At 44.9% G+C, this 71,581-nt stretch overlaps 2 protein-coding genes across 4 annotated transcripts; one reads left to right on the top strand and one right to left on the bottom strand.

Moving 5' to 3' along the window:
* The first annotated feature begins 12,914 nt into the window (after positions 1-12,914).
* On the top strand, positions 12,915-13,820 carry FAM181A (family with sequence similarity 181, member A). Its single transcript, XM_010192209.1, has one exon. It carries the CDS (start codon positions 12,951-12,953, stop codon positions 13,818-13,820), a length of 870 nt encoding a protein of 289 aa, XP_010190511.1. The 5' UTR covers positions 12,915-12,950.
* Positions 13,821-19,984: 6,164 nt separating this feature from the next.
* ASB2 (ankyrin repeat and SOCS box containing 2) lies at positions 19,985-41,279 on the bottom strand. 3 transcript variants are annotated; one of them, XM_010192211.1, is made up of 11 exons: positions 41,122-41,279; positions 41,035-41,070; positions 40,526-40,547; positions 39,413-39,486; positions 34,460-34,626; positions 33,864-34,019; positions 31,841-32,086; positions 29,617-29,788; positions 24,635-25,196; positions 20,740-20,893; positions 19,985-20,121 (listed from the first exon to the last, which is right to left on the bottom strand). In XM_010192211.1, exons 1-11 carry the CDS (start codon positions 41,277-41,279, stop codon positions 19,985-19,987), a joined length of 1,884 nt encoding a protein of 627 aa, XP_010190513.1. The 3 variants fall into 3 exon arrangements, with proteins under 3 accessions (XP_010190513.1, XP_010190512.1, XP_010190514.1); XM_010192210.1 differs by lacking the exon at positions 40,526-40,547 and having other exon boundaries at positions 39,413-39,517; positions 41,035-41,279; XM_010192212.1 differs by lacking the exons at positions 39,413-39,486; positions 40,526-40,547 and having other exon boundaries at positions 41,035-41,279.
* Positions 41,280-71,581: the final 30,302 nt, after the last annotated feature.

The following is a 71,581-nucleotide window of genomic DNA, read 5'->3' on the forward strand; positions in this document are numbered from 1 at the left end:
ATTGCTGCTTTCATTACCAAATAAATCTTTGGGAATGTTCTGGGAGCTGAAGGGATGCTTCTTTCTGTGGACAATATTCCGCCTGCTTTCCTCACCTTTCATTATTTCTACCTGCCTGATATTGTACCCCTGATATTCCTGGTATCCATTTATTAGAAAACAGGGAAAGGTTATTTTCCATGATAGCTTTTTTATGTTGCATACGGTAGAGTGCAAAATGACTGCATTTTTTGGCTGGTGGAAAAGAAAAATTCCTCTATTGTCACAAACCACTGTCTGTGTTTTACGATACTGTATCTCCTCGAGCAGCTGTAGTCTAGCACAGGGATTGCCCTTCTTCAGCAGCATGAACGTGTCCTTAAACAGCTGGAGATAAGCAAATTCAGAGCCTTACTGAGAACTCACCATCGCATTTCCATTGGTAATGAGCAAAACGTCTACAGTACTTTCCATCTGAAATGAGCTTTACTGTAAGATGAAGATATCAGCAACCAAGTAAAAATGCCAAGTCAGGTGGGCATTGGTCTCCTGAAGGCTTGGTGGCTCTTGCCCTTACGTATTAGCAACCAAATTCGTTCCTGGTATATCTCCATTAGACACAAACGCTACCTTGCACCTACAAGGGAAGTTTTTCTCATTCCTGGAGCTATAACAGAGGATATTGAACCACAGAAAATAAGACTTAAACAGCAGGAGTACTACATGATATGCAGATGTAAGAATTACACAGTTGTTATATGCATATAGCTCTATTCTTTTTTTCTTTTTCTTGCTGAAGTTCTGGTTTCTGTGCTTTCACAGCAACTTTTGTCAGACAGGAGACACCGTGCTGTGAGGAATGGGCTGGGTTTGATTTTTCTGCTCTAGGATCAGGGCTCATGGCAGAGGCTGGATCCAAACATCTCCCTGAGGCTTGAAGGGCTCCTGCTTTGGGCAGTGAAAGAGTCGTCTCTCTGGCCACAGCTGGGCTGCCAGCACCAGTAAGATAGGCTCGGTTTGAGCCTCCAGGGATAGAGAAAGGACCCCATGCTCACCTGCACCAAATTTACTCTTTATGCAGGAGCTAAGGGAAAAGATGACTTGGAAGTCATTGTGCTCCCCTGATCCTAGACCTTTTTGGTAAAAAACCCTCCTGAATTGACTTTATTTCTCACTGGCTACAGTAATGCTGGTGGCAGCCAAAGAGCCTGCTGAGCATATAATGATGGCTCCTACCCTTTCCTTGCTCTGACAACCTCCCGTGTGGAAACAGGGCTGGCTGGCTGAAGTGGGAACAACATTGCTGAGTCAAGACCCTAGAAGTAATTCTTACTAAAAGGAATTAAAACATGGGACATCTTTCTGTCTGTTTTTCCATGCTGAAGCAATACAAACGAATCATACAGACTTTTTACAAGGGCAGGTAGGGCTGGAATGAGGGGGAATGGCTTTACACTGGTGGAGGGTAGATTTATACTGGATATTAGGTGGAAATGCTTTACTGCGAGAGCGGTGAGGCCCTGGCCCAGGTTGCCCAGGGAAGCTGTGGATGTCCCCTCCCTGGCAGTGCCCAAGGCCAGGTTGGACGGGGCTTTGAGCAGCCTGGGCTGGTGGAGGTGTCCCTGCCCATGGCAGGGGTTGGGCTGGATGAGCTTTGAGGTCCCTTCCAACCCAAACCATTCTGTGATTCTCTGATTCTATAAATCTTGAAGGTGAAACTAAAATGGGAGGTAATAAATCTGTATCTGGATTTGCGTGAACAAGCCACCCATTGAAACGCATCAGCATTTTCAAAAATCCTGATAAAATAGTTGGACTTCACTTCTAGCTCCAAGCAGGCAAGGACTGCAAATAAGACATTGCCTCTCTCCTCTCACTCTTCAATTGAGAGAATTTTACATAAATTAAAATTAATGCATTTTTTCAACTAGGTCAGAGGAATGTAAATGTTCTGTTCCAGGGAGGATTATACATCGTAACTCAGTTAAGGGACGTGCAGCACAGATCAATCCTGCTGCATTTATCAAAGCTGAGCTGTTAGGAGCAGAAAGCAAGTAAAGTTTTCCTACCAAACACTTCACTGCAGTATCCGAATGCTCCTGGGGCTGCGGATGGGTATTTGTCTTGCTCTTGGGAAATCTCAAAATCTTTGGCTTTCGTCTATGTATCAAATGTGTCCTCAGATGTGGTCAGGAAATCTGTGTCAATAAAATGGGACAGCAGAAACAGCCCCAGCTCAGTGTTTTTTAGCTCCAGCAGGAACATGCCCCCCCCCACGTCTGCACAGTGGGCAGAGCCGCTCGAGGCGCAGCAGCAAGTTGAGCAAAATCGCGTTTGTGCTGCCCCATGAACACGGAGCTCGGCTGCTCCTGCCACCAGGCCCACATCTGGCTGCTGCCAGCTGTGCGCTGCCCTCAACAGCTGCCTGCTTTGTTTGTGCCGTAGACCCCACAATCAGCCCTGGATGCAGACACTGGGCCACTGAACTAGCGCATCTGAGCCCTTCATGGCGTCTGCAAACCAGCAAACAAGAAAGAGGATAATTTTACATTGTTTTTTTCTCCTGGGCCCCAGATCTGCAAGCACATACACACTCACGTGTATCAGAAAGAATGATCACCCTGACTTCTAGCCCCACTGGAGAGAGGCATCAGGAGTAAGCAGAACTGGGCTGGGGCTGTTGTTCTGATGGGCTCAGTACTGCACATTTTGGTGTAAGAAAAGATGCTGTGGCTGAGGCCATAACGCAACAGCAACAAAATCAAAATCTTCTTAAAAAAACTCCATCCTTTTTGTGATGAATGACACTTCGAGTTATGTTAGCTCCCCTTAGAGCAACCTCATCTTTCTTCTAAAAAAGCATCATAAGTCAATCTTTCTGAGTTTGCAGAATTCCTTTTACGAGCATCAAAACAAAACTGTTATGAATGCAGAATAGCCCCCAATAAACTCATAAATGGTCGGTGGAAGGAAATGGGGCTTCATTTTTCAAATGAGCACTGCGCAATCGTACCCAGGACGTATTTTCCCATTCCTTAAGAAAACAAATGCTCTAGTGAATGAGATGAAAGGTCTGTCTAGTCCAGTATCCCATCTCAGATGATAGCCATGCCGTTGGTGATTTTATGCACCTATATCAAGTCCTTTCAGGTACTTCTATTTCCAAGCTGCGAAGGTCTAAAGTAGTCTTTCCTCAAAAATACACTGTTCCAAAACTCTAACCATCCTTGCTACCTGTTTTATATCTCTTCTAATGTTATTAGCTCAGTGCTGTAATGCTGTTCTCTGTTCTATTTTATTGTGGTCTGTCATTCAGCAATTCCTACTACCCAATTTGCCTTTTGACTTTTGCAGGGCAATAAGCGATGTCTCCAGAAACCTCATACCTTAATTTCAGTTACCCAAGATCTTTCTTGAGTGTTGCTATCTAAAGCCCATCACTGCAGATGTATAAGTAGAGTTATTTTTTCCCTAAGTGCCTTACTTTGCACTTGTCAATACTGAATTTCATCTGGCACTTCACTGTCAGTTGGTATTATAAGCTCCTTCTGCAAAAGTCAGCTTTAGCTTTGATTATTATGAATAATTTTGTATCATCTGCAAACTTTGCCAGTATTCACCCACTTTAACATGCCACATAGAGAAATGGTGAATAGCTCTGATCCCAGTAGAAGCCCCTGGGGCACCCCTCTGATAAATCTGCCTCCAGTTCGGAGTAAATGTTGCTTTATTTACTGTTATTCACAGAACTACCTATCACATCACTCACCTTCGTTCCTTAGGGTGGAGGCTGGTCTAAGCTCTGCATTGGTAGCTCAGCAATTTCCTATTAAAGCTATTTCAGCACACTTAGCTGAATGACCACTCATCCTTGTGGTTTGATCCAGGACAATTTATCCAAGAGGGTCTGCTTTCCAGAGGCTGGCTGTGTTTCTCTTTGACCAAAGATTTTCCACCTCACAATCAAAGCTCCAGCCCTGGGAATAATGCAGGTGTAATGACTCGTTTATCAGAAAATGTCAACCTTTTGCATCTTTCAGCAAAACTAATCCCTAAAAGAAGATCCCTGTATACCTGGACTGTAGCGCTCAGACCGAGGGTGATTTCTCCAGCAGCTCAGGCCTGGGGACATCTTCAATACCCAAAATTTAACTTCTATCAGTTACATCTGGAGAACTGTTTTATATATATTGCACTGTAAACCTGGAGTGCTGGAATTAGCATTCTGTTGAGCATGTAACACAGTGGAATAATGTATTTCTGAGAACTACTGTCCAAAAAAAAGGGCATAGGGGGAACTGATTGCTGCTGGTCAAATATTAATTTAGTAGAGTCCATTTGACCAGGTCTGTGTTGACATCTGTAGAGTCACACATAAGCTTGTGCTCATGTGTTCCTCTGAACTGGGATCTATAATGACACATATATATGGTTTGCCTCTCCTTGTAGATGGGAAGGAGACTCATAGCAGGACAGCAAGTTGCATTTTAACCTTCTTTTTCCCATTTATTTTCACTGCAGGCAGCTCTATGATCTACAGATTTTTCTCTGATAAGCAGATGCAGAGCTTTGCTCCAGCCAGGCTGGCAAACTGGTAAGACACTGGTTTCTTCTGGTTTACTTGGTGTCATCCCTCTGTGCTAGAACAAACAGCAGTCACTAAGCTGAGGATTGCCAAAGCTGAGTCGAAATACTGCTTGTACCACTCTCTGCTGTCCTTGCAGCCTGGCTCCACAATATACTTAATGAAGAAAATAATACAAACTCTGACTAAGTATTTTAGGTATAAAAGCCTGCTCAGATGTAAAAGCTTCATCAGATATAAAAGCCTGTTAGATTTCGTTGCTAAGGTGCAAATCACACCGCAAGTAAAGACATATAAGCTACTATTAGAAATAGCTACAAACACTTCTCATTCACCATGAACCACTAATTATAGAATTTTCTGAGTGAAGTGCTACTTTAAAGCATCATCTACCTGAATTGATTTTCATGGTCCCCATGATGGATCAGACCAGGCTCCCTAAAACCAGTCTCTCATGTGGAGCTCTGCACATGCCTGGCAGCTCCATGCACAGATCTGGCTCGTGCAACAGGGACAGGCTTTCCTACATACCAGATCCACAGGGGCAGAATGAAAAGCAGGCAAATGAGAGACTTGGCATCAGAGTTGCAAAAATTTGTTTGGCCACCCAACTTGGATAATATATTCTTATTGCTATTTGTCATAAACAAATAAATTATTCATTTTGTTTCTTTATTAGCATTCTCTCTGCAAAAGATGGTTGAAGAGACTGTGTTAGGGCCAATAAACATTCTTAGTTTTTTATTTCAACATTATTGGTTGTAAGTCTGCAGGAGCACTTACCAAACCCTGATGCCTCCCATTAACATCCATGTATAGGATTCCAATGCACAAATATATTGTCATATCGCAGAGAAGCAGACTGCTAATCTGCTCCAAGCACCCAGCTCTTGTGTTTTTAACAGAAAAATCATGAAGAAACCTAATTTGGCAACTGTAGACAACATGCCCAGCTCAAATTTGGCTGTGGTGGCAGTAACGAGCTCAGAAGTGCTATAGCAAATACCTGAGCTCCAGCAGAGACTGATTCTGATCACTGTTGCTTCACTTAATATTGGCTTTGTGATTTGTCCAGTTTCTTCACTGCAGTATGTAGTGCAGACCCTATTTTCCTCTGAAACTCTTCCTTATGCTTCATGAATGCAGGACTGGTCCTGAAGAGCTGCACTTGAGCACCTGGAAGGTGCTGAGCACACTCAGGCACCACTGAACTACGGGAGCTTTGAGGCTGCTCAGGGTTTAGCTCAGGCACCTTTGAACCTTTTGCTTTATGAGGGATGTATGAAGGATGCTGAAGGTGACCCTCAGCAGCAGCTGCATCACCTTTCCACACTCCCCTGAAGCATAAGGACAGCTTTAGAGAAGGACATTTCCAAAACTAGGAGGGAGGGAGGACACTGAATTCAGTACAGGCTGGTGCTACTTCTTCAAGCAGATGCTGCCCACAGCAAAGGTGACTGAATTCCCCAAACTATGAATAGTGCTAAAGTAATGAGTCAAGCCATCAGACAGCATAGAGAAGATTTAGACATCTCTCTAGATTTTTTACTAGGCCTTCTGCATGGATAATTCAGCCCAGCTAGGGTGGAAATGGAGCCTTCATCCTAGCATCCCTCTGGAAGGGACACTTGGGGCTAGAAGAGCTCTGCAGGAGCTCCCATATTGCAGATCACCAGGAGAGTTAGAAGATCTGGTCCATGAAGAGGGGTGTAGTTCATCAGCTATTGCTAGCTGTCATTACAGGGGATCAAGGCAGTGCCGCCTGGGGCTGCCCACACCTTGTCCTGCCACTAAGGGCTGCCCAACTGCAGGTACAGCCCTGGCCAGGCTGCGGGGCAGAGATGTGCCCCCTGCTAAGGAAATGCAGGTGCAGGTGTGACAGGGGTGCACCCAAGCTGGAGAGCCTGGCACAGATGTCCCTGCAGAAACTCCCATGTGCACAAGCCTGGTCCAAGAGAGCGGAGCAGGGAACAGGGCTGTGAGCCTGTCCAAAATATGGGAAAGAGGAGCGCTACTCTCCTGGTCTGGTATGGCTCTTCTGTACCACAGGCTTGAGATCCAGACCCATCCCCTGTCCAGAGCTCGCTGTGCATTTCTTTTTTCACAGCTTTTAAAAGAGGTCTTCACCTTTTCACATGCTTGTATTAATGTCTGTAATTTTATAAACCTTTTTGGCGCCCTACTTCTTGTCAACAGAAGCTCTGGCACTGAACTCTTCACTGGTCTTGAAATACTTAATTACTCCAGAATTATGTAATATTTGGCCCTGCTGCTGCTTCTCAGTGCATACCTGCTGTGTGGGGAGGCAGGATTTAAACCTCCAGAAGGACCAAATGAAGGCCAGGCTCATTTTTAAACTCTCTAATTTACCAGAAAGAGAAGCAGTGAAAGGCATGATGGACTTTGATCATGCCTAATTACGGAGCGTAATATTGGATACATGGATACAGTATTGCCATGGGTGGTTTGGGTTTTTTTTTTCTGCCCAGAAAAAACAGAATTTTCCTTAAAGAAACAGCTGTGTCCTGCCTGCAGCCTGCAGAAGAATGGCATTAGTCACGTGCGGGCCAACACGTAGCACAATTGTGAAGTTCGCTTTATGAGACTGACAGGAGCTATTCATATCGGCCCCCTTCACCATCTGCCTGAATGGCAGGCTGCGGGAAGCAGCAGCCCCCCCCTCGCTGCCTCTGCGCGGCCTCAGCACTTGGTGCCTGCTCAAAGTCTGTCCCCAAATGCAGAAAATTGGGGATTGAAAGCAAAGAGAGGATGTCACTCAGGTCAAAGCAGATTGTCAAGAGGGTGAAATAAAAAGGAGAGGGGAATAAGAGTCAAAGCTTCATCTGGAGGGAGTGCCAGGTTGCTGTTCTCCTGGGAGCAGAGGTGTTGGCTGAAACAAGGAGATGAGGAGGGACAGTGAAGGGAATGTCTGGACAGCATGAGTTTGGGGAGAAATCCTATATTCTCCCTCCTTCTCCTCTCTCTGAGCTTAGAGGACTCTGCTCCAGAGCAGGACCAGGCTGTGTGAGGGTCACTGCCAGGGCGAGACATCCCTGCTCCTGTCTGCATCCCTGCGTGCTGGGGTGTGGGAAGGGGTGCTGAGGGCTTTGGCTGTGCCCCTGTACACACAGTGTCACACATCCTGTGGGGGCTGGTGGCAGGGAGCATAGACCTGCAACCACGGTCACCATCTGCCTACCCCAGACATCCTTCAGGTCCTCAGACTGACAGCTTGGTCCAGACCAGTTTTTTCACATTCATCTTCAGAAATATTTATGAAGATAACTTAGAAGTTTTTCTCCTTTTCGAAATGAATCTGCAGGTGCTGGAATGGGCAGGCTCTCATCCCTGTCTGGGGCCAGGCTCTGAGTCCAGAGAACAACCTGTTTGGAGGTCTGAACATCAGTGCCTCACCTTGGGTTATGTCCTGCAAGACCCTTCGTGGGGTCCAGGAAGGTCAGACTGGCTGGGGGAGAATTAATTTTCATCCTATGACCTGTTTTTCCTTCTCATTTCCAGATGATGACCTCTCCTCAATGCAGAAATTTCTGCTATCAGTGTCTGAGGTGTGTGGCCCAGCTTTACTGCAATTCTTTCCTCTCCCATTGCAGTCACTCCTAAGGTCACCTAGTTCTGGCTGTATGATGTTAAATGACATCTTCCATTTTCGTACCATCAGTACATCATTCAAATCCCTCCTCTTCAGTAACTGTCAATAAGAAATCTACAATTGGGACCCCTGAGAAAGAGCTCTAGGGGTCTTCCTCTATCCCAATACCTCTCTTCTCCAGGCCAGTATTTCTGGTTTCACCATGAGCCATCATCACCCCCTCTCAGGCTCCTGACTCTCCTCAAAACCCTTGTCCTTACCTCCATGCTCTTTTTCCAAGTGAGAAGGCAGAGTAGAAACTTAGGCAACAGCAGGTGAGTGAAAAGATATCATGCAACGGAAATGTCTTTGCTTTTATCTGCCTTTACTGGACAAAGAAAATGGATGATTCATGGGTGGCCCATCTGGGAATTCTCCAGTTTATTTTCTTACCATGTTTCAAAACATTTGGGGCCTCATTTTCCCTTTCCTTTAAAGTGCACGTTCACTAGGTTCAACAAGGAATCACAGGATTGTGACCCATATGGGGAAAAAGAGTTGAAATCTTCCACAAAATAATATCTTGGTCCTCTCCTCTCCTCTCCTCTCCTCTCCTCTAACCTCTAGGGAATTAGTAAATCTTTTTACCATTGTTAAGAAACCTTATTTTTAAAGTAAAAATCTGAAATTTGGTGTTGTTTTATTTAATCAATGAAGATTGTTTAGTTTTAGCATCCATGGGGAAGAGGTGAAGATAACAGCATACCATGTGATATGCAGAGTTATTATCCTGACAGTGGGGTGAACCCTGTGACAACATCTATTTCTCAGGCTAGGGTGGAGAAAAAGCTCTGTTTTAGAGGAAGAAAAAGAATGTTGAGTAAACTGGTGTCAAAACAGTGATTTCTGTATAATCTCTCTATCACTCAGTGGTTCACTGAGCTGCTCTTTGCTTTACAGATCACTAAAATAACAGCAATGATTTGGGTGCTCATGCTATTTGAACTGCTCAGGACACTCACAGTGGAGGGTCCTATATTCCAGCTAATGGTCTGTGTTGCAGTTACTGGGTCCAGTCCAGCATGATAGTGGGACACCTTCGCTGAGTGGGCCCCTCAGCCTGGAAATAAGTTGTGGGAGGTTTTTGTGTAGAAGGGGCTGAAGGTTGACATCACTCACAACGAGTGACACTCCAGAAACACTTCACAGGTATTTTTGTGTGAGAAAATCTTCTTTTCTCTCTCCTTTATTCAGTCTTGAAGGAAGTGCTGCATGTTTAGGAGAGACCAGGCTGCAACTTTGAAGTGAATGGATTTATTTCTGCGCTTTACTTAAAAAAGGAGTTAGAAAACTTCACATACCAAAAATTCCCAAGAAGACAGCTGTCAGGGGTGACATGTTGAATATGAAGTGGCTCTCCAGCTGGTCCCTGTCTGCATGCTGGGAAGGCATGTGGAGACATTTTTTCAATTGCTGTACTAGTTTGACATGTTCACAGTGGAAAATGATGTATCATTCTTCAGCCTTTGGTTGGTGGACACTTCAAAGTGCATTGGATCCTCGGAGAGGAGTGCCCTATTGTTAATTGTTCCTTTCACATGTACATTGGGATGAACATGGCGAGAGCAGCGAGGAACAAAAGGGCTCCGGTGGCCTTTTAGAGAAAACCCTGTGCAGCTCAACCTGAGCCTGACCTTGAAAGGGTGAGTTGCTCTGGTTTTTAAATCCTGCTCGCCAGTTCATTCCCCTCCGGCTCCCCACCGTTACCCAGCTGCAGGGGAATGGGATGCCAGAGCAGTGAGTGCAGTGGGGCATGAGGAGCTCCTCCACCACTGCAATGTGGTGCCCAAGGAGATGCATCCTGGGCAAGAAACCTTCCAGGATGGGACAGGTACAGCTGGATCCTCTGGAGTTGGAAAGGGCTTCAGCAATGGATGTGCTGGAGTGGTGGTGGGTTTCCTTTATTCTCAAGTAAGCAGACAAGCCATATCGACCTTCCTCAATCTAATTGGCCCATTGGCTTTCAGTCTTGGAGCACAGCCCAGGGGTCTTGAGCCCCTATCATTAGATATGGGGTCTCATAATAAGTGGCATAAGTTTCCCAGGCCTCTGAGGACACAGTTCATTAACATCTTGAGACAATCCTTTGCTTCCAGGCACCTGTCCTGTGTTTTTGTCTCTCCCTCTCACCCCTTTGGGCAATGAACTAGATCTATTATGAGATTGCACTGTGCAGAGTGGTGTTGGGTTCAAATGCTCAAGCACAGGAGGCAGCTGGTTCCTACAAACAGAGATGTGATGCCTTGGCATGCATCTCTTTCAGTGAGCCAGATGAAAACTCTCCCTGTAGCCTCAGCTGCACAGAAGGATCTGTACTGGGTCACTGAGAGGCCAGGCCCCTGCTAGCGCATCCCAAAATAGATGCTCAGGCAAGTGACTAGAAAGTGCCCCCCGCAAATAAGCCAGATGGAGAAGATTGTGCAGAGATTTGCATGCTGGCATGAGGCAGATGATAGAGGGTGCAGGCAGGGTTAGCTGACCCAGAGAATGAACTGCTTCTGAAATAGAAACTGGGAGGAGAGAGGTGCATCTGCAGTGGCTAATCAGCCACCATGTTACAGTCTGCTGTGGTGCCAAAGGTTCTGTAGCACCTTCTGCTGCAGGATGTTCTGGCCCCGGGGTCTCCCTTGATCTGAGACACCTGAGCCAGGGTGTTGACACATGTGGCTCAGGCCAAACTGGGAGAAATGATGTGAATTTTGACAGCAGTACTGGGTTCACCAATACGGGAATGCTGAAGAGTCCCTTAGGCTTGTGCCCAGAGTTTGGTTATGGCACAGTCTGGATCTTGTCCTTCTCTGAGGGGAATGACAGTAATAGAAATACAGTAAAATAACCATAAAATTTAGCTGGTTTCCACCTGCATTGCTCAGGCCTTCAACGCCTCACCACAGTAAGGCAGATTTTACTTCCAGAATGGCTTGGACTTAAGTCCATGCTTTCCCCAAGGCATATGTGTGTGTGTGTGTTTGATCCAGAGCTAGCAGCATCTCCCTGATGGTGGGTGCACACGTCCTGTGCCCCTCTCCACTTCTCCCATCCCCAGAGTGCCGCAGGCTGGAAAGCGGGACCAGTGCTGCTCCAACTGTGGGAGGCAACAGGTCCCAGGCTGTGTCATCAATGTAGCCGGTGTGCACCGAGGGCAGCCCTTCTGCCCTCCTCTTCCTCCAGCTCTTGGTTTTACTGTGCTATTAAGTTATTGCCACCCCTTAGGGACAAGCCTTCGAGAAGGCGGAGGGCTCGCATAACTCTGGATCAGTAAAGGAAGCAGCTCAATTAGCATTTCACACGGCTTTTCTTCCCTCTCTTCTTACCTTCCCTGCAGCGGGCATGCTTTCCCCTTAAAGGATTGTCCTGTTTCTGCTCCTTGCCAGCGTTGGCAGGGTGACAGTAGTCGAGTGTGCAAACTTGTGCTATTGTCCCCAGGCCAGGGGGAGTCATGGAGACCTACTAATATGACACAGGAAAATGTTTGCTGATGGCAATTCTATGGGCTTTGTCTAACTCTTTCTCCATCATGACGACTCGATTTAAGTCTCTAACTGTTTGACTACAGATGCAAGAGTACTATCCAACTCCATCCTTTTGTCCGGGTAGTTTGAATGGGTAATTCAGCTTTTGTGTAACTCAATTGAGGGGGCAAACATAAAGACAAGATTCTTGAGCGCTCAAGCTCCCTTTCCATGGATATCTGCACATCTCTTTAGAGATTTGTTCCTTTCCTACCTTTTTCTGACATCATCCTTCCCTTAAAAAAAAAAAGGCTCTGATGGGGAACGGTTAAAAGTAGGAGAGCCCGGTCCCCCGTATTACATTGTCCAGTGCCAATGAAGCATGGTTAGTATCAGCCCCTAGACAGCTTCAGGGAGTGCGGAGAAAAGGGTGCCTAAACTTTCCTAAGTCATCCTTACCATTTTTGCTTCAGATTGTGTTATTTTTAAGAAGAAAGGCCTCGGTAGAGGTGAAGAGGATAGAGGAGAATGGTAGAAATCGCCGGGAAATGATTGTATTTATTAGCTGTCTTTCTGTGGCTGTCCCCATGGCGACAATTTGTGATGGCAAAGAATGCGAGGAGGGGAGGCTGATGCCTGATTGGGATGCTTTGTATTTGGCAAAGTGGCTTCTGATTGGCCTGGGAGAGCCCCGAACTCGCCGGAGTCGATATTCATTCAGCTTGCTCAAGTGCTTGCTAAACTGCGTCCAAACACTGGCGGGCCCCGGCTGCCTCCGCCGAGGTTGGCGGTGTGTAACCTGCCTAACGAGATTAGCGGGGAAGGGGCTCTTCTCCGCAGCGACGCCGCAGCCACCAGCACCGGCGAGAAAAGCTGCCGCACGCCGGGTGAGTGTCTGCCTTGCTGCAGGGAGGCGGGAGCAGCCGCCCCGGCTTCTTCTTCCCACCTAAGGGCTATCTAACAAGATTAAGCACCAGGCTGGACAGCGTTCGTGAGCCGGCCACCGTGCTGGTGCGTGCCGGGGCAGCAGTGCGGGGTGGTGGGCTGTGGGCGCACAGTTGCTGCACCGGGAATTTTCCAGCATGGAGACAAGCTGATGGACAACTTGTTTGCATGATTGAGAAGTTTGACATGTCCCCCCACCCTCCCTCATTTTCTTGGTGCTTTTTGAACTAAGGCTTCCTGCTCTTAAGTCTGCCTATTGCGTTTCGCAGGTTTGCCAAGGTTTGTCTGAAGGTGGATTATAAACTTTTCATGGGAAACTCTGCACGGCGCATCCAGTGAAATGGCATCGGACAGCGAGGTAAAAACCCTACTGAACTTCGTCAACCTGGCCTCCAGCGACATCAAAGCGGCTCTGGATAAATCGGCTCCTTGTCGCCGGTCAGTTGACCACAGAAAATACTTGCAGAAGCAGCTCAAGAGGTTTTCTCAGAAGTACTCACGGATCCCACGGTGCCATCCCAGCAAACCCTCCGAGTGCGGCTGGCGCAGGGGGGCAGAAGACCGAGGCCGAGGCCCACAGCCCGAGGCACCTGACCCCAGCCCCCATGGTGGAGCTGCTGCTGAGAAGGTGCTGCGGACAGCCGAGGCGGAGGAGAGCCTCGCTAGGGAGCAGGTTCTGCAGGAGCAAAACCCTGAGGCTGCCAGGCCAGACCAGGTGCCCATGAGGAAGCGACAGCTCCCCGCCTCCTTTTGGGAAGAACCACGGCCGACCCAGAACCTGCAGGCCAGGGCCTTTCCCCCTGGCCCTGAGGGGCTCCCGGCCCCCAGAGACCCTCCTCCCTATGAGGGGAAGAAAAGCAAACGGAGCTCAGACACTGCCAGCCCAGAGATCCCCCCTGAGTCTGCCCCGCACATTGGGGAGAAGGACCCTGCTGGGGTCCTCTCAGGCCGCATGGGTGCCTGGACCTGCTGCCCCTTTCCCTGCACTGGGCCGGGGGTGTACCAGCCCCCGGGTGCGCTGCCCCCATCGCCCTTCCCGGGGCTGGGGCTGTGGAGGAAGAGTGCGGCTGTGCTGCCAGCAGAGGTGCCGCACTTTTGCAAGGAGGTTGATGGCACGGGGCAGAAACTCTACAGGCCCGTAGTTTTGAAACCCATCCCCACCAAGCCCGCTGTCCCCCCACCAATCTTCAATGTTTTCAGTTATCTTTAGCTGGGGGGTGTCGGATTTGTGCTGAACACAACAGCTTCTGAGAGTGAACTGAAACGCCCGGTCGGGCACCAGGCGTGAGCTGCTGGCAGCGTGGAGCGGCGCAGGGAAGAAGGCTGGCAATCACACCCTCTTCCTCTTGGGCGGGCTGGAGTGAATTGGTAACTGTTGGGAAGCTACTCTCCTCTCAGTACACGGGTGTAAATTGGGAATAAGCCTTATGAAGCCAGGGGCATGGAGCATGAGATGAAACAGGGCTCTTTCATCGGTGGGCATTGTCTGAGCCGTGGCGAGCAAGGCTGTGGGCCATTCATAGCCACACTTGTAACACCTACGAGACCTCCTCCATGTGGGAACATCTTTCTGGGTTTGCCCTGTGGCTGCAGCAGCAAAATTAAATGAATTAAACCTATTAAAAGAGTTTTTGTACTTTAAAGTAATTCCAGTGAAGTCAAGATATTCAGGTCACTTCCTTTTGCGTGCAAGAGACTGGAAGGACAGTATTTAATGTAGAAACCATGTTTGTGAATTGATTTAAGCTCTTACGGTATGTAAATACTGAGAGAATTTAAAAAAAATTAAAGGAAGAAAGAAGGTGATTTTATTTTGGTGATTCTGCAAATGCAGTCAGTTTATTTTTGCCCCGCCGGATAGACACAGATTTAATTTGCAACTGGTGTGTGGATATGAGGGCTGAAATCTCTGCCTATTCAGAGTGGTGTAAATCAAAAGTAATTCTTCGGGGGCTGGGAAATTAGCTAGTGTTACGCTGGTGCAAATGGAAGCAGGATGAATTTCTGCATCAGGAATTGTTCTGCACCAACAGAACAAATGAGAAATTGTATAATCAGTTGAATACAGAACCGTAAAATATGATAGAAGAAAATAAATGCATAGGATAGCCTGCCTTGATTGCTGGCTCACAGACATCTTGTATTTTACCTGATTTTAATATGCTATCACAAGACATGGCTGCAAATTATTTCCTCTGTATTTTCTCAATTATTTTAATGAAGTGGCTTTAGAAAAGTTAATAGGAGATTTTTAAGTTAGATTACTCTTAGACCCACAGAGAAAGTGGTGCTAAGGCACAGAACAAGAGATATTGCAGGCCTATATATGTATCTTTTCAGTTATACTAGACTAAGTCACTGGGGTCAAGAGAAGTGTATTATGGGGGGGAAAAGGGCCAGAGAGTGGACAACTGTGATCTCCCAGGGCCTGAACCTGCTCTGGCTGGAGCTAATGGGAATTTCTTCCACGATTCAACAAAAAGTAGCCTCAATCTGCTTGGTCTCTGCCTAGTGTAGCTCCCCATGATTCTTGGTATCTCCTTAAGGGGAAAATCAAACAATGCTTCTTTCAAGTGCATTTCAGTCATGAAAAAATTATTATCTTAAGCCACCGTATTGTTCAGGTTCTTCTGATGGGCTTAATGTTACATAACCAAGTTGCAGCTTTAGTGAGGATATCAACTGCTCTCAGACCAAAAGCAGCTCATTTTTTCCCCAAACCTTTCAGTGTATCTCACTGATGCTTACTTTTATAGAAAGAATGGTGCCCAAGTGTTCATCTGTTAGGCAAAAGTAGAAATGGAGATGAATTTCATTGCTTCTCCCTGCTACCATCACTTGATATATGTATCTAGCCTGTGTAGGCTACTGCTATAGGAGAGTAGTAAATGGCTCCCATAGCACATACCTGAAACTACATTCAAAGTGCAAGAGCTGGTCTAAGGATTAAAGGCATCAGATCTGCTCTTGATTCAGAAGTATTTTTGGAAAAATAATGAGGATACTTTATCCTCCTCCACAAGGATGCTCCAACTGAAATTAGAGGCAGTACCCCCATTTAATTGTGTGGGAGGAGAACTATGGCTCTTAATTTGCAGAACTGCAGGCAAGGAAATTTTACACAGAAATAGGGGTGCTCTCTCACACCAGTAGCTCTGTGTCACTGTTGTAACCCAGGTGAAGCCAAATGCTGAACTCTGAGTTGGTGCTGTCGGTGCAGAGCAGCCTCCTTCGCATTGCTCTGGATTTCCATCTGGGTGAGCAGAGCAGCTCATGGAAGGAACCACAGGCATTGCCATAACTGCTGTGGACAAGCATTCCTGGTTCAGTTCAGGAGGGAAAATCAGAAGCGTCGCATGTCACACTAGAATATATATTTCTATCAAAGTTAAAATACTTGGCAAAGTGGATAGTGCCTGTAGAAATTTTATTTCTGAAGAATTTCAGAAAAAGAAAGAGTTGATATCAAGTTTCTACCTTTCGGATATTAAATTCTTTGTTTTGTTTTTCTTTTTCTTCTTTTAAACGGTTTCTTATTTGAAAGTGTGTTGCTGTACATAGTAGAAAAGCATATTTTTAAGTTATGATGGATTGAACCAGACCATTCCAAGAAGCCTCTGACACACAGATATGTACTTAGCCTGAGATTCAGAATGTTGTTACTTTTAAAAATCTTTAACATCCTTTGTTACGCGGAAATTCCCTCCTTAGTCCAGAGCAGGCAGTGGCAGTTGCTCAAGCTCTGAACAGGAGCAGCAGTGAAGTAAAACACAAATGAAGGGAAGACAATTGTTAAGTATATTCAAAATTGCTGAATGGGGATGTGTGAGACTTTCCAAAAGGTTTGCAAAGAATAGCAACTCTGTCTCCTCTCTGGCAATACCTTACGTTCTCTCCCCCTTGAGATTACCATCAAAATTATTAATTGTTCAAGCTTAGATTAATTCAGACTTTTCCTGATTAGTTCTGTGTTTGGTTGCTCGATGTTGTTATTCAGGACAGCTGATAGTCCTTCAGAATCTACTTATTTATTCATATTTTGTTTGAAAGAGGGAAACATAACATCAAGAGCTGCTATTTACTACAACAATGCAAATTTAAACTGTTAAAACCACAATAGCTTTTATAAATAATGGGAAAGGAGAGGTAAATGAAAAAGCTTTCATACAAAATGAAATTAAAAAACCCCAAAAAAGTGCACAAGAACATAAAGTGAATTGCACATGTTGCAGTAAAAAAAATACAGTAACCTGGTCATGAAACATTCCTAGAACATTTCACATAAAGTCATCATCTCTGAAGGAGTCTATCACACTCAGTAAAAACAAGTCACTTTACCTTGCACTACAACTACTGATCTGCTTACAAAACCTGGTTTGTTTGGGATTTGGGGTATTTGTCTTTTCATAACTTCTAGATAGATGTATTGAATGCACATTGAATTTGTGCAGATTCAGTGTTGTGCACAAAATATTGTGTCAACGACCGGAGTGGAGAGGTAGTGGGCTCCATTTTAGTGCAAATAAATGTAAACTGAGTGTGTGAAGATTTGCTGTAAGGATCAAGCAGAAAGGAGTTAATAACACTGTAATTAGCAGATTCCCCCTCTAACAGACTCTTCTCTCCTCAGTTTCTGTGCACAGTGTGCCCGTAGACTTCCCACAATTGTGATACGTTCCCAATCAGACCAGTGCTCTCTAGCTCAGTGCCTCCTGCTCAGGACAGATGGTTGAGACCAACCAGGACATGGGTGAACCAACAGAGGCGAAGGTCTCTTGGCTGGAAGAAGAAATGGGCTTTCCATGTTTGCTCCACTCGAACTTAGTTTCAACTTGCAAGATTTTGGCATTCTTAACAACGTTGGCTCAGAGGAAATTCCCAGTTTGGGATATCTTTTGAAATCCCAGCCCTGTGCTTATGCATGGAGTTGGTGATTGTGAAATCTTCTATCAGCCAGCGGTCACCAGGGCTGTCATTGTACACTAAACATGTGCTAAGTAAATGGTCTTCACCAAGGTGTGTCTGTATCCATCACTCTCTACGACTCTGTTACAATCATTTAATTTCAAGGAATTTTCTACTGATTTTTATCAGTGTAAGACCCAGATCTTCGCTGTTCAGTCCCATAAAGTGAGAGATGCACGAACTCCACAGGTGATGTTCTATCTCTCAAGCTATCGCTTACCAATACAGAGTCTTCACTGGCAAAACTGGTCTAAAGATTTCTCGTTCCCTCCATCCAGTATTTTTCCAACCTGAAGCAACTCCCCATTCACACTTCAGGAGACAAGGGGGTAGATCCTAAACTGGTATTAATGGAATTTCAGCAGTGCAGGAATCTCACTTGATTTTCCAAAGCTTTGCAAGAAGATCACTGTTCAGTGTAAGCTGAAATCTGTTGTTTTTGAAACCTTTTTTGCATTTCGGAAGGGAACAGCTATGGACAGAGTGCCCATAGCTGTAACCAATTCTTCTTCTGCTCACATCTTGTCCCAGAAATGCTGAACACATTTCACGCAAAACCATCACAAATCCTGAACCTGTGTGCCCAGACAGACTTGTATGTGTGCAACACACTTTTAGTCCTGTGTTAAGGTATAAAACTCCACACAAACAAAACTCAGTGCAGTGCATTTTCCCTACTTACATTTCTATCTGATTCCATGGATGGTATGCAGGCCAACAAACAAAACCAGATCTGTCAGGTCTCTGGTGGGGAATCCAGACAAGCCATGGTGCATATATCCATTGCCACCTAAGGTAAGAATGAGTGTGCTTCTAATGTAAAATCTGCAGAGATGTAGTTCCAAACTTAGGCTTTTCCATCCTTACTGAGGTGCCTGGTCAGGAATGAGGCACTCATCAAACCAGTGGTTCAGCAAGTCACACCTGTCAATTGCGCTGTAGTCACTGCCAATAACCCCTCATGGGCTCCTCGGCCTCCCCAGCTGTGAGGGAATGTGACTTGTTAAAAACTTCAATAAAAGAATTTCATGGACAATTATAGCCGTTCAGCTGATAGATGGTAACTTGTTAAGCTGCCATAAATCAGTTGTGGATCTGAGCTGTAAATAGGTGACCTAATTTTCAAAGAAGCTGAGATAACTTAGTGTCAAAGGGAGCTGATAGATACTTCAGACTTCAAAAGTCAGAAAATTTGGGGCTAAATCCTAAGACTTTTATTCTGCCTGTGTAATATCTGACACCAAATGTGGTCCTATTGACTTAAGTGAAACTACACCTGGTGCAAGAAACTTAGCATTGTTTAGGCACCTGAATAAAGTTTTGGAAGCCTAATTCTGGGTATTAATTTTCATAAATATCAAAGTTTGACTTTCATAATTTTAAAATAATCTCTTTTTTCTTCCATTGATGGTACTGTGATAGCCACAGCGGTCCAAGGAGGGAGGAGAGGGTAGGTTTTGTACGGACAAGAACTTCTAGGGGAGCAACAGATGAAGCTGCCTCTCCCTATGTACCCTGCTTCTCTCCTTCACATCACTTTCTACTCATGCTCCTCTAGGGCTTTATTCTTTTCTGACACCAGCTTTATGACAGAGTAAAGCTACTGGTTACAGTGCAGCTACTACTAATTTACACCAAAAAACAACCAAACTCAGAGTTCCCTTCAAATCCCCAGTCCAGTAAATTTTCTCAAGCAGAATTTCACCTACTTCCTATTGTAAATGTAATACAACATGAACTGTATTTACTATGTGCAAATACAATTCTTACATCCTTCTTAAATAAAACTTCCCTTGACTTTTAAAGGAATCAGCATTTCTGGATTTTAGTCTATTAAAAAAGTTCTGAGCTTTGAATGTTCAGAAATCAAGTACTCTACTCAATAAGAAAGGTCCAAAAAACGAAAGCAAAAGTGTTAGCAAGATGGTGTCAAAATATCAGAAATTAGCAACCAGCACACACAGCAGAAATCCAAAAAGTAGAATAGAAACTAAAATAAAAATCTCAGTCAGTGATTGTTTTCCCAAATATGTTGAATCTTGACCATTTCTGAATTGTGATCACAGCAAGGATGCTAAGCTCCACCACTTCCCCAGGGCACCTTTCAGTTCTTCACTGATACTTGCTTGAGCACTATTCATTTTCAGTGTCGGCTTTCAATTCTTGTTCTTTGCAGACCAAGCTCAGAGGTGAATCATCTGTGTTTTCTCTTGGAAACCCTAACAACAGTCCTATGTTTAGCTCTCTGACTCCTCCATTTCCCTCTCATTCATGCTCCAGAAGCATTTGTCTCTTAGATTAGTCATTGGAGGGCACTTGACCAAGCCAGCAGCAATTTGTCTCCACTGTGCAGGATGCGCGCCCTTGCCATGCCAATGATGCTGGATGCCATGTCTGGTGTGCCTGGGGTCACTGTGTGTAATCGTGCTGTAGGTATCGAATCAGTCTGTCTGGGAGAGGCAAGGTGTTGAGAAGTTCAATGCGGTTTCTTCCAACCAGGCTTCGTACCTTGACACGGCAAAGATGGGAAAGAGGTCGTGGGGGCTCTGAAAGACAGAAACATGGTCAGAAACGTGAGCAGAACAGGTTTAAACTTGAGAGAGACAGCTTCGGTTAGTGGCAAGAGGAAAATGGAGAAGGAGGAATGAAAAGAGGGGACTTCTCTGTAACGGAGAAGTGACGTGTCTGGCATTGGTGGCAGCTCATCTGTGCTGAAGCACAACATAGGGCAGGAAGCCGGGCTGGAAGATGGGGTGCTGTATGCCATCTCAGCCTTAGTAATAGGCTTTTTAGGATGACTTAAACAAGCCTCTTCACAGTACTCAGGCTTGCCTTTGAAAATAAATGTAATATGTACAAAATTTAACTTGGTGCCAGAAAACTAATTCCAATATTGTCTATGGAAGACTTTGGATCCTGAGAGAAAGGATGTTTAGGACAGCAGAATATTAGTGAAAGCTTTAAAGGCCACTGGTGCTTGTTGGGCTGCTGTGGAGATGGTCACACTGCCCACCTGCCCAGCAATTTCTGGTGCCTCATACCTGGTCCAAAATCTGATTCAGTCTCAAATCCTATGAAGTTTAAGGGATGAACACTAAGATGACTGAGGTTTTGAATTAGGTAGTGGGAGTTATTGTCCTAGATTCATTCCAGGGTGACCATACCTGCTTTTTCTTTAATGACAGCCCAGTCCTCATAGCTGTCAATGTGCTCTTTGAGCCGGGAGCAGAGCTGCACGTTACCCACATAATCCAGGAGAACATCAATGATCGGCCCAGCCCAGCGACTCATCTCTGGAGTAGACACCATTTCGCAAAACTTCAAGGAAAAAGAGATTGACTACTGTCAGTGGGATGGGAATGTACCCATGGAAACTGCAACAACAGCAACAGCCCTGACTGAGTTGGTGGTCCCACCCTTCTACCAGTTGTGAGGGCAATTACCAGTTTTCCCTCAGAAAACTTCAACTAAAGTCTGGTTTTTTTCACAACTGAAGGCATAATCCCCTCTTTACAACTACAGGAGGACACGAAACCCTTGTGGAGTCTTAGCTCTGGAGCATGGAAAGGATGCTGAATTGTCTACAGGGTCCGAAGGTCCTACTTCCACAGAAATGGGAGGGCAGAGGAGTGCTCACAGCTTTGCCTCAAGCCAAGGAGCTGCTGAAAGATCCATACAGCCCAGGGTGCTGTGGCCAGGGTGCTGGGTTCCTTCCTCTGCTTGGGAGGGGCCCTGTGGGGCAACTGTGCATGAAGGACACTTAGGGAAGATTCAGCAGAGCATAGCACTGCCTACTTCTGGTGAACTCACTGGTATCTGCAGCTTCTGGGGACCAAACACGTCACTAGAAACAAGCCTGGGGAAATCTCTGCAGAGATGAATCCCAGGCAGTTTTACTTGCCCATGGGAGAACTGTCCTGGGCCTAATACAGAGCAAAAGCATCTTCCTTACTCACTCCTGGATTGGTCAAATCTTCTTTTGCCCCCAGTGTGAGCTGCAGAGTGCTCAGAGCTGTTGCATGGAGGGCTGCTTATGGAGATGCTGAATAACAGACTTAAGGACCTGATTTTAAGCAGTCTCATTTCAAAAAAGTACTGACTTCTCTTCCCACTTTAATCTAAATATGTGTATTATACCAGACAGCTTCATCTGTCTCTGTTAGGGTGCTGCATATGATGAAGATATCTGTGGACTTATCTGCATGTGAGCAGCTAGAAAATTTAAGATTAATTAAATCACTCTGTGTGGATAAGAACAGAGGCACATGGCCAAACACAACTGAATGATGGTGGCTTAAGCACCATCCATCAGCTTAGGCACTGCGACTGTCTGTAGGCACCCGCCGAGCCCACCCTAAAGAGGAAATAAAATGCAACAGCTTAAACCTCTTCAAGTTTAAGCTCCTGTAACTAGATTACATTTGATTATACATGCATGAGTCCTAACTCAAAATGCATTCAACTCTTGTTTGGATACTCCTATTCAGAAATAAAGTCATATTAACTCACCCAGAGAATAAAGCTGCAGAAAATTATAAGGTCATTTTATTCAAAGGGAGAGAATGCTGAGAGCATTGACAGAGGTGTTTACTATTCTGACACATTTTTTTTCACCGAGCATCACCATGCAATGTTTCCTGGAAAATTAGTTACAGTAATTTTGGGAGGATCCCAGCAGACAACCTATAGTTTCCTACCTGGATCACTTATGGGAAGCTTGGTTTAGTTTGTCTGGCTGTCAAGCCCCAGTGCATATGCCATTGCCATGCAGTTACCCACAGGACGTGCAAACTGAGGATCTGCACCATGACCTCCAAGCAGTAACTCTGTCAGAGTTTAAATGAGGATATGTGTAGGGCAATAAAACACTGGATCTCACTGCTCTCCTCTTCATGCCTCCGCCAGAGATCTTGTCTGCCTGTTTCTCTCATAAAATGTTCCAAAACACATTGCAGGAAAAGAAGCAGAGCAAAACGAAGCAAAATCATGCAAACGTGCAACTACAGGCAATGGGACTGACTGAGGGACAAAGCGACTGGGAGCCTGCGGTCTCGGCAGGCCCCTGAATGCCCTCTCGCGGCTGTAGGACACTTCACTCCCTGCCTTCACGGTTTTGACACTGCAATTTTGGAAATGCGGGGTGAGACAGCAACCATTTTTCTGTGTTTGCTTCCTCCAGGACACATTAATTTAGTAGCAGCAGTAAGGATTTATAGTTCTGCATTTTTCAAACCCCCTTCCAGAGGCTCATAGTCTTTATTGTGTGAAGACTAATCATTCAGATTTATTATCCTTACGTAATCTTATACTAGAAAACAAAAAATGACCATATTTTGTGTAGAGAAGGCTATAGTTTCATGAGATCCTCTATATTTCAGAATACAAACCATATCACAACTGTGTCATGAAGATACACTGCACAAGTCTTACTTTTATTAGACAAATTCCAAGCGGTAAGAAGCAAATTTAAAATAATATTGGAGGGAAAGGATTGGTTTTTCTCTGTATGCATTTGTCCCTCACAGGTCTCTCTAGGCACACACACAATTTTACACAGCTTTTGCTGTCTCTGCCTTATGTGGTCTGACCTTTGAGGTGATGACTCTGTGAGTGACCTAATATTTTGTGGGGCGCTAAAAGTAGTTATAGGTGACATCCAGAGAGAAATAATGTGCTTAAATAAGTAAAAACAGAACTGGTTTTGAGTGGGTGGGATATCATAGGGGGCTACAGACAAACCCCCTCTCCTTGCCTTGGAATTCCAGCCCTCTGTTCTCCCTACCTGCTACCACATCGTGGTTCAAGAAGTAGAGATGATGAATTTCATTATTCGTTCTTTGACAAAAAAATGTGGTGTCCTTGAGCAATTTTTCTGTGACAAACACTCTCAAGGAGAACATAGCTCTGTTTGGGATAAGAGATTATTTTGATGGACTCTTACAGTCCTCTTTCTAAGATTTCTTTTTTGCTTGTTTGCTTCCCAGACGTGTTACTGGAGAGTAAAATCTTTTGAAAGACACGACCGATTAAAGGGTCAAGATTTCCTAGAATCTTTTAATGCTTTCCTTTAGTCTTACCACAGCCAAGGAGCATTTATTGGTGACCATCTCTTTGGGCTAAATGACACTTCTGAATTCCTCAAAGCTACACTGAAACTAGATATAAGCTGATTTATTTCTTCTCTGATTCTTTGCAAAATAGAAAGACTGCCATGCTGAGACTTCTTTGTGGTGTTGCATGTTGAAGGATAGCAAATTTTGATTGGAGAATCAGATTTAGTTTGGGATATATTGGATGGAGTCAATATGCAGAGATCAGAAATAAAATGTGCAATCCAAGATCCTGCAAATCCTTTGAGGGGTTGAGAGTCCAATTCCAGCACAATGGAACCTGAGCCCAGCTGCGCTTTGGAAAGGACGACAAAGATACACAGGTAAAATGTGGATATCTAAAACTGTAAGTGGCTTTGAAAGTATGAAATTATGGATCTAGATCTCCTAATCTCTTTTGAAAACTTCAAATATAATGCACAGTCGTATAGCTAAAGTAACTATTTACGCTCTCTCTCCAGGGCTGCTTATCCAGTAGACTTGGAAATTGCAACTATTTACATTCATTAGTTTACACTCATAAAGCGAAGCACTAGACAATTTTAATTCAACCAGGAGCTTAAATTCCGTATCAGACAAAACAAGAGGCAAATAAAACAAGCATTTTCCTACTGCCCATATGCTACTGCCTGTAAAGGAAACATTCTTCATTCCTGGCACCTCAGGTCCAGAGGAAAAGAATATTGTAGATCTCATGGAAAGGCTGTCAAGGCGGCTATAATTCATTGCAAATTCAAGCTAGGGCCACAGGAGCTGATTCCTATCCTCCTGCTGCCATTGAACATAGACTTGGAACATTTACAGGCTCTTATTGAACCTTTTTTTTCTGTAAATAAAGTAGGAATAAAGGCATCTTCTCTCACAGGAAATTTGGGAGAAAAAAATATGTTAAAGTTTTCTAGTAGGAAAGGTCCTCAGAAGTACTGTAGTTAGACTAGACAGTGCTTACCTGTACTACAGTTGGCTTCTTGGACAGCTGAGGATCATTAAGTCTGTCCCGTCTGTAATTTAAGGCAGGGTGTGGGCCATTTCCATACTGACACTCGAAACAGGAACCTGCATCACAGCCCAGATCCAGGAGATACTTCAGCAAGGAAAGATACTTCATCGAAAACATGATGGTAGCTGGAAATGCGGTTGGATGGCTTGATATATAGGCATCAATGTTGGCTCCATGGTCAAGGAGCAGTTTCATGGTCTTCAGGCAGCCCAGGCGGATGGCGATGAGTAAGGGGTTGATGAGGTCAACATTGGGGTTGGCTCCGGCTTGCAGCAGGAGTTCCGTGGCATAAATGTTGTTGTTAAAAACAGCAAAATAGAGGGGAGTGGTGCGTCTGTCCTCGTAGAGGTAGGACCGTTCGTCGGAAAGGATAGTGTTGACTTCATAGCCAGCATCGATCAGCTCTTCCAAGATGTCATCGTTGTTGCGCTCAGCTGCTAAGTGCAGGGGGCTGATGCCACTGCGCTTGACACGAGTGCGGCTGGTCACAGGGATCAGCATGGAGACAATCCTGCCGGGTGGAGAGTCAGCGAACAGCAGTGAGCTCTAGGGGATCTACAGTCGTACGGCAAACTGTAGCTCTGTGGTTGTAACCATAAGAGAGGTGCAGGCAGCTCCTAACTTGGGCACAGAAACAACTCTCTCTGAGAGAAACCAGAGTGTGTGAACTTGAAACCTTTCAACAATTCCCTGTGCCTAAAATGTGAGTTGTGTGATCCCCTCTTTCATGGAGGAACAAATTATTTTGAAATTACCCCCCAGTTTCTATGAGCTAGTGACAGCTAGAGGGACAGTTACAGTGGAAGAGACGATGTGCTGGTACCTCACCTATCCTGTTGTAGCTCTCTTAGGCAGGGCAGGACTGGAGGAACAGGCGCACAGCCACCGGCCTGAGGTGCCAGCAGAGAGGCTGTATCTCCCCATCTCCATTGGGATTGCTTTATTGCTCAGAGAAAGGCAACAACACAAGGCATTAGTATGCCTCCTGGGTCCCAGCCACAGAAAGAAGCTTGAAGATCAGGAAGGAGGTGAAACCAAACTGTCCTCGGCAGGACTGAGCTAGGATGAATTACATATTTGGTTTCCAGACATTACCCTGGATTATCCCCATCCTGGAGGCCCTCACTGTGTGGCTTTTCACTGTGATAAATCCATGGGGCTATCAGCGTCCATCCCAGATAATGGGGAGTAAAAAAGGCAGTTAAGAAAAGGGAGAAAAAGAAATAAAATTATTTTCCAGGGTGGTTTCCATGCTTTAGCCAAGGAGAAAAAATGTGCAGCCAAGCCCTAAACCCCAGTAATGAAGGGACTGCAATTGGAAAGTGTGAGTGCAACATAAATCAAGCTGCTCTCATTATGTAACGTGAATATACGTAATGTGTAGTTATGATGTACAGGAGCCTTGCAGTCACAAAGCTGTGATGGTTTTTATGTCTCCATAGGTGTCATTGGAGTTGCATGACCAGCCTCATGGGTTAAACTCTCACCTCCTACTTACCAAGTTGGGTGTTTTAGTGAAAGTTGATTCTGTAAATACAGAGAAGTCACCTTAAGCTACTTCCAAAAAGAGACTAGGGAACATCTAACCTGAGTCTGCTTGCTGTCTCAGGAGATGCCCCTGGTCCCTATATAATGCTTGGGCAGAGAGGGATATCTGAAAGAGGACCTTGTGGGAGCAAGCTAAGCACACTTTCTCTTCTTCCTCCCACGTAGACTCCTCCATCTAGCAGCCAACAGCTCTCCTAACACACAAATGTGCAAAGCTCAGTTTCCTACCCTGTAGTGTGTCTCCTTTAAAATGCTGTGTATCTTCAGCTTGACTGCAATGGCTGATCCCAACACTGGGCCCTCAAACATATATTTACATAATGAACCAAGTCAAATATAAGTGTTAGTCTCAGGAAAACCTTTGTCTGTGAGGCATTGAATGATCCTGTGAAAGACTGAGCCTCCAACGCTCCCAGGAGCTGAAATAAGAGTTGAAGATGCATAACACTTTACAGGGTTACGTTCCTATTTACATGATGTCTCCAAGTGACTTCTACATCTCATTTTTAAACAAAAAAGCTTTTAAAATTATTTAAATATCTTCAGAAATTAAGAAGAGGGTTGTTTTTTATTCCAAGAAGCCTCACTAACCTTCCAATGATGCTCACCAGGGAGCAGGAGGTCTGGGTGCTGGTGAGCTGGCAACTTCCCACCATTAGCAAATGTTCTGTAAGAGCCATAATAACAAAAAGGGCACAGAGCACGGCGAGGACGCTATGCCAAGTGCCAGCATTAGTCATCCCATGATCAACTGTTTTGAAGATTTAAGGGTCTGTTTTGTTCTTTCCCTCCAGCGTGAGTGCTTCAGCCACACATCTGAGTTAAGGAGGACCTGCATAATTTCTGTCTGCAAGGAGGACCCAAACCTTGCTGCAGGGGTGTCACCCTGAGGCTCTGAATCCAAATGCTGCAGTGTCCCAGGCCTCAGTACAATCCCTGTACCTCAGATTTATTTTGGGAGCCAAAGCAGGAAGCATCAAATTTGTATCAGAGTTTAATTTGGTAGCTTGAACCTGTCTCTAACCCTCCGAAGTCGGGTGGTTTAGTAATATGGTGCCTCCACCACCACTGCAGTCTTTCCTGTCTGCCTAGAGGGAGAAGGGAGCTCAAGTGAAGGCAGTCAAGGCTGGGCAAGCCAGACCACATCCCATATATACAGGACTGAGCTTCATGTACAGTTTTGAAACAGTGCTGAGTTTCTCCTCATCCATGACACCTGCTTTTGTGATATCTATTTGATAGAAATTACATGGCGGAGAAGACAGAGCATCCTTAGCATGACCATGCCAAGAGTTTCTTGATTTCCATTTACATAATAAATCCACCCACGCTTCACAAAGTCTTCCCTTCTCAGCATCTCAGTTCTGAGGGGGAAGGAGTCAAATGATGGCTCGCGATGGTCCTACAGCTTCCCTTACGAATTTCGGGTCAGTATTGACAAGGTGTCATTTAAAATAAACAAACATCAAGTAACAAGAGTTGACAGTTGAGCCTTGGGACCACATTCTTGGCTTTTTGATGGTAGGGAGCCTTCGTGCCCTGGCAAAAAAACTGAAGCAAGGAATTCCTGCAGAATTACGTATTAAATCTGCAGGAATACAAAGAGAGGTCACCATGAAGGGTGTTATTTTACTGAATACCAAAGGAATTAAGAATATTCAGCCAGTTGGGCTAAAGCTTTGTCATTCAGATAAATATTTATAGGAGAAGATATTTTTCTTTTTTCTTTCCTTGGCACTTAGTTTGCAGCAGTGGTGCACAAAAAATGTGTTCAGCCTTTTACATATGAGGGAAGTCAGGTTTTGGGTTCAATTCTGGTCTTATTTACACTGCTGGTTGCTGGCAATGATAGACGTGAGGTCTGAATCAGGCCCTTTTTTCATAACATTGGGATGGACTCAGGTTGCAGTTTCCATGTAAATGTATTTTCACGTTGGGGTGTGAAACTATAGAGGGGAGGAAAAGATTCAGAGAGCTGGTCCAGACCCTGCATACAAACTGGATTCAGACCAACTCACTGAGATCAACTCAGATCAACTTTTTTGAAAGTGAGCAACTGGAGCTGGGTTCTGTCTCTAGCACATTTCTCATCCAAAATGTGTTTGTTTTCAACAAAATGCCTTTGTAACTCAAACCCCGCAGAAAATTTTGAATCATGCCTGGATTAGTCTATGCAGGGTATTCATATGCATGCTGTAAGCACATAAACCCATTACAGAAAGTCTCCCTGGACTGCCCTCTAAAATGCACAGCTTGCTCAGAGAAGCAGGCCTACTCTAACGACAGAAAATTAACATCTTCAGGACCATCAAAGTGATTTGAGAAGCTTAATTTGGATTCCTAAGCAGACCTAAATGCTAGGATAAAAGATGTTACGGGAAGGTGTAGTGCTGACAAAGGTTTTAATTTCTCAGACATAAAAGAATCTGAAGAAGGCCAGGCCTCGAAAAAGCCAGGTAAACAAGATTTACGTGAAAGTGCAGCAATCCCATCCCTAGACAGCACCTTCCAAATTGAAACCCTTTATCACAGGCTTAGTGGAGTTTCTCCCCCTCCTATCTACATCTCTACTTTAGAGGACTGCTAAATTGAACCAATTTCTGGTTATTTTTTACATTAGTTACTTTTCTCACTCTTTAAAGAATGTGCTCAACTCTATCCCAGACACATTTAATTTCAGAAACAAACCACTGGATCTTTTTATGCATCTGTCTATTACATTTAAGAGTAATTTAATCAGTCAATCATAAAGTATATTTTCAAGACTGTGAGTAAGTCTCGTGCTTCTTTTCTGAAGCCTTTCCAATATCCTGAAAGGTTTCTGAAAGGGAGGATACCAGAACTGGACACCGTCTTCTAGCAACAACCTCACTAATGCCCTGGAGATTCACTTAACCACTTCCTGCTGTCAGCATCTGAATTATTGTTAATAAAACCTGAACACAAGAGAGATGAATGCAGCGTGTTCTGCTCGTGCAGAAGAATCACAATGGGCTCATGTAGGAAAATGATGGAAAACTATGCTGCAATAACTATTGAGAACTAACACTGCCCCCTTGGATGCCTTTTTATTCCCTCTCAAGCATAATTTGTGAAGCTTGGTTTAATCCACTTCCAAGACGTACGAGGTTATTTAACTGTAATAGGTGATATCTTGGCAAAGCTAAAGGAATCCTGCACCCCACATTACTGTTCATGCCATCCCATCCCATCTCACCCCAGTCCAGCCCAGCCCAGCCCAACCTAGCCCAGCCCATTCTGAAAAAACACAGCTCCCTTGCTTGCAGTGCTCAGAATTAGACCTGGAACATCACATTCTCCTTTTCAGAAGGACTTTGGATTCTTGTCTAAAAACTGAAACTATGAAATAAAATAAAACTTACTCGCAAATCCCTTTTTTGGCTGCTATGTGAAGAGGTAACAGGCCATCCTTATTGGCTTTGTTAGCATCTGCTCCTTGGGACAAAAGAAACTTCACAATAGGTACGTGTCCATTTTTACAGGCTTCATAAAGAGCAGAGGCATTATCACTGGCTTGAGTGTTTATATCAGCACCTAGGAAGGAAGAAAATCTTTATGGCACCAAAAGGCTAAAATCAGATGGAACGAACATACTTTGGACGTGTATGTCTCCACGAAACTCAAGCTACAAAATGTTCTGGACAGGGATGTGAATGAGGTCATATCAGAGATGATATGGTCATATCAGTTATATGCAGTTATATCACAGAGTTCCTGGCTTTTAATATGATGTGACATTTGTGAGTGAGAGTTTAATGTGGGTGGAAACCATTAGCTCTCAGTCATGAATCCAGGCTCCATTCAGCTGTAGCTTAAAGGCAAAAAACATTAAAATGTGCTGTTCTTTATATAGCATGGCCTTTTCTCTAGACACAATAATTCCATTAATATTATATATATTATATACACTAGGTACATACACTGTTCCTGAGCAGGAGTGTGGACTGGTTGATCTCAGTAGGTGCTCTCAAAAATTCTATGGTTATTTATTTATGATATATATTTATTGATATTTATATATTTTATTTATACTTGATATATTCACACTACAAGTACATTTAAACTATTCATACTATATTTTAATTTTAGTACATATCCAGGCTAAAATAGAACTCTATAACATGATATCTACATGGTACCAAGGAACAATTCTAATTAGCTTTTAATTGGGCATGACTTAGTCAATGGATATTTCATTTCAAAACTCAGCACCTGACACCATATCGCTTCATTTCACGAGGGTTCAAGTTAGGCTCCAAATGGTAAGTTTTACCAAAAAATTATAAATATTATTAATGAGCTACTGGATTATTTGGGGCAATTTTTCTTGAGCTCTAGTGTGTGCTTGGCTTAATGAACAACATGCAAGAATAAACCAAGGCCTAATACTTTTTGGCCACAAACAATTTGGAATCTAGCTTTTTCTGTGCTAGATATTTAAGGTCTGAAAGCCTGGGTTTCTACTGTAATATACTGTACCATAGTGTCCTCAGGAAGGCTGTTCTATGTGTATCCTAAATGGGAATGACAGTTCTCTGGAGTTTTGCTTCTAAACCCCAACAAGGCAGCCAATCGGTTCCCTGATCACAAAAACTCCCTGCCAAAGAGAACATTTCCCTGTGCTCTCACCCCAAACCGAAACATCTGTGTTGTGTTTGGCCCTTTGAAGATGTTGTAGCTGGAAATATCAGAAGAATTGCAGTGACAAAACATAACACAGGACGATGTTCCTAATGAAAAAGAAATGAAAAAGAAACCCTTTTTCTGATGAACACTGCTCATCATAAACAACGCAGTGATATCATTCCTGGGATGCTCAGAGGAGCTCTTCAGGGCTTGAAAAAATTGGACAGTTTTATTGCATTTTCTCCTGTGTATTTTTCTCGAAATTGAACTTTAAGGAAATCCTAATATCTATCTAAGCTGAAACACAGATCACATTCTGGCTTAGTTTCTAAAACTGTAGGCAGTATGATAGGCTTAGAATAGTAGTAAACTATATTGTGCTTATTGTAAAGCTGTTCCACATGAATGAAGCACTAAAAGATAGGTTTAGTGTAAACTAGAATCAAATTCACTCTGTTTATATGTTGGAACACATACACATGGCGAGAGTGAGTCTGTTCTCCATTAACTATGCAGTAATACTTTATTTTCAGCTGGATTCATGAGTGGAGGAGAGCTAACCTTGCCCATCACCACACGTGTTCATGAGCAGATGGAGCTGGCTCATGTTCAACTTCTGCCATCTATTGCCACCTCCAGTTGTCTTTTAGGACTGATTGGATTTTAGGCTACATGTGTGCAGCAGTATGGGTTTTGAGAGCTGTCAGGCAATGCAGTTGCACCATATTACATCCCAAAATAGGCGACCATGAGTGAATGCTGAAGAACCATGTGTGTCTAGACCATGTGCTCTGAAAGTCCCGACACAATTCAGCCATCTGGAGCAGCAGGGCTTCAGCACCTCTGCAGGCTGGGCCTTTTGTTCAGAGACAGAAAAACCAAGCCAGGGAGAATTAATGGGAAATCTGAAATATTAAGGATGAAACGAGTAAAGGAATGTAACGGCACAACTGTACTCACCACATTTCGCCAGGTATCTCAGAGCTTCCAACTGCCCGCTCTCAGCTGCCACAAATAAAGAAGTGATCCCATAGGCGTTTGCAGACTCAATCTTGGCGCCTCCTTTCACAAGGATATCAATAATCTCCAGGTCATTTCGGGAGACAGCCTCATGGAGAGCAGTCCATCCTCGATTGCAGCGATGGTTGGTATCAGCATTGTACTGCACCAGGAGTCTCGCAGCTTCTGCGTTCTTGCGCTCGCAGGCTGTTTTGTATAAAAGGGAAGTGATTAGGACAGGCTTTTGAAAAGATGCTGTAAATTCTTGCAGTAAAGTCAATCTTTAGCCAGGACCTGGAGGAGGCCAAGTGTCTTGCGCAGGACTTGTGCCAAGCCTGGTACTGAGGGGCACCCAGCCCAGCACATTGGTACCAACTGGACATCACAGTGACACAGGGAGGTGACAAGGTGCAGGAGATAACTTATGAAGAACAAACATGTTATAGAAATCACAAGACCTGAACTCTTTCTTTCCAAATTCTGTGCTGCCCTGGACTGCAGATAATGCTCTACATAGACAAGAACATTAGGAAAGCTCAGACCAACAGTGGCCACAAAAGGATCCTTCAAAAACAATAATGCTGTGAGTTAGTAGCATTCTCTTAGTCTGCAACAGTGTACAGTTCAGGACCACCCTGAGCTAAAGGTATTTTCTTGATAATGGAGAGTATTTTGTTGATTTTTATTCTACTAATTTGTTCCATTGTTTTTTTGAATCCAAAATCATGAGGCCTCCTACACACTTTTACTGTGAGATCTGAAACCAAAGGTACCTAGAATATGCAGCCACTTTTACAACCCCCAACTAGCATTTGTTGTACAATGTGCAGAAACAGAGGCCAGCACAGTCCATAGCAGTTGTGGGTTTTTTTCTTTGAAATAGTAGTGCCTTTTTCTCACAGAGGTCCTGCCTTTTGGTTTTGATTCTTCCCTTGGGACATCACCATGGCTTCCTTTCCCATACATAGGTGGCACTCATGTGTACTGAAAGTAACTTTCTGATTAGGCACTGCTGTAATTACCTATGCATAGCTCTGCAGAGTTTCATTTGCTTCCATACTAGGGATGAACAATTTGTTACGATAATTTTTTCACTCCTTTTTTCCTGGAGAATAGACCAGAAGATTTTTGCATCAACACTAGCACATACTTAATAACAGGTTTTCTCTGGCTAAAGGGTGCTTTCATATTATTGTTATTATTATTATTATTGTTATTATCATTACTATGGCTGCTACTACTATTACCACTATTGTGTGTTTAATGCACAGTTGAACAGCTTTCCTTCAGCTGACTATAAGCCAGAAGTTTAAACTAAGGCATTTCAAACTGAGCAGCTCTAATGTCAGGCATCCAAAATTGGAGGCAAGATTACTGTTGAAAGCAGTAATATGTGCTTTTTAATGTTTTAGAGTGCTAAAAATAGTCTTGGCAGGAGCAGTCAATAAAAGGGGAAGGGACATGAAGGTGTGAGAGATCATTTCCTTCTCTGAATCTTTGTGATATCATGAATGTAATGCTGTTCTGCTAAAGAAAGTGTTCTCTCTGGCCAGAAATGTTATACGTCCATGCTAAACGCTTTACCTACTTCACTGAGTTGTTTCTAACATTATGTACCTTGCAGAGCACACAGCCTGGCCTGGCCCACACAGGATACAAATCACTGACATGTCTTCAGTTGCTGTACTCCCACCTCTAACAGCTTCTTAGGTCCTACTGTTTAGAAAAGCATACGTATTCCTGTGCTATCCAGCTTTCTGTAAGTTTGGGACACCGTGCAGACACCTTGTGCTTAGGATCCCTGATGTGGATGAGAAGAGAGGCTGTGGCATGGCAGGTCAGAGGCAGGAGATAGAGGGATACTGGAGGGAGGTAGAAGATAGAAGCTAATTGCCGAGTTTCAGCTCCACATCACAAGCGACCCTGCAGCATTTCCTTGGTGATGCCAGAAGAGCTCAGCATCCCTGGAAAAGCAGCCACTCACCTTTGTAGAGTGGCGTTTCTCTGGCCTTGTTGGAGATGTCAGGCTCGGCCCCGGCCTGCAGCAGGGTGAGCAGGCAGTCCAGGTTGCCCCGGCTGGTGGCCAGGTAGAGAGCTGTCTCCTCATTGAGGGTGCGCTGGTCAATTGTGCCAGGGTACGCTGTGGAGAAAGGGCAAGCCCGCAGTCATTATGGCATGTAGCATACCAGTATCTGCAGCACCATCACCTTTCAAAATCCTTGGAGTATTAGGTGACTTTTTATTGTTTCTTTCTTGGTTTATTTTCCTTTTATATGAACAACGTAAATTAATAATATACTATAAAGTTACTATAACTCAGATTAGTCACTGGCTTGGATTAAAACGTTTAGCTATGGCCGCTACTGATCCGGAAAGTTTGTGAGGTACTGCTGTAAGTTTTAGAGTCTTCAGTCTGGAAACCTATTCTCAAAGAGAAGGTGGAATTAATATACACTCAGAGAGGTTGAAAAAAAGCTTCACACACAGTCCCAGGGAAGGGTTGGGCTGCTGCTAATTCTGCTTTTTAGTTTATTCCTATTCTTCTCTCTTTTGTAACAAATTAGTTTTAACTTCACTGACCTTTTTGCAACAGGCTCAGACAACCTACTTGGCCATAGTAGGCCGCTTCATGGAGGGGTATCCAGCCGTCCTTATTGGGTTCAGAAAGGTTTTTTCCCGACTTCATCATGTTACAGACTGCTTTTTCATCTCCGTTCTTGATTGCTGCCACTACAGGATCAAGTTCCCTTTAAAACAAGATTAAAACCTGATTACTGCTTCCTTCATTACTGAGAAGCTTTTTAAAGCAACATCACTGTATCATTTGGCCAAAACAGTGAACCCCTACAGCCTATATGGCAATACGCATTTGTGGCCCTAGGGTGTCTTTCTATGAGGCCTGTAGAGGTAAAATTTGTCTGCTCTAATTTGACCATTCACAACATATCAGAAGAGTCACTGCTTGGAGGTGCTGATCTCTTTCCACGGAGCGTAAGGAAGCGTAGATGTGACTAATGTCCAATGTAAACATATGAATATTTTGTATGTCTGGAGTAGGGGAGACTAGCGCTACCCTTGAGCATCCATGGTGGTGATAATCACATCGCCCTGCCATTTGCTGTTGCGTGTCGCAAGGTGTTTCCATGTGAGACCTCTTAAATAATATCAGCTTTGAAGAGAATTGCCCCTGAAGAAAAATTGGAACTTTGATTCACAAGTGGCTTAGACATAAAGCAGAAATTATCAATAAATCTTGTTCTTGTATTTTAAACATGTTTCCTATTTCTCTTATACAAGCCTCTTTTCAGAAGTTAACTGGACCAGGTATGAAGAAGGGAGAACTCTACTTAGACTGTGTGAACATTAGGGTGTTAGTCTGGGAGGATAAAAAGAAAAATCCCCCCACTCAAATAAAACTCTGAGCTGCCCCTTGCGACCATGCCCCAGATATCCCCAGCTGTCATTTTGCCAGTGAGTACTCAAATTTTCAAAAATAATAACCACTTCAGACATTATAGACCTTCAAAAATGTCTCTTCAGTGTCCCAGTAAGACATGTTAAGTGCTGATCTCTTCTGAAAATCTGGTCTTTAGAAGCCTGCTTGGGAGCAGACCTGTTGGCAACATTGACAGAGTTAATGGGTCTTGCAGACCTCCTCGGCAAGTTATCAGTTCCCCAGGTAACTGCATCAATGAGGGGCCTCTGGGACCACAACTGGGACATGGTGCGCAACTGTGAAGTGGTTCATGCTACACAAAGATGGTCCATTTGAACCCAGCAAACCACCATCAGGCTCCACAGGGCCAAGCGACTTCTAGGCACAAGGAGGGAAAATGAATGAAAATATATTTTGGAGGTGGGAAATATTTTAAAGCCCCTTCAGAGCAGAAAGTGATTGAAATGTGTAGAATCACTAGAAAGTGTTAAAGTATTTCAGTGTTTACCAGAGAAAATAAAAATGAGAGTCATCTTTTTTGACACTACTAATTCTGAAGATTTCATGAAGAGGCTTGCTTTGAAAATCTACAAAAAGCATGAAGTGTGCTTCATGCCACCAACAAGCAGCCTACAACTGAGCTTTGCTTGACAAGCCTTCCCTTTGCCAAGCATGCACAGACGGGCAGCAACCCATTTCTCCAGACTATGTAAGACCAATGGCAAAGCAGGGCTGACCTGGGCACACCAGGCCTCCTGCAACAGCCACTGCTGGAGCCACAACACTGCCTGAAGGTCACTGCACCAAAACCATTTTTGGAGTTATTTTTCCACTAACCCAGTGAACATGGGTTATATTTTCAGAGGCAGAGAACAAGAGGATGTGGAAAACACAGAAGAGTTTGTGGTTTAAGTGAACTCTAAAGATAAAATCTTGCAGACTTGAATGCAGAGAGACTGGGGAGGGAGGTGCGTGTCTCAGGGAGACTGTTAACATTGCCAGGGTAGGAATGCAACATGTGATGAAGGTCATGCACGGCAGTGACGATGGGAACAACCAGAAACTCTGGTTATAACAGAAGGTCTAAAACACCAAAACAGAGTGAGATCAGAGACTGAAAAATACAAGCGGCTCAGCACAAGAGTCCTCAGAAAGCAGATCATTGGTACGACCTCTGCATTGAGTGCAGGCTACAGCAGCAGCGCTGGCTTTCATTGCCTTGCCCTGGCTGAACAGACCAACAGCCTGAAACTCACACAAGTGGCATTAATTTCAGCTTGACCAGAGGTACCCAGTCTGTCCCATAAACATTGATATTAACACTGAAAGAAAAGTCACCAAGCTGCTTCTCTGAGGATAAACTGAGAGCAGAAGCAGGTGAACACCACAGAGGTGCCAAGGAATGTGAAACACACCGTTTCCCAGGTGGAAAAGTACTTAGTGCCACTTGCTCCTTCCCTGTAGCTGGAAGCAGGGATCTCAAGGCAGCAGAGTCACAAAAATAGCAACACTGGAATGGGGGGAGATATGGGACACAGAAGCAAGCAGTTTGCCTAAGGAGATAACAGTGAGAGCAGGCATCTGCCTTCCTGGCCACAGCCCACCCAGGAGCAATGGATGCACCATTAATGCCAGGATGAGGTCCCAGGGACACTGCTGTGTCTCTGTGCTATTTAGAGAACCCTGGGGTCTAAAACTAAAATCGCTAGTTTTGTACAGATAATAGATTTTTATACAGGCACTGGAAATCGAGCATTTTGTTGAAGTCAGTTAACAGCAGCAATTGGCTGGGAGAGGAGGAGGATGTGGGGTATCTCTGTCACTAAAGCCTCTGGCACAAGGTGGCTGAAGCCATCTGTTGTTGTGGGCAAAGGTTCGTGTTACACACACAGGGCTGCTTGCTGCGACCTCAGGATTTGAGCACATGATAGAGTTACCAGTGCTTCATGAGTTACAGGGTGCCAGGTGGGCCATGGCAGGAGTATGTGCGTGGGGCTGGCACACAGCGAATGCGAGGTGAATCGCGTTAGCCGGGACCTCAGTGAAAGCAGAGGGTACCTCGGGTCTGTGATAGGGTTAAAAATGTGTGAAGAATCAGTTACAATTTTGCTGAAGCCCTCAGATGTTGAATGAAGCAAACTTCTGTCCATCTCCTTGACCTTAAATGATTCCCGGTTAAGATGAGGGGGTTTGCTGGACCAGGCTGCAGATGCTTTAGCCAAGCAAATTCCAGATCAGTACAGAAAGTTTAATGAATCTCCATGTGAAATCCTTGTTTTCTGCCTAGCTCACAGTTGGCTGTTATAAAAAACAACACTGCTGCTTGAATTTTGTCAGATATAAAAAAAAGGACTATCAGAACTATGGAGTAAGCCTGAAGATCTGATGAAATCTTAACCCTGTAGGCAAATCAAAAGAATTACTGCATTTCAAAGGCCAGTAGCTAAAATAATAAATACTCATTGCAGAAGAGATGTATGGTGGGGTCAACTCTGAGTGCTGCAGGAGAAGTTCAGTGGAGCACAGAAGGGTTCAGGAAGCTCCTTCTGTTCCCGGTAGCCTGGTGAGATGTGGGCAGCATGAAGGAACAACATCTCCCCAGGTGAAGCCAAGTGTCACCCCTGCCCAGCTCTGAGACCAGGGCTATAAAACAGTCATGCCATCATGATATCCTGGGGCTTCCCAGGCACATTTTTCCTCTCACCAGGCAGTAGAGGAGGGTTAGCTTATCAGCCTTATCCCAGCCTTGGTTGTGAGCTGAATTCTACTGAGCTATGTGATGGAGAAGAAAAGCCTGACCTCCAATGATCACACCTAGACCAAGAGAGAGATGCAAGGTGTGCAGAGCACCTAATGAGAGGATGCGATTTTGGTGTGGCCAAGGGGAGCTGAAAGGTGATAGGGTTGAGGGAGGCTCCTTGTTTCAGCATGAAGAGGTTTTCACATCTGTCTGGGAGGGCAATGTCAGTGAAGAGCTCGGAATGGAGACTGAATCAGGCAGGGTGCAGAGTGAGATGGGGGAGATTGTAGAGCTGGATCAGGGATGAAAGGAAGAAGAGTGGTGGAGGCGTAGCCACTGCAACTGTGCACCCAGGGAGGGACTTGTAAGGCAGATAAAACAAAGTGGATTTGAACTGGGTAGATAAAAAAAGCAGGGAAGAGTTTTCTGCAGGACACAGAGAAGTGCTGCCTACAGCACTTTCTTCTAATAGCTAAAGGCAGGTGCATGCAGCTACTGTGCCCCACATAAAGCTGTAATAAACCTATCTGGGTCCAGACATTTCCACTGGATGTAGGCAATGGGGCAGGGCTCAGGCCATCCCCTTGCCTGTCTGCTTTCCCCATCCATGTCTCTGCTCACCTAAGCTTGTTCACGGTCTGTGCCAACAGCAAAATGTGGCCAGAAGGATCAAAGTCAGCCAAGCTGGTTTCCTCCTTGGGCAGGTAGGATGTGGTACAGCTCCCCAGCAGCTCGCCTCAGTGTGGCAGGACAGTGCAGCTATTGTCAGGAATAGTCAGAAAACCTTGGGAGCATTTATAAAATATTTACTTTGAAGGGCTGGCCTTTCTCTCCCTGTTTATATACTTTAATAAAAATGTTTGTTTTCCCTACTCCTCTCCACTGTTAAACTTAATACCAATGCAGTTACTATCAGCACCTGCCTGCCTTATCTACCCTGTTGATGCAGGAGCCAGCCTATATAAATAAACCACAGCGCAGGCATCCCTTCCCTGCTGTCCTTGTCACCTCAGAGCTACAGAATGACCCAGAGTGCCCAGGACATGTACACTGGAGGGATAGAGAGGTATGAAGGGGGAGAAGAAAACAGGGGAGGTTTGGGGTGGGTCACTCACAAGAGCCTGGTTATGGTCCAGGGCATCTGGATGTTGGAATAAGAGTGGGAAGGCAGTGAGGGTGTGGTGCAGGTACCAGCAAGACCCTTCTAAGCAGTTCACAAACTCCTCCAGATGAACACCACCATTTCCCCCCACCAGACACCATCACCACCCAGAAGAGCAGGCTGAGTGGGAGAGTGGGTAAGAAGGCTTGTTTTGACCGCGGCGGAGGGGGGGAAACAGGAGAAGGAGGCACTTACACGGGCTGGGATGTGCTGAAGAGGCTGCTGTCGTACCTTCGCCTGACCCCCCAGGCTGCCCCCGAGCTGGACGGCTGAGTGCGGCCTCTCGACTGGGCCGCCAATCTGGAGTGGCGATGACATGAATGGAATAAGGAGAAATACTCCGAATAGGAGAAACAGGTCATGCTGAGGCAGAAACAGAGACACACATCCACAGAGAGGGAGCGAGCAAGCCTGCTGGTCGGGGCTTTGAATAAAAGCAGATGGCCACGGCTTGCTCTGCGCTGGATTCAGCTGCTTGCTCGGCTCGAGATTATTTTTGGCCCTCTGAGGAAGCGTCAGGGGATTCAAATGACCATATAAGACAACAGTGAGGTTAACCCTGCCGCCACCGCACAGGAAGCAGGCACGAGGCGAGGTGACATTCATCACCTCCGAAGTGCCACACAGGCAGGTTGGAGGCGGACGCAGAGGAGGACCCAGGGCCCCCAGGTGCTGGCTCCATTTCCAACCTTGCTATCCCAGGTGGCAGAAGAGTTCAGCAATGCCCCAGCACTGGAGATACAAGTGGGAGGTAAAAGGTTGCTGAGCTGAGGCAAAGGTGGGACAGGTTCATGCACAGAAATGCAGATGCTGCTTTTTGCCAAAATAGCAGGTGTCCAAGGGTCCTCCAAGGAGGACAGGGCTAAACAGCCAGGGAAGCCCTTCTTCTCCCCCATACCAGATCCCTGCAGCAGAGCTGATGGTACAAGTGCACGGTAGCGACGCCAAGAAGCGGGAGCAGGACTGCCTGCATCCCCAGTCTGCAGCAATGAAACACACTCCCTGCTCAGCAAACTGCCCCCAGCTCCCCAAAACGGAACAGTCACAGGTGGAAATGAGTGAGGTGTCAGAGGACAGTGGGGCTATGAGAAATATGAAGGAACAAAACTTCAGTTGCTCCCAGCTTGTTAAAAAAAAATAGTTTAAAATGATAGTTTTCTATCATCTTCCTTGGCTTTGGGGTGACTTTGTAACCTCTTTCTCCCCCCGCCCCCTCCTTGAGAAATCTGCCTTTTGAAAAATGAAAGGAGAACAACGTCTGGTTTGGAAACTGCCAGCAGGCCTCTGTAACCCACAGCCCCGTGTCACAGGGGAGGGGGGTGCCGCCACTCTTGGCTGAGCATGATGTGCTTCTGATCCGAAATAACTACATCCTTTAAAGTCTCTGCAGCATCTAAAAGGTAGCCAGCTCACACTGTTTTATATGCCTGCTCTTGGCCTCTCTCCTGTGTTTTCCCATAAAAAATGCTATGCTCCCCGTGTGGCAAAACCCAAGCAGGGTACAGAGAGAAAGGGGCTGCTGCCTTCAGCAGGCTCGCTTTCGTTCAGAAAAGCTTGTAGCAGTGCCCCTTTTCTTATTTTATTTGTTGCTTAGAACAAGACAACAGTGAGCAAATTCTCATTTTGTTGTGAGGGCGTAAATTGTTGACCTCATGGGATTTATAGCAGACTCCAGCTTTCAAACTAATGACAGACTCGCAGAGCGGCCGCTTGGCAAAGCTAATTAGAAAGCACGTGTTTTGACAGAGGAGGCTGTTTTGCTTTTCCCAGGCAGGGTGCTTTTCGGGACGGAATGGCTCAGGCAGGCGCTCACTCACCTTTGCCATGGGTAGATGTGGTAGGGTGGGTTGTGGCTGCTGGCGCGGTTGGGGGCGACCGCCTCGCTGGGACCGGCCACCATCGACTTCTGGTGGCTCTGGGCAGCTGATTGACCTGAGGGGTCCTCTTCCAAGCTCTGCTGGATGGCCATCTTTATAAGTTCATCTTCACTCAAGCTGCTGTACAGGCTGTATTCCTCACAGCCTATCGTTTGTCTTTGCGCATTTGCTGCTGTTGTAGCCATTTCTTTTTTCACTTTCCTGTAAATGGAAATTGTGATCATCAAAATCTGGAAAATGAAAGAAAGAAATGCAACTATCTCATGCTTTTGTTCAGCTCTGATCAGAAAACCCTTCAGAAATCCTTCACCAGGGAGAGAACATTATCAGCTAAAATCTGCATGTAAACTGAATGAACTAACTCCTTTCTATCACATAGAAGTATCTGATTTAGCTGGTGTTCAAAAAAGGGAAGGGAGCTGCTGCAAGCAAGGCAGGTTTTCATCTACTTGTTCTGGTTACCACAGCTCAAGAAAAATTAGGTAAAGGAAATCCCCATAAGATGAAAGAGATACAGCTTTGAAATTAATTTATTTAGGAGAATGCCAATTGATATATCTTAGTTGTTTTTTTGTTTTGTTTGTTTTATTTCTTGCGCTAGTTGCAGAAAATTAAGGGAAGAGTCTATCTGTTTGCCAGCTTTCTGCAAGGGCAGGCTCTTCACTGTGAAGTGTAAAGAGATGTAGAGGAGTACTTTTTTCCACCTTATTTGGATATCTCTTGAGCAACATGCAAAGCTCTTCTTTGAAGTCACTTTCTTTGTTTCACTCCACTGGGAGATCAACACGAGACTGCTCAGTTTCACTTCTGAATTTCACAGAACAGAGTTCAAGGTCATGAGTTTTATGACTTATGGTCAGACTTTTTTGTAAAAACTGCTGGTTGAGAACTGGAAATGAGAGACAGGGCACACTCAGTAATTGCAGAATGACTGTGAACCATCACCGCAGCGTGGGCTCAAAAAAAGCAAAGACAATCAAAAATACTGTGGTCTTTCCAGCAGTGATAGGGAAGAATTAATACCATGAATGTTTGGGTGCTCCAGCAGGACCCCATCCTCTGTTCCTGGCAGAGCCACCCAACCTCCTGCTGCTCAGGACCTTCCTTCCACCACACTGGGCACCACTGACGGCAAAGCCTTCAGCTCCTCTTCCCCACAAGACTGCTCTCTCTTTTGGTAGCTCCCCAAATGGTGATGAAGCCATATCTATGCATGTCAAGGCACTTGTGTTTGTTTCTTTAACCATAATTTAAAAAAAAAAAAAAGAAAAAGAAACTAATACAACTTGAAGAAATTGCAAGAGCTTGAATCAAGTCATAAATAACATAAAACTTTCGATTTAAGCTTTTCACTTCAGAAATGGTGATATCTCCCATATCAACAGCCACCTCAGACTCCAAGCACACCCCAGAAGAAGTGGGAAGAGCTGAGGGTAACAGAAAGCTCAGCAGATTTCAGATTGGCATTTAACTTTTAACAACAAAGGATGTATTTTACAGCCATGAATACCACCAAAATAAAACCTTCTGTTGCTGTAAATAATGCAACCCAATTTTGTTGGGTTTTTAAAAAATTATTCTTTTTAGCCAGATTTTTCATGGCTGCTGTTGGTTACCTTCTCCGGAGAGAGCTGGTGTGCCCCAGCTCTGCTATGACCCTCGCTGTTCCAAGGAACCCAGCTCTATAGGGAGCTGCTGCCTGCCCTGCACCCCAGCCACTCTGGTACCTGTCCTTGGCTGTGCTCCATCCCACAGCTGGCCAAAAACCATGACGCAGCTTTGTTTTTCCTAGCAGCTTCTGCTGCCACTTGGCTTGCTCAACTCCTGGCATGCCAGGGTACATACTCACTCAGTAACTGGTGTGCTGTGGATGCGAGAAACCCACGGGCTGGAGTCAGAGGGCTTGTCTGTAGCATCTAGCACTACACCACGTAAATGTAGGGACTTGGCCTCAGTGGTGACTCAGAGACATAAACTAAGCTGTTAATGGAGGGGGGCAGGATCTGGTTGTAAGCTCGTAATGGAGGTGATGCACAATGAGTCTACAGAGGAGGCAAGAACAGAGACGAAAGTGCTCTTCTCCAAGGGCAACATGTGCCAGTGGAGCATGGGGCACAGATCCCCCCTCTTTACCTTCCCCAGCCCCACCGCCAGCATCCTGACAGTCCAGGAGACAGAGCAGCCTCACCGGGTGCTGGAGTCCCTTCATGGGCAGCCAGGGCTTTGAGGAGCGTACAGGAGACCACTGCCAAAGTGACCCCACACTCTGGCACAGAGGAGCTCACTGAGTCACAGGTGTCTCACTAAATACCCAACAGTTCTAGGTGTAACAGCCATTTCTAGACATCTTCCCCTCCCTCCTTCTTTTGTTTCACACCTCATTGAGGCACGGGGAGGGAAAAGGAAGATTTTGAGTTTGGGGATCACTCCTATTTCACCCTCTTAATCTTTATACAGTTTCACTGGGTCTCACCCACTCTCAGTGAAATGGGAGAACCTCCCCTGCATGTTGGTGATTCTCACTAATCTAAATATTTTGACAGGAGTCCTATGGAGTGCAGAAACAACAGTGCTGGCTGCAGCTCCCGCCACTGACTCATCCTGCAGGAAGAAACACTGAGGGGCCCAAAATAGCAAAAGCTTTCAGTTCTGCTCATCTAGCTGGCACAACCCCAATGCAGGTGTGAGGGTCACATCCTGGGGCTGCAGGAGCTTTTAGGTTGGTCCTAATAGCCAAGGACAGCCTTTGGCTGTCCTGACCCCTTGTAGAGATGGTTCCAGTTTAGCTTCAAGCCTTTCTGACTTCCCTTCACCTGTCCCCCCTGCCTTGGACTGACCTGCTTGGTGTGTCTGAGTTTGGCAGGAGATACGAGGTGTGCCTCCTCCATACAGCTCCACATGTGTCAGTCCCGAGCAGAGAGAGCAGATCACCACCCTTCCCTTCCCTTCCACCTGGAGATGCTGCTGTGTGGAGCTGCAGAGTCACGAGGCTCAGGTGCTGGTTCAAGTTATTTCTGTAAGAAGCCCCAGTGAGCCAGCTGAGCTGCAGTAATGGGCAGAGCTCGTGTTCTCAGCTGGAGGCCAATGCAGCACAGCCTGGTTCAGGTCAAACTTCCACTGTGGCTGAGCTCGGTGGCATCTCCTGGTGCTGCTGAAGCCTCCCAGACCTACCCTGGCTCAGCTGAAACAGCAGGGCTAACACAACCCCTCTATGGCCAGTGGTGAACTACCGCAACCTTATGAAAGCCCAATAGATAGAATAATGCACTGTAAGCTGCTGTAATGAAGATGTGAAAAATAAAAATCAATCTTTGTTGCTAGGAATGGTTGAACCAGTTTGGATAAGTACAATCCGACTAAAGATTGGGCTGAGACCCTGGCCCAGGTTGCCCAGGGAAGCTGTGGATGCCCCCTCCCTAGCACTGCCCAAGGCCAGGTTGGACGGGGCTTGGAGCAGCCTGGGCTGGTGGAGGTGTCCCTGCCCATGGCAGGGGTTGGACTGGATGGGCTTTAAGGTCCCTTCAACCCAAACCATTCTGTGACTGTGATTCTTTAAAGTGGTCTTTCTAAATGCAGCTTGAATCTGTTTGCTTGCTCTAAGGCTGCTCATTGTAAGTTTAAATTATTGTAATCAGATTTAGAAGTTAAATGCTGGGTTTGCTGTTGATCCTAACTTCAGTTTTTTGGGACAGATTTTACTGTTTGGCTCTGCCCTGCATTTCTCTGCAGGCCTAAGAGCCCATCCCCACACGCAGGTAGCACAGAGCATTGCATGTGCTGTGGGAGCAGAACCTGATTTTCACAGGTTCTTCTACCTGATTTTGCCCTAATTATTCCTAAGATATTAATTATTATATTATTTCAGATCTGAACAGCTCCATTAGTGCTCTCTTGGCAGGGACATGTCTTAGGACACTGCTGCCTGTGCTGCCATTTAATAGCTCAGTCTGACATGATCTTCTGGATCTAAATTTATCATCATTCCCACCCAGGGCCTGATCCCGATTCCTAACTTCACCATGCCTATTTCAGGGAGAGTTTGTTTATTTAGATGCAGAAATCAGGCCAGTGCCATGCAGAGGTAACTTGGCTGCATCCTGTGACCAGAAGGGAAGGTTTGAAGTGAAACAGCTGTACCTGGCAGCTCTTTGAAACCAAAGGTATTACTAGCCAGGATGACTATCAGTAACCACTTACTTTATGGCAAAAGCCACAGCCAAACACAATTAGGCTGCTGTTATATTTGGACTACAAGCTCCGTCAACATACAGTGCTGGGGAGAACAGGTCTCTGATCCCTGATGCGACATAAACAAACAGCAAGGATTACAGCTGGCTTTGGATGCACAGCACCACGCTATTCAATACCATTAGCATCTGAAACAACTGGTCTCCATTGATAGCCCATCCCCACAGAAAAGCTTAGCCAGGCTGCCTGTCCCCCTTCAATAGATCCCAGGCGGCAGAATTAGCAGAATTACTTCTTGCTGTCAGAGGAGGGTGGCAGGTGAGTGACAAGGTCATTCTGGGAGCAGAGCCAGGGGCTTCGCCTGCCTCTGCACCGCATTTACCCCAGTCAGCTTGTAACTCAATACAGGACCTCGGTATTTATGGCTCAGGGCGCGATAAGCCCCATTTCTGAAAACAAAAACAAGTCTTTGGGGGCTGCAAAGGAGAGAGAAGAGGAGCGGCTTGCTCCTTTTGGTTTTTGTGAGGAATGGTGGAGCCCCAGCCTCTGCAGATATGTGTTTAGCTTTCCATGTGTTTGCCTTTTTACTCCTGAGAGCAGCAGGAGCACACACAGGGGTAGGTAACACAGCTGGGAGTCTTCACCCAAAACCAAGCCTCCACTTCAGCTTCTACTGCAACACCTTTCAAGCCAGATCCTCTGCAGGCAATGGAAACCAGACCAATTTGCAGCACTTAAAGTACTCACATTTTTGCTGTGTTTTAGGTTAGTTTCCAGATAAATCTTTGCGGTTCTCAAAGAATATTATATTGGATAACTACTGCTGGGAAGCAAATGATTCTTTTAAAAACCTAGAAAGACTTCAGTGCCCATCAGATCTGCCAGAGCCAGGACATTAGAAGAATGACACCTCATGCTGTCCAGCTGCGGCAACAGGCAAATATATTTTGTAATGACAGCTTATGCAGACTGCTCAAGTTCTAGCCCGGTGCTGAAGGAGCAAAGCCAGGCTTCCCAAAAGAATCCTGCAAGCAAACAAATCCCCTTGTCCAGCCTCAGCTGTCAAAACAGGTCACCTATCACTCTGGCATATGTTACCATGCCATTAAATTGCGACTCTGTGCAAATTCTTTACTGGAAATGCATACACCTGCAAGCTTTTATTTCTTCTCAGACAGCATTAATCCATACAGCAATCAGAGCAATGTTAGTTTTGTGTCATACCAGCTGGAAATTTATAAATGAAAGAAACCATTTGCTGATGTCATTTTTCTTCCCTCACGCTGTGCCCTGCACGCTACGTTGTACCTCAGCATATTGTCACAAAAACTACAATTATTTCTGAGCAAGCTGCTCTAGGCACAAAGGAAAAGGAAAATAAGGAAATGGCAGAGCTACAGTTCTGCTTAGCACCAGCGAGTGAACCAAACCAAACCAAACAAAACAACAAAAAGCAAACCACAAAAACTCCCCAGACTCTGTTGGGGTGTTAGGTTACAAACCACTATAGGAATAAATATTTACATAGACATAGCAGACTGACAGATTGAAATGATAAATGAGTTCAAAACATGCATATTTGCATTACCTTTTTGTCCTGAAATAAAAGGGCAGTAATACTGTTGAAATGGGCTATCTCCTTGATTAAGTCTTAATTCAGAAAATCCTTGCTGGTATTCATCTCCCTGCTTTGCTTGGACATTTCGATCAACTGCAGGACAGCTTTGAAATGCTCTCTCTTTGAAGCCTGGAGTTTATTTCTGGATCACCCCATGATCAGTGAATACAAGCCAAAATATAAGTTGTTCTGAATCTCAGATTTCCTATTTGAAGATGCACGGCAGAAACTTTCACCCATCCTGAAGTTGTTCTTTGTTGCGTTATCTGAAGAACTTAACTTCATCAAGCATCCTGTAGCTAAATAACACAAAGCTGACCTTCCTATTACATCATTATTTATTGTCCCTGACAAGTAGACCATATATGGACATGTTTCTGGAACCTAAAGAAAAAAAATTGCCTTATAATTTTGAAGTAAAATACGTTGTCCAGGAGACTTTTGTTTACTTGGGGAGAAGGGAGCTCAGTTTACTTTTCCTTTAGTTGCGGCTTGTTAAACAAAACAGGCAAACATTACATGGGTATTTATTGATGTTTTAGAGGGCTTCGTATATTTTTAAGGCTGCAAGTCTGAGACTTCAGGATTCCAAAAGATGACAAAAACACGTGAACCTGTTCCAAGTAGTATTTGTCAGAGCTTTACTACTGGAAAAGAACTGCTTTCGTACCCCAAAAATGTGAACGACAGACCCTCCCTCAGACTCCTCGAGGCCATAAGTGGAAAATGGTGGCCACACATGGGAAATGGTGGCCACCTTCCCATATGCTCCTGCTTCACTGATTCCCATGCAAAACATTGCATATAAAGGGAATAAAGCCTAAACCGCAGTGGATCTTGTTTCTTCTCTGAGTCCCTTGTCAAGCCTCGGGCTATCTGTACTCACCCTGGCAGAGCATAAACACCCCCTGTCTAGGGCTTAACAAGAGCAGTCCTGAAGGAAAACAATTTAGCAAGACTATATCACCCACCCATGGGTGATCCCTTCCAACTCACCTGCTTTGCTTTTAGGCTGTTTCAGGACCAGCATCATTCCCTCTCCTTGCTTGCTCCTCAGTCCGACTTGCTCCAACATGACAGGATGGCCGGTATCTGACATATCCAGCTTCTCTGCTGCCCCCAAAAACATCTGCCCCCCATCACTAGTGCTAGGGCTGTTGTGCTGTCCAAAGTTAAGGACATTCAGCAGTTGCTGTGGCAGCCAAGGAGCCCTGGATGCTGTCACCAAGAGGGTGTAAAAGTTTTATGCCCTTGAAACACGTCAGCCAGCCCTCCGTGACTTTTACACAACATCCAGCGTTTTCTTTCCTGATACTACTTTAAGATTGTAACCAGCCTTGGCTTAAAAGCAAGAGTGAATATCTCTCATATTTAGCACTTCTGCTTGCCTTTTGGCAGTCTCACATTGGATCTCTTGGGACTCTTATGGCTGGCTTGATGTCCCACTAAACTCAAGGAAAATTGCCAATTTTGTAATGCAGATTCATGTTTGGCAGAGGCAAGGGTGCCTACGTCTTCCAAAATGGACTGTTTGATTATTAAAAAGATACCGGGGCTCAAGGTGCCATCAGCTATGAAGGTTGCAGGTAGTTTCCCATGCCATTTACACCAAGCACACTGCAATTCCCTTCCCTCCCACATTCCTGGGTTTGCTTGCAAAGCCCCATGCACCTTTTCGATGTATTTGGAGCTCCTATGAATGCTGCTGCACCGTTTTCCTATAAAAGTGGAGCACTCTGCTTCAGAAGCTCTGTTTTCAGATACCTCTAACTCTCTTTTGTCTTGAGTAACTCATTTAACTCCTCTGTGTCTCATTTTCTACATTAGTGAAGTGGAAATGATCAAACGCATTAACTTTAGAGATGGGTCCAAAATTCCTTGCAGATGGGAAGCCAACAAGACTACTTATATGGATAGAGATTGCCGAACAAGACCTTATTTAATTAGTATCTGTGAAATACTTTGGTATCCTCAGAGGAAGACCTCATAAAAAGCTGAAATATTAATTACAGAAGTATTACTACACAGGAATGAAATCATACATTTGAGGGTTGATTTTTTTCCAATGAAACAGTGTTGTGGCTTTATTACAACACATCCAAGGCATAATAATAACAATCGTTATGATTCATTAGCATTGCGTCAGATTTGTTAATATTTCCCCGGGGGCACATACAGTTATGGATCTGCATTTTCAGCTTAATCCCAAGACATTGCAAGAGATTACAAAATGTCACCTGCAAAAATATATACATGCATTTACGCCGTTTACTGGGACAGATTTCAAACTCAGACACTGCATATTAGATCTGTTTGCTTTCTCTTTAAATAGTGAATGATGCAAATAGCCAACTCATGCTGATGGGGGAGTCAGCCAGGGTCTCACAGGGCACCGTAAAGAAGATTTGAATCTGAGACAAGACAAAGAAGAATGACCACATGAAAATAATAAATGGTGAAATAAGCAGCAAGATTTGCTTTACTCTTCACTTTTGCTCAAAACAGCAAGCAGAAGTCAGGTTAGGAAAGCACATTTAACATTTCCTTAATTTGGGGGTTTGTTCAGTCTCTACTTCCATTAGTTGAATTAAATAGACCTTCAGCTTTACTAAATGGTGTTTTGTTTTAAGGCAAAACTGAATCAGGCAGCTGGGGTTGGTGAAAAACCAAAGTTCATTTGTGCGTCCTGGGAGACTGATGAGGTTTTTACAAACTCAGCCTGTGTGCAGAGCTGCCATGGATGTGCCAGCACACGGCGAAATGCAGGTGAGAATGGACGTGAGCTCAAACTGCTTTCGTGTCCATAGCCTATAACTGCCACAAATGAGTAGTTACTGCTGTGCCCAAACGCTGGTCTCATGAGTGGCTGTTCTGAAATGAAGAACATACTGATAAATTGTGACAGTAACAGTCCCTGGACAGAAGATCCTTGTAATACTTTGCCACAGAACAGCCACTGCTTTGTGCACCAATTACCTGGAACAGTTCCCTTGTTACTTATATCTTGTCTGAACTTTTTTACTGCAGAAAGACAGCAAGATGTTTTGGGTGGCACACTTCACTGAGAGCGTAGACCTCGGGCACACATCTCTGTACCTTCTGCAATTGTATTTTGGATGCAGAGCCAAATTGAGCAATGCAGGGCTTTGCATTCCGTGTCACCGTGCTGTGTGTGCTTCCATCAGACACTCCCAAAGATTAAATGCAAACACCAGAACCAAAAGCAACCCTCCTGTGCTTCCTGCTATACAACCCACGGTCAAATAACAGGAAGACAGAAACTCCCACAGGGGAAGATGGTTTCAATTTCCTTTGCAAGAACTAATGATTGCTTTGGCCCCAGTACCCTGAGAGAGGCAAGGAGCCAGAGGCACTTGTATGGGAAAAGGTGCAGGATGTCACCCATGCCCAGGGGCAGGGAATACAATATACAGGAGTTCTTGCTGACTCTGCTGCCTAAATACTTCAGTGCTGCCAAGAAGTAGGTGTTTTGGGATCACTTTGCTCAGAAGATAATTGCCCTTTCTGGAGGAATTTATCCCACGCTCTTGGCTCCTGAGTCCCACCCCCGTCAGGATGGACTTGGGCTCAGTGTGCAACTTCCACCTCTGCGCAGTGGCTCCTCACAGAAAATTTGTACCTTTCAGATGCAAACATGGAGTTCTCCCTCCTCTGCAAACAGGACATGAGCGCAAAGGGGAACTCCCAGTATGCCGGGTCCTAAGCCCCATTTTGGGTCTCTGATGAGTCAGCCTGGACCTGACCTGCTTTTGGAAGAGTGCTCAGCTACTGCAGTCGCTGCCTCTCTGCAAATGTCATCATAAGGTCACATCCACTGACTCAAACGGAAAGAGGAATCAGGCAGAGGGAACACGAAATGCTAATATGAAGCGAACACAACCCGAAGACTGTATAAACAAATACATGTTCCTTGGAGGAAGAGGGAAAGCATAAACATTATCTTTTAGTTACTTTTTGCTGTGCAAATATCATTTATCTTATGTTATAATATATGTTAGTAAGAAATCTAATGAAAGACTTGTCTTTTTCTTGACCTTTACAAAATCCACAAAATTCAGAGATGCTGTTGCAACCCCATAGCTCTGAGGCTCTTGCAGGGGAGCAGGAGGATGACAATGGCAACAAGAGGCACAAGCTGCTGTTAATTGCAATGGTCCCAGGAAAAACAGCAGCTCCAAAACAGTAGTAATGGAAAAGTGAAATAGATTTTGATAAGAAATAACTTTCCCACAGTTTTTTTAAAGCAGTCTTTGGAAATATATTTACAATGGTTCTTTACATCTCCATTTGATCCCTTAGGCTTGTTTATGAAGAAAGTACTTTTTATGCATTTTTCTGGTACCCTCTAATTCTTTTAAGACTGATTTATTTCTAACTGCTGTGCCTGCCGTATGCAGTAAGACTTGAACACTGCTCTCCTTCCCTTCCCTCAACGACATGAGAACAAGAGGCCTTCTAGACATGGAACTGTCTTTTCTTTACTATTACCACAGAAACACAGCCCTCAAAAACCAAGATGCTCCTACCTAAATTCAGCAGCTTGCAAAAATGTCTGTAACTTTGAGCACAATGAAGTTCAAGGAATTAGGACTTTCTATCTACTTGGTGTTAATCTAAGGCTGGCAGATGCTACCAGAGCGGTGAGGCAGAGCAAGACCCTCCTGTGCACAGCCCCAGGGAGAAGTGGGTGGTTTTGGTTGCTAAGACACAGGCTCCAGGCGTGGGATCAGTCCTGGAGGGAGTTTCTGGCCACCCCAACTGGAAGTGGGTTTGCTGCCATGGGGCTCAGAAACTCAAAGCAGGGGGACAAGCTGTCATCTACATTGACTCCTGCATGCTACGCTGGGCTGCTCTCCCTGATGAGATGGCCAGTCCTGGGACATCATCGGTTGCTGTTCAGGCAAGAGTGGGAAAAGAACCAGAATAGACTGTGCCAAAGGACACACATCATATCTGCTTACCCAGTGCTGGTTTTGCTGTGTAGCCAAATTCATAAGCAATAAATACAATATCTGAAGCCCCTGATCAGATGGACTGTCCTTGATCCTGCCACTAAAAAAGCTTTGTTGTCCACCACTGACTGCCTTGAGCACACATGAGAGAGGATCTGCCTCCCTGAAGTTCAACTCACAATGCCACAGGTTTGTTTTGCGGGGCTGACATTTTATTATTTGCCCTACATCTCTCAGGTTAAATTCAGGGCTATATTTAGGACAAGTGTCTGGACAGAATGTCACATGACACCAGTGGGTATCTGTCACACAACATGCCATGCGAACGTGTAATGTCCAACCCGGTTAAAAATAACCGTGCACTTACCTAATTCAGCAGGCTTCTGGACTTGATCTACTGAGCTGGTAAGCAGATAGTGCAGTGATAAGAGTCAGAAATATACTGGGCGAAGAGACATCACTAAAAGCAAGAAGATAGAAAAATTATTTCCTGTGTTTTTTTCCCCTCTCTTTTTTTGTATCAAGCAGTAATTACTGTCCCACAGTAATTTATGTTTGACAGTCTAGATTATGTTAAAAAAGGATGTGAATAGGTAAATTGTGAGAAGAATTGTAGGGTTTTTTTCCCACCAAAGTGAGAGATCTCTGATACCTCCAGAGCAGAGCTAAATGACTGTTAATTCCCCCCCTAAGCATAGGAGAGGACAAATTCTCTCATAGTTAAGAAGTAGCTTGCTACATATATGGTTTTCTCAGCTACAGCAGGGCTACATGACACCAGCCAGCGTGGCTGAGGTGGGGAGACCCAGTTCTCCAAATTAAGCATCATTAGCTTCCTGAGCTGTGTTTGGAGATCATAGCTCCAGAGAAAACCTGAGCACTGGGAAAAAAAACCTGTTATACCAGTGTTAAAACCACAAAGTAGAGATGGAAAATCTGTTTAACACCTTTGTGGATAGGATGAGAACAAGCACAACAGCACAGATGAAGGCTGAAGAGCTGAACTTCAGCCAAGCTGCCTTGCTGTTACCGAGTGCTGTAATGATAAGCAGGACGTATTTTCTCCATTAAAGCTGTTGTGCCTCAGTCCTTTGGCATTTATCCAGGCCCACCTTGCTGATAAGCGAGGGTGAGGGTGTTTTTGAATGGTGGGGCTGTTGGCGTTCCAGCCACGTGCGAGCGATGGCCACCAATGCTGAGATTTCCTCCAGTGTGAGAAGCTGACAGCCTCTGTGGCTCCTCACTGCAGAAACGTCCTTGAAGGTCAATCCCATCCACTGTGTCCCTGGAGCTACAGCCTGGCAGAGGGAGGGTCACTGGGATGAGACAGAAAATGCTGATGGCCATCAAATGAACAAGCCATAGGCTTGTTACCAGGATGTGCTGAGAGCACCAAGGCAGCATGCAGAGCTGCTGAGCCAGCACCGGGGGAGTGTGGGGACCCTACAGCAGCTGAGCAAGGCGAGGGTTTTGTTTCACAGCACTGGAAATGGGATACAAGCAGCTCCCTGGGTCACTGGGGCAAAGCTGGTCCAGCCCAAGTGGTGCCTGACAGTTCCCAGTAGCTGATGTGAGGATGCGTGGGTTCATTTTGGGTGTAGGGGCAGGATTATCGATCACATCATGGGTGACAGCAGGCACTGCCTGGTCTCCTCAGCTAAAAAACGCTTACCCTCAGGTGGGACAGTCTCTTGGGACCAAAGCAAGACACGTTACTGTGTCCATGTAGGTAAATCTGTCCGTCCACTTTGTGCTTGCTCTCCAGATACCAAAACACTTTGCTGTCAGCAGTGTCTTTAATAAGTGCTTAAACCATGTTTACCATTTTTCCCTTTAAAAAGTGATTTCCCTTCGATTGTGAGACAAGTTTAGACATCTAAAGCTATTCACACTCCATATGAGTGTAGGTGGGTCCACGCAGAAGGTCAAAGATATTTTTATTGAAATGCTGCAAAGGCTGAGCCATTTCTTGGTTGTCACATTCTGTTTTTCATGAAAATGGTTTTGCTTTCTCTGCTGCAGCTGTAAATCATGTCTGTCACATCGGTTGTGGTCACAGTTATGTAGCATGGATTAATCTCTGATTTAATCTTATTTTCTGATGTCCAGTACCTAAAAATCAATCAGACTAGTGGTGAGCTTATATAGACCCCATAGGCTGACTCTGACAGGGATGGTTTAGGAGCATTTGCAAGAAACTCCTGGCAGGATAAATTGTTTCCTTCAGACTTGTCCCACCAGCTCATAAAGACTGCTTTAAATCTTCAAAACTTAGCACTCTGAAACCTTTCCAAGTATTTTTCTGATTATTTACTTCTCAGCAGTCCCATTTTCATGCAACGCTGAACCCAAATTTGAATTTTGCTAAGTTCTTTATCTACATGACTTTTTGTAGCAGTGAGTCCAAGACCCCCGAATAGGACGTTGCTGTGCTCTTGACATGAGACTGCTGACAGTCTCTTGCTGTGCACCAGCAGAGACTCACATGTGGCTTTGAGCACCAGGAGCAAGAACCTCCATCCCTGATGGATGCTGATACTGTGAGCCAGGCACCTGGGGGAGGCAAGGCTGCATGCACTGACCTGGCTTTTGACCGTTGAATCACACGGAAATGACACTGGGGCATGCTGCGAACACTGGAGCTGCACAGGAAACTGTGGCTAGCTTTAAAACACAGTAAAAGGAGAAAAAAAACCCTAACAAATACATGCATCAAGAGTTCACTCTTGCAGGCAGCAGCTCTTGATGAACTTGCCAGCACACTTACGGGCAGCACGTGGCACCAGCAGAGCTACAGGCACATTCGTGTCTGGCATGACCCAAAACACTTCTATCACAAAAACCTGATTCATAGTGTACATTTTCACCAGTGTTATGAAACGTCTCTGGCTATTGGTTCACTGCTCAGGCTGTGAATAGGAATGGAGTGTTTCATAATAATTCCTCAAAAGGAGGAAAAAAAAAAGAAGGATTTACCAGAAACCACTGGAGTAGTTGGAGGGTGCTGTCATCACCGCTGATCTTTGTAACCACAATCCGTACCACATGTTTGGCCTCAGGATCGGTTTGTTTCTGCTCTGCATCACATCTGTATAACAAAGCATGGGAACCAATATTCATGTAGTACCAGCGAGGCTGATGGAGTCACACTGGAGTGAGGACAAAACAATCTGTCAAAACCCACTAAGGTCTCATAGCACGTTGGAAATAACACACACAAATATGCAAAGAAAGAACAGATCACCCAGGCATTACCAATCTTTTTTCCCCTAGTGTAATTATACTTTACTATTTATGACAAACTATTATCATCTCTTCTGACCCTCCTGCCATGCAAAACACGCACATGCAAAGCACTCACACTCTCTTTGCATGTATACGTGCACAAGTACATATCTCTTACTGGAAATCAGCCAGAGGGTGAAGAGGGTAAAGGTAAAAAAATAAAGATAAACTTTGTGTATTTTTGCATGCATCGCAGTAGATACACACACATGCACACACAGATGCAAAGAGAGGGCTGAGAACAGCGTGTAAAAAAAAAGGACAGCACCAAGCAGGTCAAGCAGCTTTTGAAAACAAAAAAATCTAACCCCTACCCTCCAGTTCTGTTTGCAGCACTGGTATTTTGGAGGTATCTGGGGAAATGATTATATTGAATTTTTTGCAGTTGATTTTGAAGCTTTCAGGCTGAAATTTTCCCCGAGGTGTTACATGTGGTGAGGAAGGGCCATTTGCCCAGATAAGGGTGTTACCATGACTTGGCAGATCTCTGCACATTGGCATGCAGAAGAAATATTTGCCAGGGCAAGCCTGGAGATCCGTGATCACCTGCCCCACCATTTCTGCCCAAGGTTGCCAGGGGAACAGGGGCTGTGGCTGTGATTCTCAGAAATCAGTGGATGGAGATTCTCAGAAACAGAAGTGTTTCTAAAGAATTTAGGACAAAAAAAGAAGAGTGACTGACTAGTAACTTCCCTGTATGTGCAGAACAGCTCTATCTGTAAACGTAGTGCTATGCATTTAAACATAGTGTCCCAGAAAATAAAAACAAACTGGGATGATGCCAGTAGGTACTGAATAAATTTAACTCTGTCTTGCAACATGGGGAAGGGAGAGTGTAGAAGGCAGTGAGATAATTTATCATTGCAAAGACAGGATTTATGGCTGATAGTATGGAGACAATAAAAATAAAAATACAGAACACCATGCATAATATCAAACATGTGCACAATCAGTTGACTCAGCCCCAGAAAAGCCTAGGACAGATCTGGGAAACAGTGCCCAGTGGAAAATCAGTAGCTGGGACCATATCTAATTTCTCTATTTGTAAAACCTGTGAGACCAGGTACTTTCTCCAAGGCACCAGCAGTCGTGTCCACTGAATTCATCTCTGCAGAGGTGGCAGGACAGACATTTCATCTGATGAAAACCCTCAGGAGTGGTTTAACATCCATCCATGGGAAGGATCCATTCAAGAGACCATCACACTCTGAATTATGCTGATAAATACATGTCAATCTTGTCTATGAGGATCTGGACTCGCATATTTATAAAATTTAAAATCTTCAGATTTAAACATTGATGATAAACTTAAGAAAGCAGTGTGATATAAAGGCTGTTGTGTTGGTAATTTCTGGGCTGAATCTTCCTGTTGGAAAAACCCGCCTGCCTCCTGAATGCCATTCTCCATCGTGCAATATGATGCAAGGTATTTGCTGCCTGGCCCCTGAGTGCAGCACTAAAGTATAATCTTTGCACCAACTTGTCAAGAAGCAGGACAGGTCTGTTTTATATTCCCTCAGTCTGTATTTAGTCCACTTTGTCCTCATAAGGAGCCCTGCCCATATAGATATATCTATATAAAAACACCCATTCATTTTGTACGCAGAACATTTCAAAGCACAGTCATCTCTGTAAACACTCAGACCAAAACCCCTGTGGCACTGAAAGTGCTGATGCCAGAGCAAAGAAAGAGACTCTTTGCTTTGTCTCAGCACAATCCTTTCCCATCTTTGCTATCAAGCACTACCAAGCAGAGATGTGTGATCGTATGCCACGGCAATGCACCACACATCATTACTATTATCAGGGTTAAGAAATGTATTAGGAAAAAAAATCTCATCACTGCAAGCTGGTATTTCTCATACCTGATTCCAGAAGCAAATTCTTGATCTGTTTGTAAGCACGCAGTGTAGTCTTTCTTTAAAAAGCAAAATCTAATAAAACACGTAAGACTTCTTGTTACATTTCCATTTAACTTAATATTAAACATAAAAGAAATGTTTAAATAACAAAAATGACCGAAATGACCTTGCTTCATAAAATAAAATTTTCTAAGTAGTGTGATAGCTTTTGAAACCAATCAAGCTTCATAAAATCACAATATTGAACTTCCCCTGTCATCAATTCATAATTTTTTAAAGAACTTTTCAAACCATCACTGCATTCAGTATGCTGATGGCAGATCTACTAGAGACAAGAAGATGCATCCTGCCCTTGGCTCTTCTGACTTACCTGATTATAACACCAATGAATAGAACTGATTTATATCAGCATCATTGAGCTTATGACTTGGCCAAAGGATTAAATAATTGTGTCTCAACAGAAAATCAGTAACTTGAAATATTATCAAAAGACACCTGATGAAAGTTATTGCCTGAGCAGTCTTTGCTGTTAAATAAGTAATGCTAATGTTTCAAAAACATGTCAGTTGAGTAATTTCCTGGCTGCTGCAAACACATTATCCCACATTGGTGGTATTACCCACCAGCAGAGAGACTCCAACTCTAGAATGAAGACAATGAAGGTGGCCTACAATTGTGCCCTGCATGGCCTAGGTGATAGACAGCATCATCAGTACTGACATACGAACATCAGTTCCTTTGGTCCCCAGGGGAGAGGAGGAGGAATGGTCACCTCCAACCCTCTCTGAGAGATGAGGGATGGGTCTTGATCTCCTTACTCTCATAGCATGGATACGAGGCCAAATAGATTGTCAGTCCTGCGTGAAATTCAGCTTTTTCTGCACATCCTTGGGTGACTCTTCTTTAGTAGCTCTGGGTCGGCTGTGAACTCTTTTCTAAGGGGAAAACGCTTGTTTAAGCCAAAGGCCATTTCATCATGTACAGACAAGTGAATATCAAGTAAAAAAACAATGATTTGGGCAATGCTTTGGTCAATTTGATTGACTGTTGTGTACTTTCCCAGGGAAGAGGAGGACAAAGATGCCACTCACATCCCCATCATCCATGAGGTCAGACAAATCTCTTTGCCTATGCATGTTTATGTCAGAGAATCTCAATCAATCTCAATTCAATCCTTAAATCAAAGCGAACTCTAACTCTTAAATAAATCACTGCCCTCTCAGTGCACAGTGTGTGTCAGCCAAACTCACCTCAGGTGTTTCCAGCCATTTGTCTGTTGTCATCTGGATCCGAGTTTGGGTCCCCAGAGAAGTGAGCATGCGGCACTCTCTTCTTCAGGAAAATTACCTTATTACGGTGTACTGACAGCTGAGGTGAGGTGGTGTCATGACCGCACAAAGCCAAGCAGTAGATTCAAAGTGTCTGTTCAAATCTGAGCTGAGCCACATTTGCATATGGGGATCTCCCTCAAAGAAAATCATACATTAAAAAAAAAACCATACATTTTTTTATACATACAGCAACCCAAAAGTAGTTCTTCATTATGAGAAAAAAAGATAACAACTCGTGTTTATTTTTGGTCATCAGCTTCAGAGTTGGTTTACCTTCTAAATTTGGTACCTCTGTGAAATGATAACCAGGATGCTCTCTACTCAATTAAAAGCCCCACACAAGGTTACACAAGGTTACACAAGGTTACATCTTTCTGGAGGTTAGACCCGTATCTAGCAAGTCTGTCCCACACCAACCAGTGTGCAACAATTTACTGTTCATTTAAATCAATGTGCACCAAAACCAGCATGAGGACAGTGCTGAGTGAGGCCTGGCTATGGTCTGGGCACGGTGGCTCCTAGCGTGGCCTGAGGAGGTCTCATCCTTTTATTTGACAAAGCACGAACTTCTTAAAACTGTCACACTCTTGTTCTGGTTTGGGGTCATGCAATTTGTATGTGTGTATTGCGAGGATGAGGGGGTGGAACTTGAGATTTTGGCCAGCTTTAGGACAAAGAGTGATTGTACGCTGACTTGGCGTTATGCAAGTGCAAGGGGATTTGCTCAGTGCCATTACTGGCTTCCAAAGCCAGTTCTGTTGGTTGGCCCCCAGCAAGAGGCTGGAAAGCAGCACATACATGCTCCAGAAGACTCCACTTCTAAAGAGAAAGGTCAAAGTCAATTGTGTCACAGCAGAGCTCATTGCCAAGAGGCAAGAAATTAAAGTGAGGATGGAAGCTGTGTCCCAGTGGAGAGCAGAGCTGGCTGCCAAGCGCAACAAGATGTAAGCATCCTTCTCACTCCATGTCAGGAGGGAGAGCCCTGGCATCAGGGTTTAGTCCTGCTTCATCCCTCGGTGACCCTCTTCTGCCTGTTCATGGGGAGTGCTTGTACATTCACACATGTTGCAATCAGTAGGAAAGTAAAGCAGCAGCCATAGTCCAGTGGAGCAAGGGAACAGCTGCAAACAACAGTCTGCATCCAAGGAAGAGCAGTGTGTGCTCTGTCTCACTTCCTCTCTCACAAGTGCACATCCCTCATGCAGGGGCAGGAGTGACTTTGATATTTTCCCAAGTATAGCCTGTGAGTTAGGGCTGCAGTCCTCACAGACTGTAGCCTAGGTCTTTGCTTGTGCTGTAAAATCCTCTGGGTTGGGTTCAGCAATGACACTGGAGACAGTTATTACATGAGCATCGTCCCCCATGCTTCATTCCCAGTGTGGACACTTCAATCATTTGGTACTTGATCTGCTGGAAGCTAATAAATCAATCCAGGACACTGGGTAATCCAGCAGTTTACCAAGTCCCTGAACGGGGTGCCTCATCCAGTTGTTAAATGCACTTTTTCTTTTGTGTCAGAACAGGAATCAAGCTCCTAATTTTGATGAGGTTTTTTAAATTAACGATGTGAAGAGAAAATGAGTAACCCAAGCTACCAAGCAAAAGTAGAACTGAATGAAATGGCAGAGAGAGAGAAAAATAAACTGGTAGCAGAGCTTGAAAAACTGAGAGTTGGGTAAGGGCTAAGCTACCCCTGCCACAATATCAGACTGTGTACCAGGACATCAGCTGGTGATCAGCCACTTCTGACGGGGCTCACGTGTGAGCAGAAGCATGGAGCTGCTCAGCCTGAGCAGTGATGAGTGCATGGGGGGACAACACCCAGACTCTCAGTGCCTGTGGGTGAGTGCTAAGGTATTTGGGCACCTCCAGCATTAGAGGGCTTTCAGGAGTCTGTAGTGTGCAATGGTGGTATGCAAAGGATCAGTGTCTAACAGGGCTCTAGCTCCCATTAACCCCAGCGATACATCATTCAAACCTCTCTCCTCTGATTGCAAATTTTCTTCTAATTGACTCATGGCCCTTTATTTCTTTTGCTGCAAACTCTGTCCTTTAGCTTAACTGCCTCTCCACTCTCCCTGGTGTTATGCCCTTGCTTTATTTATAGAAAGCACCGTTTTCCACTCTGGGATACTTTCTCACTAGCACTGAGCCAGCCAAGTTCCCTTGTCCCAGACAGGCTCCTGGTGCCTCTGCTCTGCTCGGCTCTCCCTGACTGCACCTGTCTGGTCCCAGTCTGTCTTTCGTGAACACTGCACACATTATTTGGGAGCAGATCTCATTAATGCCTAGTGCCACAGGGTGTTAATACTTGCTATTGTTAAGTATTATGATTATTAGCATTTCTATTATTTCAGGAGGACTTTGGGAGGCTGAGATGTCAGAACTGCCAGATTTCCCCCTCAAATGATAGTTGTTACTATATACTCTTCCAGCATCATGGAAGTTCTCTTTGTGCTGCATAGCACAATTAAAAGCTCCTTTGACACCAAAGCATCCCTTTAACAACATATTTCATTCTCACTGTTTTAAATAACTCTTCTAAAATAGTCTTGCGTATTCGTTAATTTTCTTTGCAGGCAGTAAAAGCTAGAGAGGAAAGTTGCTGAATACAAAGTATATGAAGATTTCCTGCAACAGTGACAAAATGCCTGAGAGTAAGTGTTACTCTAAGGCACCTGCTGGCTCTTTTACTGTAATAACAGCCACTGTTGCTGCCTCCCTTTGCTCCTGAGTTGTGGTTAGATAAATGGAGTCACCAGCAATCAGCGGTGCAGGGAGTTGCTGGGGTGTAGCTGGCAGCCGATGGCAGGGACTGAGCCAGACTCAGTTTCCTGGGGCTGAGCCTCTCTGTGCCCGTTCAGCACTGTCAAGCTGTAGGTGGAGGACAAGGGACCAGATCCCTTCTATAAAGGATCTGCAGCTTGATTTGGCTCTGGGATCATCATAGCCTTATGGCTGGGAACTGGAACACTCACTCCTCCAGCTGATATCAGCACAAGGGACAGAAATCTTTTTGAGCTTACCAATACAGCTGTGTTTGGAGAGAAAGTAAGTGAGGACTGCGTAGTGCAGCTTAGCAGCATCACAGCAATTAATTGATGATGTTTCCCACTCAGGAACTGGGTTAGGCCAAGATGACATGAAGTTGCTGAAAGGATTCACCAAGTATGTATTTCATTTCTGTCTTGCCGAGCTTGTCTGCTATTGAAAGTAGAGTCTAAAGTGTGGCTCTTGCACAGGGACCTCTTAGACCTGCAGACTCCAATCACGTACTGCATCTGAGGAAGAGTGCAGTGATGCTTGGATGGTTCCGCCACACCACCACTGCAAGCACAGACTGAACTAAAAATGGCTATGAGCATCCTGAGCCTCCTGACCCCCTTGTTTCCCATTTCCATCATTGGCTGTTAGCTCTGTTGTGCTCATGGCTCCACACAATCACACAAAACTCACATAGAGCCAGCCTGAAAAAGCCTGCTTGGACAATTTGCAGCCTTCTCAGACCATGTAGGCACATCCCCAAACCCCAGGACTTAGGTTTCGAGCATGGTTGGATTCTCTTGCCCTAAAATAGCTCCATGGAACTTGCCTGCATGGGAGCAGTGTAGATGGGAGACAGCTCTGAACTTGTGCATCTACCCTTCTGTGAGTGGCACAGTCTGATTTCCTCCACTTACTTATTAGAGGATTAGAGTTGCAGTAGAAGAGAATCCAGACTGTTTTATAGCTCAATGTTTTTCAGCAAACTGGTAGTGAGCCCTGTAGCCTCATGCGAGGGAACCAAGAGGGTTTTGATATGTTGAAATATTTATTACACTATAAAATGAATACAGTCCTGCTCCCTGACCCCCTCCAACATGTCTAAGGTCAACTATGCTCTGTCAGCCTCTCCAAACAAGCGAGTCAGTCCAACAAGCTTTGATACTTTTTTCTTTTGCTTTTATAACAAATACGCTGGGGTCAAGGGAAAGTTTATGTTTGAACGAGGGGGGCCACCACCCAGTGGAGGCTGTTAAACATAGATCTAGCTTGCAGAAGGCTCACTTGGTGTAGATAAACCCATTTATGCTGTATTTAAACACTCAGGTGATTTTCTTTTAAGTAAACTCACTGGTGTGTTGTTTACAAAAAGGTAAAGAACCTATCTATCATTACCAAAGACTCTAAGCCTGCTGAGTTACACATACCTTACAGAAGATGTATCAAATGCTCTTTCTTAAATGTGTCTTAAATCCTACCTGAATCCTTTCAAGCATTCCAGGTCTTTGGGTTTTCCAGTCTCAGTCTGAAGTGATAATTCTGCACCAAAGGGTTTATCGGTAGGAGCTATTTAACACCTAGTCAGGTGTTAAGCCTATAAATAGTTTATCTCTTGGCAATGTTTAGACCTTGCACCATGAAAAGTCACTGGCTTGCTTTCACTGTGAGGTCAAGTCTGTTTGAAGGAATAGCCTGTTTAAAGGACACAGAAATTCCCACACAGATTAAAAAAACCCCAAGAAAAAGCACTAACAAAAAGCCAGTACCACAAAAGCCCAAACCAAAACCTGAAACAAACATGTTCTCTTAAAAACCCATCTGACTCATTGGTGTGAAGTCATTGGTGCGGATTAGTTTCCTCGATGGATCACTACAGACTCTGGCTGTATTCATTCTCTATTCATGGAGCAACACCTGACTTGGTGAAGATTTTTCCTCCTTTCCATCCTTATCACCATGTTTTCCAGAAACTAGATTCCACGGGATGAGAATTTTAAAGCCCTCAGCAGTAGAGATCTGAAGTCCAATACATTTCTCTGACAAAACCTTGAAATGAAGTAACTTCTGCTGCCTTTTCTAATCTTTTCTTACCTTTCCACATTCTCTGAGTAAACCGAGATTGTTCCCTGTCTTCAGACAGCACCACCAGAGCCACTTTAGATGATTTTCTCACACTTCAGATTAGCTGATGCTTTGGCCTCAGCAGGTTAAGCAGTGGTCTCCACTGTTCAGGCAGAGGTAGGGGAGGAGGCACGGTGTGGGTTTTTTCCTAAAAGGAGTCTGTTTCAAGCCTTTTCAAAGTTGCAGGGAAAGAACTTAAAAATGTGAAACTCCCACAAGTGAAAACTGGCAAGCACAAAGAACTCCCAATTTCTATTTTTGGAATTCAGGATTGTTAAAACAACCTCCAAATGCAGTAGAGGGGAGCAGGCTGAGTGTCAGATACGAGTGCTCCAGACTGGTCATCTCAAATCGATTCCCACTGCTCGACACACTCCCCAGCAGTGAGATTAGGATTAGGCTGCTATGCAGAGGTTCTGGTCCTTCATGGATTCTGTAAGGTGCAGGCACTTCCTCAGAGGTCCATGAGCAGACAGAGTAACAGATCCTGCAGGAAGAAATCTGTACCTCAGCAGGATTTGGTCCCTACCATGCAAAGAAAGGTCAATAAGTTATACGTGATAGATGGTAGGTGGCACCTATATCCAACCTGGGGTCCATTTCCCTTGTGCCCTTCTACCAATTATTTGGCACATGGTGGGGACCCAGTGGTGAGAGCTATCATCAGGAAGGATGAAACTCAGCTGCAAACCAGAACTTGATAAAGAATTTTGTCAGCCCGTCAGATGGCTACACAAAAAACCAGCATGACCTTGAAGCCTTGCTATGAGAACGTGATACCACGAAAATCGTAATGTTATTAAGCATGTTATTTATGGTTTATAGGTCGGTATTTGGGTCAACAGAGTCATGCCACCTAAAAATTAGATTATTTGTGGTGCTGAATGCCATCTTCTTGCAAGAAATCCTTAGGACCCAGACTCACATATAACAGCTGAAGAGGGGAACATTTCTCTAGTTATTGCTGACTATAAATATGAAATATATCCCCCTAATTTGAACAGGCTAGAAAAAATCCCTGTTGTCAAATGAGCGGTGTCAGTGTCCACTGCACAGCCTGGATGCCCTCCCCGTTGGAAGTCTCTCATGGATATCAAGTGGGTTCCTGGAGGGGGGCCAAGTGCAATCCAGGTCAGGGCTATGCACGGATGTGGTGACTGAAGCTGAATTTTGAGCCATGTTTACAAAATGTCTCTACTGAAGCTGATTTCTGTCGTTAAAAGATTTCTCCTGATATCTTTTTGTAAAATCAATCGTTCTTATTCATTATTTTAAGCGGGATAAATTGAGAAACCATGCCCATACTGGGAAGAGAAAGCAGTCCTGCAAAGCCCGTCTCCTTAGATCATCACTCTGGATCTGATACCCCAGGCCAGGTCCCAAGGAGGCTCAAGTGGCACCCCCTGGGACTGGGCTGTCCCTGGGCAGCACTCCTCCCTGTGCCAGCCTTTCTCCTCAGTGATGGCCAAGTGCTGCTGCTGGAGCTGCTCGAGGTTCACCTCAGCATTGGTGGTTAGAGAAGAAGGTGTCCTGGCCAGCAAAAGCAGATCTGCATGGCCCCTTGGTGCTTGTGGACCAGCCAGGCCTACACTCGTCCTGGCCCAGGCCTAGAAGCAGGCTTGGTAAATTTGTAATCACTTGGAAGGCGGTTTGGTAACTGAAAGCCACCACAGCTGGCCACCTTTTCACAAGCAAGAATCACAACAGCGGGCAAGCTTTCTGCTTTCTTCATCTTCATCATTCTGATGAGGGAGCTTTCCCTTCTTCAGACGATGAAGCTCATGGAAAAAAACAAAGAGTTGGAGCTGCACATCACCCTGGAGGGAAGTCACTTCAGACAGCAGGTGAGCAGGTGGCACAGATGCCAGCCAGGGCCACAGGGAGCAAACAGGGACAGGGACAAAAGCAGCAGTGTTATTGGGAAGCTCCCAAAAAAAGAGAGGATCTCCCAAAGGGATTTGTGCTGGACTGAAGCCCTGCTCTGTCACTGCCTTTTCTGGGAAAGTGGCAATCCCAGACTTGCTGTGGGGGGCAGAAATGCACACAGGGCTTTTGAGCTGAGGCAGAGCAAGGACCACAGCACTATGCCTCAGTTTCCCCACAAAGAGCAATTATTTCTCTACCTCTCGCATTTTCTCTGAACATTAATAGATATATTAAACAAATACTGTGGGGAAAGGTGCTAAAAGGGGCTGTATATCACCAGTAGCACATGCACGTATGCATGTGTGGTATGAACATTGCACAAAGCATCACTAGTCTCATCTTGCTGCTGGTCTGTAACACTACCAACGGTGGATTAGGCTCCTTTTAGGTGAGCTGACAACACAGCGGGTATAAATCCAGGACAGAAAGACTTCTACTTCTTGACTAAGATCTGTCACAACATGTTCTTCAAAGTTGATCTTTCCAGGATTCAGCCCCTAGAAATGTAAACCTGAGGAGCAGTGCGTCGTTGGAGAAAGCCACAGAGCACACAGTCTGCTAGGATAAATAAATCCACTTGGAGACTGCCTAAGTTTAACTATATTTGGACATTTCTAGAAAGTGAGAACTGCAATTGTTTTTCCATCAGTACTTCAGGGGTTTTTTCCAGCCTCTGCCAGAAGCCCTGTATTAAAATGTTTTAGCAGAATAATCCTATCTTAACAGGGAGATAACGGAGACACAGAGAAGTGCTTGGTCAGAGGAGAGGCCAGGGAAAGGGCCAAAAGTAGTGTCCAAAAACAGTTCCCAAGCTGCTACAGCTTTGGGTCTAACCCTGAACCTTGCCTCAGTCGAAACCCTGGCCTTACTGAGAAAAGAGAAATTATTTACCTTGCAAAAATAAAGAGGAAGGAGGAAATCGGTTCAGCTTATGGGCTCAAAACCCAGATCATGGACCAAATCTGCATCAATATGCATTTTATAGCAAGGGCAGGAAATCCTAAAGGTAGGATATGTTAATAACAATAAATAATCCCAGTACCATCCAAGACTAGCTAATGGGGTACAGAAACAGATGCTTTGCTTTACTTTTTCGGTTTCACTGTCCCTGCATCCCTGGCTACAGCAGATGCCTGCAAGGGGCAGCACAGCCCCATGACGAGATTATGGTGAAGGCACAGGCTGAGGAGAGCAGGGCTTTAGACTCAAATCCTGTAGGTTAGGAGGAGACTTGAGGCAAGTAATGGTTTCCTGTAGAGGAATCCCCTCCTTTTCATCACCAGGATTCATTTCTGCAAAAATCCACATTATATACTTAGTGCACAGCCTGATAACTCTGGGAAGCAGCAGTGTGATTTTGGAGGCCAGATTCAGTGCAAGATGCTACAAAGGCACAAAACAAGCTACTGGTGGAATAATATAATGTGGAGAGAAAAAGTGGAAAGCATCCACATGCTACTATTATAGATTAACGTACTGCTGCTTCAACAGATGAAAATTGCGAACCTCAGCATCAGGCTAGCTGGTTTTCCTTAACTAATTCCTCTTCTAATGCTCTTTTTCATTTGTTTTCCCTGCATACCCAAGCTTGGTAAAAATAGATGTAACTACTGCATAATAGAAAGACACTGGTAATAACCAACTGGTCATGCTGGGAATGAGTGGGATCAATGTATTTTTTTATGCACTCTGATTCAGGGCATCCTCTTTGAAATCAGTACAGAACCCCTCAATTTAGTTCCTTCTTCTTTAGGAGAAAGAAGAGGCTATAAAATGGACAGAGTATTACATACTGGATTACTGAGAGAAGGGTGACGAGTGATGCTGCTGGAGTCACTCACAGTGCCAAAACTACATCATAATACTTCAGAGCCTTTTCAGTGTGGGGATCAGAGGTGTTTGGTCTCTTGCTCTCATAGATTCTCTATAGCATCATAGAACGGTTTTGGTTGGAAAAGACCTTTAAGATCATCGAGTTCAACCATCAAACCAGCCCTAAGCCCGCCACTGGACCATGTCCCTAAGCTCTCCCCACACTAGCTCCTCGCCCCATCCAGCTCTCTTTGCCCATGGGTTTACCCTAGTCCCTCAAAATTCCCCCTGAACCTGGAGTCAAACAAGGCAGTGCTGAGTCTGGCCCTCACCCCCCTCCCCTCAATGCATGCAGCCCAGTCTTTTTTTCAAGGGCTGAGATGACCCAACAGCTCCAGCAGCCAAAAGAGAGTGGGGTGCAATTCCCTTTCACTCATCCTCCTTCTGGCACTCCCTCCATGAGGGCAATCTAGCCCTGAGGGGGTCCTCAGCCCTGGGGTGGAAAAGGTAGAGGAGAGCATCAGGAGCAGGGCCAGATGTGTGCAGGAATGGAGGAGCAAGGGCAGGATGCAAACCCAGCATTGCAGATCCCACGATACCATGGCAGTGCTTTGGTACTGGTCAGTAACGTGAACGCTGCACTGTGTTACCACACTGTCCCTCGCTGTGTATGAGAGGTGATTCATTACCTATAAAACACAGGGGCTCTATTGACTTACACCTGGTGAACGTCTTGCCCAAAATTTCCAGTATCATAACAGCATGTTCCATTCACAGCTCTCCTGCAGGCTGCCAAATCTCTATCCTAGAGCAAGCTCTCTGGAAGACACCACCAAACTGGAAAGGGAGCATCCGACGCTCCTTTGCACCAGGCTGCAGTGAACCAAGCCCTTGACTTCTCCCTCACACCAGTCTCAACAGGAGAGTGGGTTGCTAAAGTTTTGTATCCTAAGAGCCACTGGATGAGACACTCCTAAATGACTCACCAGCTGATGAAGCTGGAGGTACTCATCGCAGGCAGCATCAAGTTCTTTCAGATCTCACCTCAAACTCCTTCTCTTTTGTCTCAGTCCAAAGGTAGCATCAGTTTTAATAGCTCTGGCACCAAACCACTCCTCAAGATCAGCCTTCCTTGAGTCACCAAGAATTACACAGCTTGTAAAAGCTCTGTGGGACAGCAGCTCAGTACTGTCCATGCCCTGTGTTTATTGCCAGACTCAACAAGGAGTGGTACTGGTGCCAAGGATGCTAACTTTTGGGACAGGTAGGCAAGTGGTGGTGATAGCTGGTGCCTTGGCTGGCAGGTGTGGAGCTGGGTCCAGAGCCCAGGAGTGCAGATTCACACATGCTCTCCAAAATGTCCCACCACAGACCTGCAGATCATGCTCCCTTCTGGCCTTGTGAATCCCAGTCTCCACTCTGGGCAGCTGCTGGAGCAGGGTTTGGTACTGCCTCAACCCTGCTCTTTCCCAGGCACTGCTGTGAGATGTAACTTGGACCTCTCAGCCTGAGGACAGGGAATGAATCTCAAATTCATTGCTAATCACCGTGCCATTGATAAGAGATGAACACCATATCCCTGTGCTTCAGCACTGCTGCTCTGTCTGGGGCTGGGCCTCGGTGGCCCTGGCTCCTTGGTGGAAACACCACCTCCCTTCAATCCCAAATCAGCTGCCCAAGCTATGGAAAGGTAAGGAAGATCACACAAACTCCTTCCATAATATCCCTAGCAGCAATTCTTAGGTAATGCCTTACAGTGAGTGTGGGGGTTTTGAGCAAAAGGAACAGCGTATCCAGCTCTGGGATCAGGTCCCCCTTCACAGACCTTTTTTTTTTTCCTAAATACTTCATCCAGAGCATGGGACAGTGGGCTGGATAGGACTGGACTCCTCACTGGCCTGCCCTGGATGAGGTTTTGTAAGAAAATCACCTTCTGATCACAGACGATGGAAGAAACACCTTTTCTCCAGCTGGTACCACAACCCCATGTCCAATCAGTCCACTGGAAAACAAACAGTGATTGCTGCTCCTTTCAGAGAAGTCTGATGTGGCAGTTCAACACCCCAGATCATGTTAAGGTCTACATTTCAGATTTTTTAATGGTTTTCTGATAGTATAGTTACTACTTATAGTGCTGCTGTATAGTTCATGAACCAGTATCCCTGTAGGCTGTACAGGTATAAAAAAAAGACCAAAACCCACCTGACCTGTGCTCATTTGGAGAGGGACATGGATTTTCCTTTGGTGTGGAAGGCTCAATCCAATAGCATTTGGAAACTGATATTGTTTGATAATTAGGAATTATCGAAGCTTAGTTCACAGCTTAGAAACCTATAAAAGACACCCCCTTTGTAACAAACTACTGTACAACCAACCCAGCACAAAGTCAGAACACCAACAGCAAACTAAGTTGTACAGTAAGGTAAAGAAGAAAATAAGAATGTGATTAAAGGGTGGAGGGGGGCAAGTGTTTTTTGTTGCTGATGTGTTAAAAGAAATGGGTATCATGGATACCTTACGTGGCCAGCTTCACTGGGACTTAAAAAGCAGGATTTAGGGGTGACTGGGTGCATCCTACTCATTCTGGGTGCCTCTGCGCCCTCTCTTTTCTCCAAGCATCCTCGCCCAAGACTGCTGCATGGGTCTCATCTCCGTGTCTGTTCCTGGGGATAAAGGCAGCTTCATGCAGATGAAAGGACAAAACATCAGTCCCACAGCAAAGTCTGTTGTACACCGGTCCTGGAGTGAATCTTGTTAACAGAACCACTGCTAACAGGCACTGCTAATGCTGAAACTGCTTCTGAATGAAAACAAGACCTTCCAAAAACGTGGGTTTTGATAGAAAATGTAACTGTCCTTTAAGATACTACAACAGATATGTAAGTACCTGAAAAAGGAAAGTTCCAGGGTCTTTAGACTGCAGTTGCACTTTGCTCCCTGTATCCTTCAGCTTTCCTAGAGGCCAGGATCATCCCCTCTCCCCACAGGCAGCGAGGCCGGGGCCTCCCAGGGCGAGGAGGAGGAGTGGTCATCTCAGGATCCCAGCTCTATGATGAGAATGACAGCTGCAAATGTGAAATGTGACTTTTACAAGGCATTACAGCTCCTGTTTTGACTGCAGTCTTTCATGTTTTTGGAAATTAAGTCAGAATTTTCCACTGAATGACACATTTCCATTTCAGCAGCAATTTCCCTTGCTTTCCCTCTCCTATCAAAATGCTTCAAAGGATTTCAACTGAAACTGTAAACTGCTGCATACCATTTTTTTTCTTAATCTATTCTTTAAGCCACCCTAAGTCCCTTTTCTATAAGGAAAACAAATATTTGGAGTTGCTGTGGTCTTTGTTTCCATGACAGGGCTACAAGGGCAGAATGGTGCCCATGCTGAACTTGGTTCCTCTGGCACAAATCAAAAGCCCTAACAATTACATGGAGATTCAACTAAAAATAAAACCCACTACCTGATTTATCATTGGTCATGGTCAGTTTAAAGCCATAGTTTTTCTTCAGCAGCCAGCCAGAGTCTGTAGAGAGAAAGTAAATGTGACCCTGCTGAGGGTTTTGGTTGTTCCCTTGGCAAGAGGAAGGGAGGACGGAGGAGAGAGGGATGGGGAGAGCAGGACCATCCAGATCCTGAACTTAGGACTGGCCAGGGACTTTGGGAGCCTCCTGCAGCTGCTTGGGGCACTAACAGATGCTGTCAGCAGAGAACTGCCAAGTGTGTTAGTTCCAGCCGGCCATGCCACGGACTGTGGAGGTTTCGGTTCGCTGCAAATTTAAAGAAATGCTGGTTTCCACCCAATCTGGATCAAAATCAGTTGTTTGTTTTTTTTTTAAATCCAAAAATTTCCCATGACTTCTTACTTTTTGTTTGGCTCTGCATACATAGTGCTTCATGCATGGACCCTACCCTGGAGAGAGGTCAAAAGCATGCAGTAATGTACAGAATACCAAGCCCAAGACCCAAGACAGAGACAAATACAGATTTGCCTCAAATCAAGCAATTCAATCTCACTTTATACTGTTGAAAGTTAATCTGAAGCTCACTCAGTATAAGAGCAATGGGATCAAACACTTTCAGTTTTATGTTTTTTAAACAAGACTGATTTTGTTAAAGGAATATAAAAAGCCAACAACAATATTAAAGTCCTAAACAAGATTTTTAACAGCATCCAACAATTTATTTGCTTAATGGAAAAGACAGCAAGAAGGCTGTGTTTTATTCTTACACTAATAAAAAGGCATTAACTGGTGCGATAGCAATCTGATGAAGTTGTATTTTTTTCCAGAGCTATCTCCTTAAAAAAAAAGTTTGTATTAATGAAGCAAGGTCATCATGCTCAAGAGAGATTTTTCCCATCACATACTATGTTCTGAGTAAAACAGCCGTATCCCAAAACATATTCTCCAGGGACAAGGGAACGAGAAGGAAAGGAATGGGAAAGAGACAGAATAAAAATCAACCTCTCATGAAGTACACCAGATGCTAAGAACTTTGTGTTTCAAGTATTACTCCTATCTCTATCTACTCGTGGCCAGTTGATGGGTTTTTTTGCAGGATTGCTGTTCAACAGCTGCTTCTGACTGCTGTCAGAGATGGAAGCTGGT

Source organism: Mesitornis unicolor, unplaced genomic scaffold, assembly GCF_000695765.1.
Source record: "Mesitornis unicolor isolate BGI_N332 unplaced genomic scaffold, ASM69576v1 scaffold1689, whole genome shotgun sequence".
NCBI lineage: Eukaryota > Metazoa > Chordata > Aves > Mesitornithiformes > Mesitornithidae > Mesitornis > Mesitornis unicolor.

What these genes read in the sequence shown, in the direction of transcription:
- FAM181A (XM_010192209.1), top strand. Translation starts at nt 12,951, where the DNA reads ATGGCATCGGACAGCGAGGTAAAAACCCTACTGAACTTCGTCAACCTG.
- ASB2 (XM_010192210.1), bottom strand. Translation starts at nt 41,279, where the DNA reads ATGGCTACAACAGCAGCAAATGCGCAAAGACAAACGATAGGCTGTGAG. An exon ending in CACATCTACCCATGGCAAAG is followed by an intron (nt 39,518 to 41,034) that starts GTGAGTGAGCGC and finishes TCGCCACTCCAG; the next exon opens with ATTGGCGGCCCAGTCGAGAG. An exon ending in GCCAAAAAAGGGATTTGCGA is followed by an intron (nt 25,197 to 29,616) that starts GTAAGTTTTATT and finishes TCCACCCGGCAG; the next exon opens with GATTGTCTCCATGCTGATCC.